The sequence below is a fragment of the Bombina bombina genome, chromosome 4, assembly GCF_027579735.1.
Source record: "Bombina bombina isolate aBomBom1 chromosome 4, aBomBom1.pri, whole genome shotgun sequence".
Lineage (NCBI taxonomy): Eukaryota > Metazoa > Chordata > Amphibia > Anura > Bombinatoridae > Bombina > Bombina bombina.
The window spans coordinates 477,080,177-477,152,265 of record NC_069502.1 but is presented as its reverse complement, the minus strand read 5'-3'; positions in this window follow the sequence as shown (position 1 = coordinate 477,152,265).

Sequence of the window (72,089 nt, the reverse complement as noted above, 5' to 3'; positions counted from 1 at the left end):
AAATTGCTTTGTTCTCATGTTATTCTGTGTTGAAGAGATACCTAGCTAGGCGCCTGGAACACTACATGACAGGAAATAGTGCTGCCTTCAAGTGTTCTTGCAAATAGATACCATTCTTGCAAAACTGCTGGCACATAGAGATCCAGAAATGGTCCGACTCCTAAGCATACGTCCTTGCTTTTCAACAAAAGAAACCAAGAGAATGAAGAAGAATTGATAAAAGAAGTAAATTAGAAAGCTGTTTAAAAATCGCATGCTCTATTTGAATCATGAAATAAAAAGTTGGGGTTTCATGTTCCTTTAAAGGGGCAGTCTAGTCAAAATTAAACTTTCAGGATTCAGAAAGGGCATGCAATTTTAAACAACTTTCCAAATGAATTTTATCATTAAATTTGCTTTCTTCCCTTGGTGGTATTTTTTGAAAAGCTAAATCTAGGTAGGATCAAACTGATTTCCAAACCATTGAAAACCGCCTCAGAGCATTTTGAACGTTTTTCACAGTTAGACAGTACATGTGTGTCATATAGTTAATGTTGCTCACTCCCGTGAAGTTATTTAGGAGTATGCACTGATTGGCTAAACTGCATGTCTGTCAAAAGCACTGAGATAAGGGGGCAGTCTGCAGAGGCTTAGATACAAAGTAATCACAGAGGTAAAATATATATTAATATAACTCTGTTGGATATGCAAAACTGGGGAATGGGTAATAAAGGGATTATCTATCTTTTTTAACAATACATTTTTTTGGTGTAGACTGTCCCTTTAAGCCTCTCCACTAATATGCAATAGGGAAAGGCATGTTTTAATGTTCAATGCCGAGAAATACAGCTATTTTCTGAATGTAGCAAATATGATATGATATAGTCAGAGTTTAATCAAGACACACCACAAAATATGTGGTACTGAACTTTTTTTCTGTTTTCATATTTGATTTGTCAACAGAGGCTAATGGAAGGTTATTGTGCAGGAAAACTGTTGCTTTTTTAATTTAATAAACAATATAATGAAACAGGTTTGAAGACACTAACATAATGATCACATTTCAATAAAATTAGATGAAGAAAAACAAATTATATAACACATTGACTGCTGGATGTATTAGTCATCTTAGATTCTATTCTAAGCTAAATAATTTGTTCCCCCCTAGCATTTAAATTAAGTTGTTTTAAAGAGTTTTAAAGAGCTCCAGGATGAAATCTTATAACTTATTACTTGTTTTTCAGTGCACATTTTTGTACATATTTAGGTTTACATAAAGGTCTTTGTTGCAGTGTAGATATTTGCTAAGACTTTTCAAAATTCCATTACAGCAATTTATAATTAGCTCCTTTGTTCTTTCAAAAATGTCTTCAGAACTACTAAAGAAGTAATGGAATAAGTACGTTTTCAAATTCAAGATTTAGGTTCCTTGAAAAATGTAAAAATATATTGAAGGGCAAAATTCTATAGTTATACTGGTGGCTACTCCTAGCTCCCTATTTCATACTCCTTTTGTTTTCTCTTCTGCCCTATTTACTTGATTGTTTCTTTACTACTCTTTATTTTCATATCTTCTCCAATTCTTCTTTTCCTTCACTTTGCCACAACTGGCATGTGATTAATAGATATTTGCTTACCTTTTTTTCCTTTTATATTATTGGACAATGAATCATCTAGAACAAAAATGATATTGATACACAGATCTCAGATGTCTGACTTGGAGTAAGGTACTCCGGGAAATAAATTTTTAGATGAGAATGATATTACTCAGTATGGGCTAGATTATGAGGAGAAAGAAAAATTGCGCTTTTGCAAGCTCAATATTTGCGCTCCAAGCAGTAATACTGGTTCATACAAATGTGTACTTGTATTACAAGTAAAGCATAATGCGAACGTGAGGTCACTTCAGTGGCGGCTGGTGACTTTTGATGATGGGGAGCACTAGCCCCGCCCTCAGATGGCTCCGCCCATTTTAATGTGCGTGTGTGTATATATATATATATGTATACATACATACACACACTCTGCCAGTTATTTATATCAGATGGTGTTACTCATGTTTGTGCATGTGTATAATGCTTACAACTTAATAGCATATATATATATATATATATATGCTATATATGAGATATATATCATATATATACTGTATATAAATATAGATTAGCATATCTATATCTATATATATATATATATATATATATATATATATATATATATATAGCATATCTATCTATAGCATACATATATATATATATATATATATATATATATATTTATAGCATATATATAAATAAAACAATCTTCATATTTTATTACTAATTGCACCTTGAAAACCCACACTGATCAGCATACTACATAACCCTTTTAAAAAATAAGCACATAGGAAGCCCTCTGATGTTCTTCATGAGGAAACTGAGTATATGACACATGGAGAGTCTAGAATACATTTTACCAAAATATCATTAAGCAACATATATATCAGAAGGCTATGAGAGACAGAGTTTATGGAAAAAATAGATACTGATCCCAGTTCATCTAAAAACACATTTTGGCAAACACCCTTTTCTGATTCACTAAAACACATAGCCCCATAATGAAACTCATTAGCTACCAGTTGAAGTGACAGCATGGCTCAGGCAATATTTTTTATAATTATAAAATAAAGGGTTACTCTGTGTGCCAAGGAACTACTAAATAGAGGCAAAGTTGTATGCCTGCAGACCCAATGGATTTTAGGGAGTCAGTAACTACATCTAAATTTGCAGTAAACATAGTAGGAATTGTCAATTCAAAAACCCAACCCCAATAACACTGAGTGCCTGATCTACACAATGGGAAATGCTAATCTATCAATGCTTAGTCAGATCATATGCTGTCAGTCCCAAACAGTATTAACATCATTGCTTTACATGCAGAAAATTGAATATACAGACCTTAACAGCAAGCTCCAGTCAAGCATACCTCTTCTTAGAGTGAACCCTCCTGTGTTCGCTCTGACCTCGGCGTCATCAGCCGCAGCTCTTACACTCTCCACTTGAAAGGCTGTTTCCTCTACCACTTCATCTCTGAAAACCACTTGTAAGAGTTCCATATTTGTCAAGTATACGTTCATCCAAAGTAAGCTCTGCAGGAGACCAGTGTAAAAGGCTAAACCTTAACTTTTATTCATGCCATAAAAGTACATAAAAAAATGAGTGCCGGTGTAGCAAGGGACTTGCGTTCCAGCTCATACCTTACTTATATACCATGAAAGTAAGGCATGAGCTGAAACGCAAGTCCTTTGCTACACCAGCACACATTTGTAATGTACCGTACTTGAAAAAAGTTAAGATTTAGCCTTTAACCCTAGTCTCTAGCCTCACTTACTTTGGATGGTTGTATAGTAGGGATTGTACACAGTTCTTCACTGTATCCGACATCACGTCTCTGTCTCTTGCTGATGATGTCACTGTCAAGCGCTTGATACACTCTTAAAGCTACACGGTGATGGCTATGTAATAAAATATTACGGCTAAATATGTTAAAAATATGACGGCTAATAATGTAATAGAATATGATGGCTAAAATAATGAAACAATACTGCAGATCACCGAGCACATTTCATTGTTTCATTACTGGTAACTTACTCGCCACTTCTCTAATTTCACTCAGCCATGCTTGTACTCTTGACAGGATTATTCCTGGATTTTCCCTAAATAGGGAAAATCCAGGAATAATCCTGTCAAGCGTACAAGAATGGGCATGGCTGTATGCATTGATCATTTGAAGTTCACAGACAGGGTCCCCAACAAACAAGGCAATACGTAAATTGACTATTAATGATTACAGTAATCATGAACAAGTTTTCTCTTTATCGAATGCAAAATAAACAAAATATGTTTTGTCAGAACATCAGCTTTTGTCTATTTAAAAGGCAGACTCCCTATTGGATTTTTTGTGTACTGTAGCTGACCGGCTGACCCACTGCTTATTTCCCTCACTTATGCAGTCTACTCATCGGAAACTCAGAGCCCTCAGACCAGCCTCTCCTGCTCCATCCCCTGAACACAAAGCACCGGACTAGGCATTGGCAAGGTGTTTATCTCTGTATGTCCTTCAGGGACAGGCAGTGCTGCATCTATAGCCTGTACTGAGTCTGTACGTGGGTTTATACAAATTTAAAAAAAAAAAAAAATCGGTAGTGATGTCACTAACACTCCAGCGCAAAGCTTTAGTGTGCTGCAGCTCAAAGTCTGCCCACCTAGCTCTTAGTGTGCAAGTGTCACGTGACAGCTGGCTCCTGCACACTAAAAGCTGTACTCTTAAGAAGGCTATGGGCTGGCCTGTAGGTGGCGCTGCAGTCAATGCAGTTTTAAAATGGAAAGGGTTTTTGCCTATACTTCTATCTGTCGCACTGCACAGCATGTGCGATAGATAGAAGTATTAGGCAAAAGCACATTCCATTTTCAGCCTAAAGATTGAAAAATTGCAATTTTAATGTTTTATAGAGTCAAAACTGCAGTGGAGCCTGAAAGTTTTTTTTTATTTAATAAAAAAAAAGGTTTAAAAATGTATTTTTTTTTTTTTTATTTCTCACTCTTTTTTTTTCCATCAGGGGTCAGGGGGTTTCTCAGGGGGTTTCTAGGGGGTTCACGTGCTCAAGTGCTCCTATGGAGGAGCCTACACTGGGTCACATTCGCATTATACTTTACTTGAAGTAACAGCTTGGAAGCTTTGCACTCCCATGTGCTCTAATGGGAACCTCTAGCCCCAAGTTATCAAGGTCTGTTGGACCTGATCTGACAGTGTGGATCAGGTCCGACAGACCTCGCTGAATACGGCGAGCAATACGCTCGCCGTATTCAGCATTGCACCAGCAGCTCACAAGAGCTACTGGTGCAACGCCGCCCTCTGCAGACTCGCGGCCAATAGGCCACCAGCAGGGGGGTGTCAATCAAAGCCGATCGTACTCGATCAGGTTGATTTCCGGCGATGTCTGTCTGCCTGCTCAGCAGGCGGACAGGTTATGGAGCAGCGGTCTTTGTGACCGTTGCTCCATAACTGCTGTTTCTGGCGAGTCTGAAGACTCGCCAGAAACAGGGACCATCAAGCTCCTTACGGTGTTTGTTAAATAGAGGCCTGTATCTGATGCCAATTCCAATAGACACTGCACAGAACTTAGCACAGCAAAGGGGGTAAGTTGAGCAGTGATGGGTAGCAAATGTAAAATATATATGTATACACATATTAACACATAAATATATATGTATGTAAGCATATACAAATATATTTACAGTTTAAACACCGTCAGACTGCTATATAAAGGCACTTTTCAGTGCTTTTTTTTTTCACCCCAGACCCGCTCACTTATAACCCTTTATAACTGCTTCATGCAGTTTTTTTTTAAAAAAAGATAAAGATGCTCAATTTTATTTTTTAGAATGGAACTATAAACTTTATTTTGTGGCAATTGGGGGGCATTTTTTTCATTAACCAGAGATCTGATCTCTGGTTAATGAATTTGAGTGCAAAGTGCTCCCGCAAGCTTGTGGTAGCATTAACCAGCACGGGTGCACATTAAAATGGCACTCATTTTGTAATCTAGCCCTATGTATTGTTCGTAAGATATATTAAGTGTTGTTTATTTATCTTCTTTATTTTATGTTTAATAAATGATTGACTCCGGGGGAATGTTTTGGGGGCTGTGATTTGAACTCTGACCAGAACTCCTTTTTTTAATTGCTTTGTTATATCTGGATGTGTATTATCCACATGCTTTTTTATGCCACCATTAAAAAATTGTGCTTTGGATATAAATAAAAGGAAACAGGAAATAGGAAGCTGGAATCATTTTACTTTAGCCAAATATGATAATGCTTATGTTTTTTTTTTTTTTTTTACAAAGCAAATATTCAAATGGATGCACCAATGAAATGTTAAGAAATTAAAAAAATACTGGTAAAATTCATCACTATTCATTAATTTTATTTAAATTACCTTAAAAGACTTTAACTGGAGAGTCTTACTACCCTGATCCTTCTTCTCAGAGAACTGAGACACGCTAATAGGAGGCTTAGTGCAGCCTGCGGAGAAGGTCCATAAATGCAGGGCCTCAGATCCTCCGCACTAAAGGGACGATTTTTTTTTATAGTGCGAGCGGACATAAGATGTAGCGTATCATGTCCGCTGCACATCGATAAATGCTGACAGCATTTCTTGTTAACTGCTTGTGCAATGCCACCCCCTGCAGATTCACGACCAATCGGCTGCTAGCAGGGGGTGTCAATCAGCCTGATCATATAGGATTGGGCGGATTGATGTTCGCAGCCTCAGAGCAGGCGGATAAGTTATGGAGCAGCAGTCTAAAGACCGCTACTTCATAACTGCTGTTTTTGGCGAGCCATTTGGAGCTTGACAATTTGCCCCTAAGTCTCCTATTACCACGGCTTGTGGCTGTGAAAAGAAGGATCATGGTTAACGCCACTCGCCAGTGTGCTGTGGCAAAGTTACGTTTGTTTAATGAAAAGAAATGTTGATGTTCTACGAATATTCAGTATTTGTTTAATTTAAAACAAAACAAATAAGGATTAGTACAGCAAACAAATATTACGGGAAACACATATTACGTGTTTCTTTGTCATAGGAAATATTATATGCTAACACATAATTAAGTCTACAAGTAGTCACTTAATGGAACATACAAGTATATGATGTGCTTCCTTGATGAAAACATGGAATGGTGCAAAATCTACACTGAATCTACAGCCATAGCTTCCTAGCAAGTCTTGTTGCATACAAATTATATTTAATATTATATTAATTAATTAATTTAATATTTATTAAATTACAGCATCAAATAATTTTTGAAAAGTAATATTATCACAGTACTATTGGACAAGCTATATATTAGACACTATTGAAACTAGCAAGGACATCAAGTTTGTTTATTTAGGATAAAAATTACCATTAAAAAATATTAATACCTTCTGAATTTCCCTAGAGCAAGCCCACATTCATTTTGTCACCCTCTCTTATTCCCAGTTAATGGACACCTGTTGAATGAGTGTTCACATGCCTCTGAAACATTATTACATATTGTTGAAAGTAGGCAATCAGTGCAAGAGTGTATATGTATATATATATATATATATATATATATATATATACACACATTGTGTATATATAAATACTATATATATATATATATATATATATATATATATATATATATATATGTGTGTATGTGTATATTATTATTATTATTATTCTTTATTTATTAAGCGCCAACAGATTCCGCAGCACTGTCCATGGGTACAAGGATAACAGTATAATGGAGAAACAATGCGACAAAATTTTACAGAAAAATCAGGGGCAATTGAGGACCCTATTCCCGTAGGAACTGTACACATATAGATATATGCACATACAGTATATACAGTATGTCTGTGAGTGTGTGTGTTTGTATTATATGATCAACAGCTGAAATTATACATAGTTTGCATTTTGCAGTTACAATTAAATTACTTATCTAGGCCCAGATTATGGCAAAATATGTTCTACTTATTCATAAAATGTATACATTTTTAAATATATCTGGTGGTATTTTGGTAACAATATATGATTATATGTAGGTATAAATATATACATATATATATATATACATATATATATATATATATATATATATATATATATATATATATATATATATATATATATATATATATATATAAATATCCTCCAAAAAGAGATAAGCACATTACCACAACTGCCAGGGTGCACTTCACATAAATTGTATCCATTCCTCGTTTGAAAGAAGGCACTCACTGGTCTTAGTAAAAAACAACTTTTAATTCATATATTTAAAAAGCAAATACATCCATAACGTTTCGATGTCGTTATGACATCTTTGTCAAATGTTCTGCTAACATCACCAATATAGGACAATCATGTTCCCAAAGTAGAAAATCGCTAACAACATACATCTATATACAACCTTATATACCCATTCATATTCACATCTTCCCACTCCTGCAGTTCCTCCATCTCCCCCCTGACGTCATCGCGCTCAGACGTGGGCGTGAGCGTGAGACGTCATTCGTTTCCAATTGGCTATGTGTCTCCATGGCAACCGCTTGTAAACACACTACGGTATGTCTTTCTTAGCCGCTCCTGCTGTTGTCATCACGCAACAGCGTGACTATAGCCCTATCGTATAGGCTAAGCAGCAGGCGGTTGTCATGGGAACCTACAGCCAGGAAAAAACATAAACACCAACAGACTGTGTTAGTCCCAGTATAAGGCGTATGAGTTCAGATGGGCATCGAACTATATGACAGCTTGAGGATGAAGATAAACTTCATATGAAGCACAACAGTGCCTTTCAATTAAAAATCCACAAGTGGTTTAACCGCGATCGATACCATCCCCACACATAACAGCCCAGAAATAAAGGGACACATTAAATGTAGACAAAATTAAAAACCGTATAACAGTTTAGCAAATATCCCCTATGCTAATAGTTTGCAATCCCTGCCTGACATAGTTAACACTATATTTCTTAATAAATCATTATCTTTGATATGTACACTTGACTCTATTCTTGTATATACTTTTGATACATAAAGAACCATCTCCTTCATGCCTGATTGGAATAGATAGAAACCAGTGTGTACCCACTAGAATGAAGATTCATGTGGATTTCTGGAATATATTCCTACACATTTGGGTGGTAGATCAAAGTATATGTCCATGTTCAGTTTATGGGTTATTTAGTGTAGAATGGTCCAAAGTCCAGATTAGTGTTCAATCCCTTTGGTATGACAGTGCCCAGCATGTGAATCCATTTGGTTTCTCTCTGGAGCAATCGATTTGCTCTGTTGCCACCTCTTGGTAATGGTGGAATGTGGTCTATGACCATCGTTTTCATACTCGAGACACTATGTCTGTGTTGTGCGAAATGGCGTGCTACAGGTTGATCTGAATCACCCGATTTTAAGGCTTATACTGGGACTAACACAGTCTGTTGGTGTTTATGTTTTTTCCTGGCTGTAGGTTCCAATAACAACCGCTTGCTGCTTAGCCTATACGATAGGGCTATAGTCACGCTGTTGCTTGATGACAACAGCAGGAGCGGCTAAGAAAGACATACCGTAGTGTGTTTACAAGCGGTTGCCATGGAGACACATAGCCAATTGGAAACAAATGACGTCTCACGCTCATGCCCACGTCTGAGCGCGATGACGTCAGGGGGGAGATGGAGGAACTGCAGGAGCGGGAAGATGTGAATATGAATGGGTATATAAGGTTGTATATAGATGTATGTTGTTAGCGATTTTCTACTTTGGGAACATGATTGTCCTATATTGGTGATGTTAGCAATACATTTGACAAAGATGTCATAACGACATCGAAACGTTATGGATGTATTTGCTTTTTAAATATATGAATTAAAAGTTGTTTTTTACTAAGACCAGTGAGTGCCTTCTTGCAAACGAGGAATATATATATATATATATACACAGGAATATCTATTTAGAATTCAGTCATGAGTCATGGGGAAAGCAAAAGAATTGTCAAAGGATCTGCGGGAAAAGGTAGTTGAACTGTATAAAACAGGAAAGGGATATAAAAAGATATCCAAGGAATTGAGAATGCAAATCAGCAGTGTTCAAACTCTAATCAAGAAGTGGAAAATGAGGGGTTCTGTTGAAACCAAACCATGGTCAGGTAGACCAACTAAAATTTCAGCCACAACTGCCAGGAAAATTCGGGATGCAAAGACAAACCCACAAATAACTTCAGGTGAAATATAGGACTCTCTGAAAACATGTGGTGTGGCTGTTTCAAGATACACAATAAGGAGTCACTTGAAGAAAGATGGGCTGCATGGTCGAGTCGCCAGAAGAAAGCCATTACTATGCAAATGCCACAAAGTATCCCACTTACAATATGCCAAACAGCACAGAGACAAGCCTCAAACCTTCTGGCACAAATTCATTTGGAGTGATGAGATCAAAATTGAGCTTTTTGGCCACAACCATAAATGCTACATTTGGAGAGGAGTCAACAAGGCCTATGATGAAAGGTACACCATTCCTACTGTGAAACACGGAGGTGGATCGCAGATGTTTTGGGGATGTGCGAGCTACAAAGGCACAGGAAATGTGGTCAGAATTGATGGCAAGATGAATGCAGTATGTTATCAAACAGAACCCCTCAGTTTCAACTTCTTGATTAGAGTTTGGACACTGCTGATTTGAATTCTCAATTCCTTGCATATCTTTTTATATTCCTTTCCTGTTTTATACAGTTCAACTAACTTTTTCCGCATATCCTTTGACAATTCTTTTGCTTTCCCCATGACTCCGAATCCAGAAGTGTCAGTGCAGCACTGGATGAAAGATGCAAGGATCTGTCAGGAGTCCAGAAACTCATTGACCTTTTATACACACACACTAATTACAAGCAAACAGATCACAGGTGAGGATGATTATCTTTAATAGCCATTCAAACCCCTTTGTGTCAACTTGTTATCAGGCCAAAATCACCAGGGTATGTAAACTTTTGATCAGGGTCATTTGGGTAGTTTCTGATTTAAAAAGAGTGAATACTGTAGATTGATAATAATTGGCTTCATCCAAACACTAACCATGAGTGAAAAAAACATTTTTGTGTTTTCATTCATATTCTCTGAAAAATGGCCAAGAAATCATAAATTCTGCCAGGGTATGTAAACTTATGAGCACAACTGTATATTATTAGCAAGAATAGATAAGATTGTGGTTGCTCACAAGGCTTTAAATCATATGTGTTTGACTGATAAAATGTTCCATTGAGATTCAAACATATTGTTACTTGTAAACACACAGTTAAGGCAATAGAAACTCAACTTCTGTGCTTTAATAGTGCTGTGTAAGGGCACCGATAGATAGAAAGTAAGTTAATTTGGTTGTTCTTTGGAAGGCATTAGTATATTCTGAGCTTAAAATCATGCTGCCATTAAAAATTATTTAAAGAACATTTTAGATGTTTAAAGAAACATTCTAAATAATTTTAAATGGTTAGGGCAGGTAATGTTTTTAATTACTGATCCTAAATAACTATAGGCATATTTGCATAGTTATAATGAAGTTACAACTATAAAGACGTCGCAACTGATATTAACTTTAAATTCCCTATAATAAGCTTTCTGTTGCACAGATTGAGGCAACAGCACTTAGCACCATAACCTCTAATGCACACAAAAGGGAGACTTGCTGTAAAGCTTGTATACAAATGGAATAAGCCCATTCACAGCCAGCTTAACCAGACCTCTTCGTGGGAATTTACATACCTGGAGGCCGATGCCGTAAACCACTCCCTGGGGAACTGTGTTTAGATTCACCAATGCCATAATCCACTCCCGGGGAACTGTATTTAGATTCTCAAACTTCCATCTTCATTCACTCAGATACATCTGATAGGTCACACTTGTGGAGCACGCCATCAATACACGTGCCGCCCTCAGAAAATCACATAAACCCATAAGTAAAATCTACTTTATTAGTACATCAAAAGATACAATTGCAAGAAGGCTCACAGCAGTTCAGACAATCCTCAAGAACCACTTACGTGTTTCGAGATAATGCCTTGTTGATATCTATAAAGTGGATTTTATTTATGGACACTTCTGCTATATGTTTCTTCACTTAAGGCTAGATTACGAGTTTTGCGTTATGAGTGAAAAAGCCTTATAACGCTGCTTTTTCACTACCGCTGCTATTACAAGTCTTGTCAGAATATCTGTACCGCACACTTTTGTGGCCGTAACGCAACATAATACCGCACCTTTTAAAAAGTCCTTTTTCAATGGGACTTCCATAACGCCCGTATTACGAGTTTTGCCTGGGAGGCCAAAAAGTGAGCGGTACAGCCTACAATGACAAGATTCATACCGCCATCTAAAGTCAGTAGTTATGAGTTTTACGTTACAAATCTGTAGCATAAAACACACATAAACTACCTATTAACCCCTAAACCGAGGCCCTCCCGCATCGCTGCCACTATAATAAAAATATTAACCCCTAAACTGCCACTCTGGACATCGCTGCCACTATAATAAACATATTAACCCCTTAAGCGCTGCACTCCCGCATCGCAAACACTAGTTAAATATTATTAACCCCTAATCTGCCGCCCCCAACATCACTGCAGCCACTATAGTTATTAACATCTAAACCAAATAAAAAAAATATATACTATCATTAACTAAATAATTCATATTTAAAACTACTTACCTATAAAATAAACCATAAACTAGCTACAATATAACTAATAGTTACATTGTAGCTAGCTTAGGGTTTATTTTTATTTCACAGCTAAGTTTGTATTTTTTTTAACTAGGTAGACTAGTTAGTAAATAGTTATTAACTATTTACTAACTATCTAGTTAAAATAAATACAAATTTATCTGTAAAATAAAACCTAACCTGTCTTACACTAACACCTAACATTACACTACAATTAAATAAATTACATTCATTAAATACAATTAACTAAATTACAAAAAAATAAAAAATAAATGATCAAATATTTAAACTAATTACACCTAATCTAATAGCCATCTCAAAATAAAAAAGCCCCCCCCCAAAATAAAAAAACCCTAGCCTAAACTAAACTGCCAATAGCCCTTAAAAGGGCCTTTTGTGGGTCATTGCCCCAAATAAATCAGCTCTTTTACCTGTAAAAAAAATACAAACAACCTTCCAACAGTAAAACCCACCAACCACACAACCAAACCCCCAAATAAAATCCTATCTAAATAAACCTAAGCTCCCCATTGCCCTGAAAAGGATTTGGATGGGCATTGCCCTTAAAAGGGCATTTAGCTCTTTTTCTGTGCCCAAAACCCCAATTTAAAATTAAAACCCACCCATTTAATCCTTACAAAACATAACACTAACCTCCAAAGATCCACTTACAGTTTTTGAAGACCGGACATCCATCCTCATCAAGCCGGGAGAAGTCTTCATCCAAGCGGCAAGAAGTCCTCAACGAAGCCGGGAGAAGTCTTCATTCAAGTGGCAAGAAGTCGTCCTCCAGGCGGGCAGAAGTCTTCATCCAGACGGCATCTTCTATCTTCATCCTTCCGATGCAGAGTGGCTCCATCTTCAAGACATCCAGAGCAGAGCATCCTCTTCATACGGTCCCAGCCATACACTGAAGGTTCCTTTAAATGACATCATCCAAGATGGCGTCCCTTAAATTCCGATTGGCTGATAGAATTCTATCAGCCAATCGGAATTAAAGGTGAAAAAATCCTATTGGCTGATGCAATCAGCCAATAGGAATAATCTTCAATCCTATTGGCTGATCCAATCAGCCAATAGGATTGAGCTCACATTATATTGGCTGTTTCAATCAGCCAATAGAATGTGAGCTCAATCCTATTGGCTGGTTGGATCAGTCAATAGGATTGAAACTCAATCCTATTGGCTGATTGCATCAGACAATAGGATTTTTTCACCTTTAATTCCAATTAGCTGATATAATTATATCAACCAATCGGAATTCAAGGGATGCCATCTTGGATGACATCATTTAAAGGAATCTTCAGTTTACGACTGGGACTGTATGAAGAGGATGCTCCGCAATGGATGTCTTGAAGATGGAGCCACTCCGCGTCGGAAGGGTGAAAATAGAAGATGCCGTCTGGATGAAGACTGCTGCCCGCCTGGAGGTCGACTTCTTGCAGCTTGGATGAAGACTACTCCCAAGTATTTACCGCTACGGCGGTTGCTCAAGAAATGTGCAAATTGTGGGATTGCCATCAAAGCTACAGCTATAACTACCTGTGCACAGGAGACAGTGCAGTTGCTTAAGTAAGGGTAGTAGCAGGCTGATATCACTCCAACTATCCGTTATATTCCTATACAAGGATAATTTCCCTTTTGGAAATGAACTTTCTTATTGTAGTGCTGGAAAACCGGAAAATAATTCTGTGACTTTAAACAGGAACTGTTGATATTCTTTTTCTTTCACAATTTTTGGATTTAAGAGCTCCAATTATTTATGGTTATCCAATTTTGTATTTATGTTTGGGGATTCATAGTGCACTATGATAGGGAGTGGCTATATTTATGGCTATAATTATGCTATTTCATGCCTTGTGGTTGCTCCAATAAATGCCTCCTATATGCTCCTCCTGTGTTATTTGTGAAATTACTGTTATTATAGTTTGGAAATTTTCTTCTTTGGTATATTTAGGCATCTTAGAACTAGGTATTATATCCCCTAAATGTTATGGAACTAGTCAGTTCTGGATAGGAATTGCTTTATAATCTTCTTCTAGTTGTATAATTATTGAATCTTTTTCTCCTGCACCAATGGCCTGTCAATACTTTAACAACAGGCTATTGTTACTAACCTATTATTGGTAATATTGTTAGTTGCTGACAACACTGTTTGTATATATATATATATATATATATATATATATATATATATATATGTGTGTGTGTGTTTCTATATATGTACAGTATAAATATGTATTAATATATTATATGTGTATTTACAGACATATATACACATATAAATACATTAATATTTATGTATACATATTTTTCATATCGGGTATGCACATAATAAAGTATGCAATGTTTTTTTAGCATATTAGAATATGTGATCATGTTTGCGTATATTACAGTATGTGATCGGTTATCTGCATATTACTAAAAAACATGTTAAAGAACATTGGAATATGAAATATTCATATTTTTATGTTGGGTTAGTGCGATTGCGAATATGTCATGGTGTTTGCGCAAGATAGTGGGTGCGATCGTGATTTTCAATTTTTAACTTTAAGCGCAATTTGAGTTAAAGCTAGTGCAAAACAAGTTTTTTCTTTTAACTTGTAATATGAGCGCAACCCGACTAGTGCAAAAAGCTTAACTCTAGCAGAGTTTTCATGATTGTGAAAAAAAATACTGCGCCACTTGTAATCTAGCCCTGTGTCAGTATTGGGCGGCACAGAAATGTACATATGTTTATAATAACTATATATATATGATAGCTTGTGCTGTTAATGATATTTTTATGAAATGGGACATAGCAGAAATCATCACCGTAACATCTTGAAAGGACATTTAGTAATTTGTGTTCAAAAGGTTTATTTTTATTTCATACTCCTTTTTTGTGATTGTTATTTACAGTAATTTCTTCTTTTTAAATGGACTTTCTATCGGAAATTGTGTCATCATGATTGGGATTTAAATGCAAGGCTTCTGTCTTGTTTCTTACTGACTGAGATATTCTGCACAGGTTATTTAAAAAACAAACAAAAAAGTCCCCAAAAATCATGTTTTGAATAATCATGATTTACAATATCTAGAGCATTGTTTTGCTATCTTCTTACAATAATATGAATATTATTCTGCAGAGAAAAACTTGTACAATAAGGTTTGGAACTTTTGTTGATATTTTAAGTCTTGTAATTTAGTGGTTTCACAATGTACAGTCTAAAAACTGTTAAATACCCATTATAAAAGGTTATATAAGTTGTGGTCACTTTTTTCTTAAAGGAAATCATTTCCCGCGCAGTTCTTCTTGATTTTAGGCGGAATCTTAACAAAAAAGTAAAAAAATACGTAATTGAGCTAACATACCTAGTATAGCGAAAGTGACCATATACAGGGTGGTTAATTTCACATATGTAATTGTTTTTCCTAAGACACTGTACAAAGGGATATATCCAAACACCACAATGTTTGTCATAATTGTTCCTAGCATGTTTTTACAATATTTTCCCCATTGTGTAATGTTTGCCATTAGCAGTGTAAACACCAATAAGAGTAAGCCAGGGCTGATATTTGGAATATGCTAAGGAAGGATAAAGGTAATTTGTAAACTGCTGAGAATCATTACATGTTTAAAGGAGGGGAAAAAAATCAGTATTGACAACTATGAAAATTCCTCATATGAGGCCCATTTATCAAGCTCCGTATGGAACTTGAGGGGCTGTGTTTCTGGCGAGCCTGCAGGCTCGCCAGAAACAGCAGTTATGAAGCAGCGGTCTAAAGACGGGTTGATAAACACACCCTCACAAGAGCTGCTGGTGCAATGCTGAATACGGAGAGCGTATTGCTCTCCGCATTCAGCGAGGTCTGTCGGACCTGATCCGCACTGTCAGATCAGGTCCGAAAGACCTTTAATAAATAGGCCTCATTGTCTTTACGTCACAATATGGTAGATTCAATTTGACTTTTGAACCAAAACACATTGTAGTTCCTGAGCATGGATGCTGAGCCTATCAGGAGAGACAGTTGCATGTAGCTGCCAATCATCACAGCCTATATCCTACATAAATGCTACAATGCGGAACTGTGATGTAGAAAATATAAGGTGAACATACTAAGTATTCCCAAAAATACAAAACAAAACAAAGCAAACAATGTTTATATGAAATAAGGATGTAGACCCAGGTGTAGGATAAATGATGAGGCTGTCAGGTGTAATCTGAAGTTTCCGTAGATATGACCTCCAAAGCAAACAGGAAAACACAATAGTGAACTCTGTTAGGTGAGAGGCAAAAAGTAGGTACATGGTGGGTACTCCCAGTTTCTAGAGCTATATTACAGCTCTTAGTAAATAGGCATTAGGTTTAAAGCTGCTCAGACATACTCAGGAACTCCAGGGGATGCTTAAATTATTTATTGTTAAAATGGACATAACAACAGGACAATAATCACAAGAACATAGATACAAGCATATAAAAAACATTAGTTCACAGTTCACACACCAAATATTATGCTTGTAAAGTGTGGAAAACGGCTAGGCAACAAAAGTGGTCATGCTATGAATTCCAGTCCTTAAGTGAAAAAAAAAATAATCTTTAAGAAAATAGGATATTTGAGGACTGTAAAAACTATATTTACACTTAAGTGTTGGTACTCATAGCGTAACTAGCAGTTATCCACACCTTACATGCAATATATGGTGTGTGAAATGTGAGCTAATGCAGAACTTTATCATTTTGCTTTTTGTGCAAGTTAAACTTTTACATTGTTGTCAATAAGGAATTATCATCTGCCATAAAATTATTTTTTTCCTGTTTAACAATTAAGGTCTCATGGAAGTTTTTATTGACTTTGTTTTCTCTATTTACATTTCCTAAATATCGCCCGCAGTTTACCATTTGCAATTCAAATCATTGGAAAACGCTAATGACTAGATTACGAGTGCAGTGCAAATTAACGCTCCCTCTTGAGCAATAAGTACACTCGAAGTATGTTTTTTTTTGCTCGTCGAGTTGCACTCGTATAATAAGTTTAAAGTAAAATATTTTTGCTCTTGCGGTAAACTGACTAGCTTAAAAATCTGAACTTAGACTATATTGCTTACTTGTTAATGTATTCCCATATAGAAGTCAATGGAGAAAAAAAAGTTTAAACATGATCACATATTCCCATTTGTGCTAACCCGACATGAGAATATCAATATTTTACATTCCAATGTTCTGCACATAACAAAATATGTTCTATTTATTCATAAATAAATATATCTACAGTACATATATCTGATAGTTTTTTGGTACAATATATTTCTATACCTGATTACGTAAAGTTATAGATATATAGGAATATCTATTTATTAATACATAGAATATATTTCACTATGTGCAGAACATTAAAATGTGAATTAATTACAAGAAATACATAGTTAAAACCTTTATTAAATATTAATATGGCATCAATATGCTTTTACATGCTTTTACATGTTTTCATCTACTTAATGGCAAAGGGCTCAAATGCATATATATATATATATATATATATATATATATATATGTGTGTGTGTGTCTATATATGTGTACATATGTATTTACAGACATATATACACATATAAACACGTAAATACATATGTATACACACACACACACACACATATATATATATATATATATATATATATATATATATATATATATATAGGCTCAAATCAGCCAATAGGAATTCAAGGGACGCCATTTTTAATCGTGTACCTTGAATTCCGATTCAGTGTACAGCGGCGATCGTATGAAGAGGATCCTCCACGCTCCATGGCTCCGGTCTTCAGTTCCAACATCGCCGATCTTCAGTTCCAGAGAGGACGTTCTTCAGCTCTGCGGTGGTTCCTGGAAGAAGAAGAGGTCGCTGCTTGTAAGAAGTCTTCTCTGCCTGGAACAGGACCTTCTCCGCCGGTCTTCAGGACATATAAGGAGCACTTGGGGCTTAGACTTAGGTTTTTTAAGGGGGGATAGGGTGGGTTTTAGAGTAAGGGTGTGTGGGTGGTAGGTTGTAATGGGGGGTTGTTCTTTTTTTCACAGGTAAAAGAACTGATTACTTTGGGGCAATGCCCCACAAAAGGCCCTTTTAAGGGCTGGTAATAGAGCTGATTACTTTTTGTAATTTAGTTTAGGGTAGGGACATTTTTTATTTTGGGGGGGGCTTTGTTATTTTATTGGGGGGCTTAGATTAGGTGTAATTAGCTTAAAATTCTTGTAATCTTTTTTATTTTTTGTAATTTAGTGGGGGTTTTTTGTAATTTAGTTTAGTGTATTTAATTATATTTTAGTTTAGATAATTGTAGTTTATTTAATTAATTTATTGATAGTGTAGGTGTATTTGTAACTTAGGTTAGGATTTATTTTAAAGGTAAATTGGTAATTATTTTAACTAGGTAGCTATTAAATAGTTATTGACTATTTAATAGCTATTGTACCTAGTTAAAATAAATATTAAGTTACCTGTAAAATAAATATAAACCCTAAAATAGCTACAATGTAATTATTAATTATATTGTAGCTATCTTAGGGTTTATTTTATAGGTAAGTATTTAGTTTTAAATAGGAATATTTTAGTTAATAAGATTAATATTATTTAGATTTATTGCAATAATGATTAAGTTAGAGGTGTTAGGGTTAGATAGGGTTAATATAGTTAATATTATAATATAATAACTATATTAACTATATTAACCCTAATATAATTAGGGTTAATATAGGTGGCGGCGGTGTAGGGGGGTCAGATTAGGGGTTAATATATTTAATATAGGTGGCAGCGGTGTAGGGGGATTAGATTAGGGGTTAATATATTTAATATAGGTGGCGGCGGTGTAGGGGGGTCAAATTACAGGTAAAAGAGCTGATTACTTTGGGACAAAAAGGCCCTTTTAAGGGCTGGTAATAGAGCTGGTTACTTTGGGGCAATGCCCCACAAAAGGCCCTTTTGAGGGCTGGTAATAGAGCTGGTTACTTTGGGGCAATGCCCCGCAAAAGGTCCTTTTCAGGGCTATTTGTAATTTAGTTTAGGGTAGGGACATTTTAGTATTTTAGGGGGTAATACATTTATTATAGGTGGCGGCGGTGTAGGGGGATTAGATTAGGGGTTAATCATTTTAATATAGGGGCGGCAGGGTAGGGGGATTAGATTAGGGGTTAATGTAGTTAAAATAGGTCTCGGCGGTGTAGGGGGATCATATTAGGGGGTAATATAGTTAATGTAGGTAGCGGCAGGGTAGGGGGCTCACATTAGGGGGTAATATTGTTAATGTAGGTAGCGGCGGTGTAGGGGGCTCACATTAGGGGGTAATATAGTTAAAATAGGTGGCGGTGGTGTATGGGGATTAGATTAGGGGTAATGTAGTTAAAATAGGTGGCAGCGGGGTAGGGGGCTCACATTAGGGGGTAATAATTTTAATATAGATGGCGGCGGTGTAGGGGGATTACATTAGGTGTTAATAATTTTAATGTAGGTGGCGGCAGTGTAGGGGAATCACATTAGGGGGTTAGACATTTAATGTAGGTGGCGACGGGGTCCGGGAGCAGCGGTTTAGGGGTTAAACACTTTATTAGGGATTGCGGCGGGGGATTGCGGTTGACAGGTAGATTGACATTGCGCATGCGTTAGGTGTTAGGTTTTATTTTGCAGGCCGTTTAGGGAGCTACAGGGCTCCAATACTCAGCGTAAAGCTTACTACGCCTGCATTTTGTGGCGAGGTGAAAATGGAGTAAGATTTCTCCATTTTCGCCACGTAAGTCCTTACGCTGTATATTGGATACCAAATTGTGCGGGTTTGGTATACCTGTCTATGGGCCAAAAAACTACGGCCGAAGGCAGAAATATACGAGCGTAACTTCTATGTTACTCCGTATATGTGATACCAAACCAGTGGAAAATTTGGCGTCAACGGCTTTTGCGGGCGACGCTGCATATCGGATTGGGCCCTAGATGTTAAGGCACAAAGAAAAGGCAAAATAGTATGAAAATATATTTAAAAAAAAAATATACCCAAAACTTAATCTAAGGTAAACATACTTTGCATGTGAAATATGAAACTTTTGCTATTAAAATCCATCCTGAGAAGTGTTAAACAACCTGAATGCCATTTGTATATGGACATGATGGGTATATTGCGCATGTTTCCACAATGATTATATATTACGTTTTTTTTTTTCAATGTTTTCTATTATTGACTGAAAAAAATTATTTTCCTGATTTGGTGAGTTTTTTTTTATTTAAAAACAAGAAGACGAACAGTGCGTGGAAATGTTTTACATTGGAAGATAGTGGTCACAGCTATTCTTATCTTCTTAAATGGGATATTTAAATTTTTCATACTGTAAATAAAGAAACCTCAAAGTTATAATCCATCAAATAGAGTCCAAACTGCAGGACTCACTTTATAGACCAAGTTTTCAAAACTCACACTCACTGTACAGAAGACTTTCCAAAAACTCACTCTCACTGTTCAAAATAGGAATTGTAAAACTGAATCTTACTGTACAGAACAAGCTTTGTCTGATCAAGGTTAGAAACAAATAAGACAAAATGGCAAACACTTTGCTCCCAATCATGACAATATGACTACCTATAGAAATCCTGCCCTTAAATGTGATAAAACTGTACTTTACAATCCTAAAAATGAAAAATTGTAATAACGGATTCACTAAACTCCATTTGCTGGAATCCCTGTCAGCATTTCCAGTTCCTCATATTTCTTAGAGATCATGTTAGCTGTACATGATATCACACATTATATGATATATAAATTTCAGTGAAGCCCACTACCGATGGACTATACAAAAACAATTACATCTTGCATAGATTCAAATACGGGAAAAATTACGGATTTGTCATTATCACCTGGGAAATTTTTTTGCAAGCTGTTAAAATGCTATACAAAAGTATGTAAATTGAGCTTAAAACAGCAGACAATGCAGGATTTTGAGAGCCATAATTACAAATGTTTTACAACTGCCAATGATCAGCAACAATGTTAATGCAGCCTTAGTAAACTAAAACCAGTAATGAATGAATTAGAATGTCCTTTTAAAAAAATATGTACCCAAGTTACTACACTATATATGCAAGTATAATGTAAAACTTTACAACAGATTATAAAATATGCACTGACACAAAGTAAAAAATATAAAAACAGTTCATATGCAAAATCAAAAGTTATAATTCTTTGACATTTTATGAAATATTACTATGGAATAGAAGGAAATAAGATAGATACTTTTATTTCTTACAAAACTACTATACTGTGTCATAAGAAAAAACAAAAAACTTATTTTCCATTCTTAACACTTTATATGATCAAACTATCCATTGATTTAATATTGCATTTTAGATTAAGGGTTATATTATGACGGGCCCGCTAACTGTTGCGCACATCTGTTTTTTAGCTCATATTACAACTAGTTGAAAGTAAACGTGATCGCTTGAGTGTAATTGAAGTAAATGCGGATTAGCATGACCTCAGAGCTCTGGTTAACTGCTTTGCGAAACATATTTTTTTTTTAAAAACACATAAAAAATAAATTACAAAGTACACTTGCACCCATAATAACACAATCTAATAAAAATTATTAAAAAAAATATTGCACACAAAATGCATAAGGGCTCAAAGATAGAAGGTCAAGAGGCATGCATATACATCTCTAAAGATGTATATGTGTGTGTATATATACACAGTATATATATATATATATATATATATATATATATATATATATATACATGTATGTGTATGTTTGTGTGTGTATATGTGTGTGTGTGTGTGCTAAAATGTTGGAATCAAGGCCTTTGGGTTATTGTTTTGCATTTTTTATATACAATATAGGTTAATGAGATTACTACAATAAATTGCATTTTTTAATATTTAATATACAGATATATCAGACCTTAGTTTAAAACATTTCTCTAAAGCCTTCTGGTTTGGCAAGATTGTCTAAAAAGACTTGTCACTACTGTTTAGATCCCTCAAAAAATTGTATAATGCCAAATTTTAGCTTGAGGGTTTTTAAATACACTACAATAAAATACTCAAATAAATACATAATTTCTCTCTCAACAAATTAGTTTTTGATCATTAGGTCCATAATTGCTCTATTTTTTTTACTAGAGATTGTGTTTATTAGTGTTTTTTTGCACAGTTTAAAGTGATATGTAAGAATGTTCACCACAATTACATGAGTATGATGAGTTTTTAACTGAGAAAGTTTGATGTGTAATAATCTTTAAAATTTTGCTGATATGCTTCTTAGAAGAGGTGGGTTTTAAGCAAATATTTAAAGCTTTAATAATGTATAAGAGGTTGTCATACTGAGGCTAAGTGACAAAACGGGATAGGAGCAGCATGTTAGAAGACCTAAAGGTGGTAGTGGAGGAGTGTTGATAAGATGAATTAAGTTAGAAGCAGGGGGAAAAAGCCAGCTAGGAATTATATAGACATCAGCTGAGATATAATTGGGTATGGTATTGTGGAGGGACTTAAAACCAAGTCAGTCAAGAAGAAAGAGTGGGAAAGGAGGATAAACCAGAAAGTAGCATTTAGATGAGACTAAAGTTTATGTAGTCTGTTTACTATTAGGGCAATAAGAAGAATTTTGCAGCAGTCCAGATGTGACATGATGAGTGAGTGAACTAGGAATTTTGTTGTCTTCATTGAGGAATGGTTGGAGTTTAGCATTCTTTTGGTGATGAAAGTGAAAAGATTTAATAAGAGGTTGAATATGGGTAGTGAAAGAAAGGACAGGGTTAAATAGACAGTCTATTCCAAAATAAACTTTTATGATTCAGATAGGGCATGTCATTTTAAACAATTTTCCAATTTACTTTTATCACTAATTTTGCTTTGTTCTCTTGGTATTCTTAGTTGAAAGCTAAACCTAGGAGATTCATATGCTAATTCTAAGCCCTTGAAGGCCGCCTCTTCTCTCAGGGCATTTTGACAGTTTTTCACCACTAGAGGGTGTTAGTTCGCGCACGTGAAGTTCCTAGGAGCCAGCACTGATTGGCTAAAATGCATGTCTGTCAAAAGAACTGAAATAAGGGGACAGTTTGCAGAGGCTTATATACAAGGAAATCACAGAGGGAAAACTAGGGAATGGGTAATAAAGGGGTTATCTATCTTTTAACACGATAACAATTCTGGTATAGACTGTCCCTTTAAGTAATACAAGACAGTCAAAAAGAGAAAACTGTGTTTAGCTTCACTGTCCCCAGAGAGGCTGTAATGCATCTTGCAGACTCCAGAACAGAGACCCTAAAATATGCTACACATGAAATGCTTGATTAGTTTAGTTGCTCGTGCATATTTGTCCTTTACTAGCCGCAGCTAAAAAATAAGATAAACAATATTTAAGGCGCTTTTTAACAAACTGACAGGTTTGAAAAGATATTTATATTTTTTGCAGCTCTTCTGAAATACATACATTTTATGTGTATTTAAATAATATTATATATATAATAGGAGAGATTTTTTTCACCACATTGTTGCATTAGTACATTTCATCAAGGTTTATCAAAAAGAAAAACATTAAATTAATCTTCCAAGTTGCAGAGGATGTTTAGGGTGATGTTTTTTATTGCTTCTTTTCATGTTTGCAATAATATTGTATCAAAAACTGAAAAATCGACAAGTGTGTAGCCTTGATATGACTTTCAACATTACATTTATTTCAAGGATATTTAATATAAATATATATGTGTGTGTATATATATATATATATATATATATATATATATATATATATATATATATATATAATATCTTTTAATATTTATCTAAGAATATTTCTAAAAACTAAAGACCTTTTAAAATATTGTAATCTTTATTCACTTTCAATTTGTTTCCCAAGTAATTTGGCCTTGTAATAAATGTTTTGAGAATGAATTTGACCGCAAATAGTAGAGGTGAGTGAAGATTTAATACGTGTATGCTGTCTCTCAATTGCCATGTTAATCTGCCCACAGGGAGAGCATCTCTTTTTTTTGGCAGGGAGATCTTTGTTCTGTTTAAAGCATTCATGGCAAATTATAGTAACCTAGAACAGAAAGCAGAAGGATTATATTTTTTGGAGAAGATTGATTTACTGGAAACTATTAAAGTTTACATTGCAATAGCCAGAAATAATAATTTAAAACATATGATGACTAATCTCAATGCTTTAAACAAAAACAAAACAAAAAAAAAGTATTTTGTTCTATATTTCATCATTAAATGAGTTAAATTAGTTTAGAGATCTGACCTTCTTGGATAAAATTTACTTAATTACATTAAACAAATCTGTACAAAAGTAAATTATCCTCCTAAAGGAATCATTGCTTAATTGGTTCAGGTAACTAAGGCATTTTCATGTTTCATAATTAATTATACATCTTGTGTCATTTGTTTTAGCTCGTCACGCTATGTAGAAATGACCTAAGGATTCGCATGCACATTTGCATTTGTACTAAGGTTATGTTTGCATTTAAAAGATTCTTAATAAATATTCTTAAAGCCTTTAAGCCATGAAAGACTGGAGGCTAGATCTGAATATAGTACAGTAGAGATAGATGATAAATGAGATAGGGAGGTATTTCTAACAATTTTTTGGCAGCCTCGTCTGTTTTCTGATGCAAATACACATCTGTTAGTAATGATCATGTAATAAATAAATGACCACAGTGGCAGTAGTTGAGATATTAAACACCGGAAAAACATGCTATTGGAAACTATCATTGTAATTAGTCACTGCAAGATTTAGTTACTCATATATCCTGCTGTTAACAATAGTATTTGATCCATATAATCTAAAAAAATGGGGGGAAATATATGAATTAAAACGTCATATTTATTGCTATACATTAAAAAAATATTACAAACTCAACAACAAAAAAACTGGTACAGACATTCTGTTAACAATAATACACTTTTAATGTTAAAGTGAAATTTTGGATGATCACATTGAAAGGATAATTTAAAACATATTTATTTTCTTTTTTTTTTTTATTTACTTTTTTTCTCTTTTGTTTTTGGAACCACATATGCTTTTGTGCAGAATAAACATACTTTAATTGTAATGCTTGTAGAAGCTTGTTATTGTCAGATCAAATAGTTGTAGCAATTATTATTATCCCTATTAGTCAATTAACAATGCATGCATAGGCATTGGTGATCCTCAAACATACACTTCTTACTAGTTTCAATTTAAATCTTAGTAGCTTTTTTTTTATCCATTATCATGCAAAATTGATATTAAATTATTTGATTGATTATGATATATATATATAAAGCAGTAACGTGTGTATGCACTCCCACTATCCTGTATCAACTGCCAGGGTGCTCTGGTATAATAATAGTCAAGAATGAAAATAAGCACTAACTGGTCTTCAGATATCCAAATCACCAAAAAAATCTTTATTTCGTGTTGTGACGTTTCGGGACTAAACACAGTCTCTCTCTCTCTCTCTCTCTCTCTCTCTCTCTCTCTCTCTCTCTCCATATCGCTCAAAGATAGGAAGCCGGAACTTGGGTATTTTATCATCTTAAATACTGAGAATAAAGGATAGAAAAAACAAAATCTAGTGAACATAGTTAAACATAATGCATATTATATAATAACAAAAAATAAAGACTAATGGCATCATTATAAAAATAATATCTATAAGAATGCTCACCAGTCCTATTTCCCTGGTGGAATTCTATAAAGCCACTAAGGTGTGTATACTGCATTTTTGTATGGGATTGAGATGCAAACATTACAAAAGTGCACAGTGAAAATAACAATTTAAAAAACTCACAGAACAAGCAATTTAACCATTCACACAAAAATATGCAAGACAAACTTTATTGTTAAGATGTATCAAAAATTGTAACAAAAGTGTTCTCCAAAAATCGTATTTATCAAAGGGACACTGGATAAGCAAAAAAGCAAGACATTTGTGCTTAAAAGTATCAAATTCAAAGTGTAATTTCTAAACATGGACATTCCATGGGTGTTCCTTCAGCATTTATAACATTTTCTCTCAAATCCTAGATTAATTCTCAAAACAGTTTTGCACTACAGTTCTCACTGGGTTTCTTTTGCCAGTTAAAAAGTGAAACGCTTTTATCAAAATACTCAAATCACTAATTACTCTAAAAGGATAACTTATGCAATAGAAAATAACAGAGAAGTTAAGGTACATTGCACTATAAACAGTGTAATTTATTTTGTATTAAGTGTAATATTCAAGATTAAAAACACACCAGTTTCTCCTTGTGTACTTCTAAACTTTTACTTAGCAGAGAGCGCCTATAACTTCTAATTGTTGCATCTCACCACTCACAGAACAGCCCCTTTTATGTAGAATTCCATGAGGGCTGCACCTGTGAGTGTTGTCATGGAAAACCACAGCTTTTTTAAAAAATCAGCCACTAATTGCGCTCCTGTTAGGATCCTTTCAGATATTTCGCTATACAACCAATCCTGGACGGTAGTCTTGTTATACCGGCGTCAAGTGGAGTGATAATGAAAAATCAATGAAGATAGTAGCGATAGGACCCAGGACGAAGATGACTATTGTATAGCAGAATAATAAGGAGCTGAATACCAGGAAGAGACCAGAAAGGTAAAAAAAAACAGTCACAGGAAGCAGCATCAGAATCCAGAAGTAGTCAGGGAAATCTAAGTTCAGAACCAATCAAACAACAAACAAGGCAAAATCAGCAGGCAGAAGATTAGTCAATGGAGGTCCAGGTCACAAGCTAAAGTTTGATATCTAAATATATAGCACAAAACACACTCAGAGATAAACTCAAAACAAGGGCAATGAAACGGAATGGCATTTAAAGGAAAAAGTGCGCCAAAGATGATGCGATATGTCACAGGTAACGTGATGCGTCACAGGCGACATGGTGCATCGCAGGCGACACGTTGTGGCGCAGGTGACGCGAGACAGAGCAACCTGGCATCAAAATAGTGTCATGGCAACCTGGAGTCATAACACCTCCAAACTATATTTTGTTAAATATATAAAAAAAAATTTTTAAATAAGCACTACCAAATATGAGACAGGTACCATATAGATTAATATTTACTATATCATACATTTTTATATTAATACAGACATCCAATCATCCAAAAAACCCCGGAAACTTCTGGATTCACATGGAAGGGCTAAGATTTAGCTTTGTAAAGTCTGAAAAGTGCATTATTTTTATTATCATTTATTTCTATAATTCTGCAAACTTCCATAGTGCTGGATACAGAGATAGGGGTATAAAATAAAAAGAGTTGATAAGATACAAAAACATAGCCTAAACAAAGTACAGAAGGAGGAGGGCCCTGCTCCGAAGAGCATATAGTCTACAGGTTGAGGGTGCCAAATCATAAGGTTTGGGGTAGCTTGTCATGTGGATTGTAGTTGCAACATCGAGTCAAGACAGTTCAAGATATATTTTGGGTAATATGAAAAACAGAGGAGAACTAGACAAGGTTGAAGGACAGCCTGACTGAGCGGGGTAGAGAATTATAGAGGACAGAAGCAGCGGGTGAGAAGTCTTGGAGGTGAAAGAGGGACATAGAGATAATAGGAGATGAAAGACATAGGTTAGAGGTTAACAGAAGAAGATAGCTTTGGGAGCATTTGGAAATGGGAGCAGAAATATAGTTGGGAGTGAGTTTGTTGAGAGCTTTATAGGTTAGGGTTATTACTTTTGCCCTGGTGATCAATATAGTCCAAAAAAGTGCACTGAACTTCTCTGTTCTGATGAGAGGTGATGTGTCTCCCAATAATAGGGATCACAGCTTTGGCAATAGTCTGCCCACATCGACACTCATTTGTGATCTAGGGGGGAGAGGGGGGCTTTATTTGAAGTGTTTTTACACAACATAGACTGTACATTTGTTGAAAACAAAAACAGTGAATTCCTGTGAAAATGTAGTTTCACTGTGCAATCACTAGATTTCACACACTGGAAATTCTTGCCACTGAAAAGCTGGTGAAAGTATTTTATGACTGAAACGGTGTATCTTAGATGGAGGGTAGTGATTTGAATATTACAAACTTTCAGCTAGAGTATGAGTTTTGCGTTATGAGGTATGCGGTGCTAACGTGCAGTTTTTCTCACCGCTCGAAATATGGAAAGGAAAAGAAGGCGCCACCATAGTGTACGGTCAGTGGATACAACCAGGCTACAGCTGCGCAAGAACAACTGATACTTACAGGCTCCTAGACACTTGAGAAGTGTCACAATCGCCTTCTGGAACTATTAGGAGTCGTCCAGCTAACTCACACCTCCGTCCTTGATTGCCCGTTCTCTGGGGTGTTCAGGTGGATGTCAGATAGCTTACTCTGCCGGTAGCAATCTGCTCGTACAGGATGCAGTCTTTCTGAAAGTGTAGCCAAACCCGGTCGGCTCTAATATGAAGTTTGACCCGTATTGTACTGTGAACAGCAAACTTCAAAAGGTATATAAAAATGCTGCAGCTAAATAAGATAAAGTTCGTGGATCCAACGTATTAAAAAAATTACTTTATTCAGTAATAAAACACAACGTTTCTCGGTCTTAGGTGACCGTTTCATCTCACCGCTCACTTACCTATAGCGCTGGTACTACAGGTTTTTACAAACCCGGCGTTAAAAGACAAAAAGTGAGCATAGAGCAAAATTGAGCTCCACACTGCACTCCAATACCAGCGCTGCTTAAGTCAGCGGTGAGCTAGTTGTAAGTGCTCGTGCACAATTTCCCCATAGACATCAATGGGGAGAGCTAGCTGAGAAAAAGTCTAACACCTGCAATAAAGCAGCGTAAAACTCAGTAAGGCAGCCCCATTGATTCCTATGGTGAAATAAAAGTTATGTTTACACCTAACACCCTAACATGAACCCCAAGTCTAAACACCCCTAATTTTACACTTATTAACCCCTAATCTGCCGCCCCCGACATCACAGACACATGCATTATACTTATGAACCTCTAATCTGCTGCTCCGGACATCACTGTCACCTACATTATATTTATTAACCCCTAATCTGCTGCCCCCAATATCGCCGACACCTACATTACATTTATTAACCCCTAATCTCCGTTCCCCAATGTCGCCGCAACCTACCTACATTTATTAACCCCCTAATCTGCCGCCCCCAACGTCACCACCACTATTCTAAATGTATTAACCCCTAAACCTAAGTCTAAACCTAACCCTAACACCCCCTAACTTAAATATAATTTAAATAAATCTAAATAAAATTACTATCATTAACTAAATTATTCCTATTTAAAACGAAATACTTACATATAAAATAAACCCTAAGCTAGCTACAATATAACTAATAGTTACATTGTAGCTATCTTAGGGTTTATTTTTATTTTACAGGTTTTAGTGGGGTTTTTTGTGATTTAGCAAATTTAATTTATTTAATTGTATTTAATGTAGGGAATTGATTTAATTGTAGTGTAGTGTTAGGTATTATTGTAACATAGGTTAGGTTTTATTTTACAGGTCAATTTGTATTTATTTTAGCTAGGTAGTTATTAAATAGTTAATAACTATTTAATAACTATTCTACCGAGTTAAAATAAATACAAACTTGCCTGTAAAATAAAAATAAACCCTAAGCTAGCTACAATGTAACTATTAGTTATATTGTAGCTAGTTTAGGGCTTATTTTATAGGTAAGTATTTAGTTTTAAATAGGAATAATTTAGTTAATGATAGTAATTTTATTTAGATTTATTTAAATTATATTTAAGTTAGGGGGTGTTAGGGTTAGGCTTAGGTTTAAAGGGTTAATAAATTTAGAATAGTGGCTGCGACGTTGGGGGCGGCAGATTAGGGGTTAATAAATGTAGGTAGGTGGCGGCGATATTGGGGGCATCAGATTAGGGGTTAATAAATATAATGTAGGTTGTGGCGATGTTATGGGCGGCAGATTAGGTGTTAATAAGTTTAATGTAGGTGGAGGCGATGTTAGGGGTGGCAGATTAGGGGTTAATAATATTTAACTAGTCATTGCGAGACGGGAGTGCAGTGGTTTAGGGGTTTATATGTTTATTCTAGTGGCAGCGATGTCCGGAGTGGCAGATTAGGGGTTAAACATTTTATTATAGTGTTTCCGATGCAGGAGGGCCTCGGTTTAGGGGTTAACAGGTAGTTTATGGATGTTAGTGTACTTTTTAGCACTTTAGTTATGAGTTTTATGCTACAGCGTTGTAGTGTAAATCTCATAACTACTGACTTTAGAATACTTTAGGAATCTTGGAGGTAGAGGGTGTACAGCTCACTTTTTGGCCTCCCAGGACAAACTCGTAATACCAGGGCTATGGAAGTCCCATAGAAAAAAGGGTTTACAAACTTTACGTAAGTCGGTTGGCGGTAATGCCAAAAAAGTGTGCAGTGCATCTAAACCTGCAAGACTCGTAATACCAGCGGTAGTGAAAAAGCAGCGTTAGGACCTGTTAATGCTGCTTTTTCATCTTACCACAAAACTCGTAATCTAGACGTTTGTTTTCCCATTAAAATACCGGTTACTTCCATGGAACGCCCATCAAACACCCATGTAATAACTATGATTTACCTTGTGAATAAAGACAAAAAAAAGTGTAATATTAAACTTGTAGGAGCTGTGGGGATGTGGGTATATTATACACACATATACAATGTTTTATTGATAGGCATTTTATTGTGTAATGCTATAATATGTATATTACATTTTGTGAATTTAAATATTGTGTATTGTACTTTTGTAGTGTTTTTTTTTTTAGGAAGATTTTTTGTTCTTTTTATTAAATAGAAGACAGTACAGTGACTTTCTAATTTTATTGCCAATATTAGTTCTCAATGTTCTGAATGTGTTATAATATTGTGACCACACTGTAACAAATATGATCTGCAGTAATATATATTATATTAGGCGGAAATGTATATATATATACAGTATAAAACAATACACAAAGGTACAAATGAGGAGCACTGCCACACAGTGGATACAGGTAAAATTCAAAGCCTTTATTCGTCTTGCAATCACTGCAGATAAAAGACCAAACAAACTGGAACAGTAGAAAATCAGTACACACAACGTCTGTGTGGGTGGCCAAAGGAGCTCACTCCCCTGCTGACTGTTGCTGACGTGTTTCTCACAACGCATTCCTCACATTTTTGTAAATATTTTATTATATCTTTTCATGTGACAACACTGAAGAAATGACACTTTGCTACAATGTAAAGTATTGAGTGTACAGCCTGTATAATGGTGTAAATTTGCTGTTTACTCAAAATAACTCAACACACAGTCATTAATATCTAAACCAATGGCAACAAACTTGAGTACACCCCTAAGTGGAAATATCCAAATTGGGCCCAATTAGCCATTTTCCCTCTGTGGTGTCATGTGACTCATTAGTGTTACAAGATCTCAGGTGTGAATGGGGAGCAGGTGTGTTAAATTTGGTGCTATCGCTCTCACACTCTCATACTGGTCACTGGAAGTTCAACATGGCACCTCATGACAAAGAACTCTCTGAGGATCTGAAAAAAAGAATTGTTGCTCTACATAAAGATGGCCTAGGCTATTAGAAGATTGCCAAGACCCTGAAACTGAGCTGTAGCATGGTGGGCAAGACCATACAGTGGTTTCACAGGACGGACAGGTTCCACTCAGAACAGGCCTCGCCATGGTCGGCCAAAGAAGTTGAGTGCACGTGCTCAGCGTCATATCCAGAGGTTGTCTTTGGGAAATAGATGTATGAGTGCTGCCAGCATTGCTGCAGAGGTTGAAGGGGTGGGGATCAGCCTGTCAGTGCTCAGACCATACACTAAATGCTGCATCAAATTGGTCTGCATGGCGGTCATCCTAGAAGGAAGCCTCTTCTAAAGATGATGCACATGAAAGCCCACAAACAGTTTGCTGAAGACAAGCACACTAAGGACATGGATTACTGGAACCATGTCCTGTAGTCCGAATAGACCAAGATAAACTTATTTGGTTAAGATGGTGTCATGCGTGTGTGGAGGCAACTAGGTGAATAGTAAAGGCAAGTGTGTCTTGCCCATGGTTAAGCATGGTGGTGGGAGTGTCATGGTCTGGGCCTGCATGACTGCTGCCGGCACTGGGGAGCTACAGTTCATTGAGGGAACCATGAATGCCAACATGTACTTTGACATACTGATGCAGAGCATGATCCCCTCCCTATGGAGACTGGGCCGCATGGCAGTATTCCAAGATAACAAACCCCTAACACCTCCAAGACAACCACAGCCTTGCTAAACAAGCTGAGGATAAAGGTGATGGACTGGCCAAGCATGTCTCCAGACCTAAACTCTATGAGCATCTGTGGGGCATCCTCAAATGGAATGTGGGGGAGCACAAGGTCTCTAACATCACCAGCTCCGTGATGTTGTCATGGAGAAGTAGAAGAGGACTCCAGTGGCAACATGTGAAGCTCTGGTGAACTCCATGCCCAAGAGGGTTAAGGCAGTGCTGGAAAATAATGATGACCACACAAAATATTGACACTTTGGTCCCAATTTGTAAATTTACTCTTAGGGGTGTACTCACTTTTGTTGCCAACAGTTTAGACATTAATGGCTGCGTGTTGTTATTTTGAGGGGACAGCAAATTTACTCTGTAATACAGACTGTACACTTACTACTTTACATTGTAGCAAAGTGTCATTTCTTCAGTGTTGTCACATGAAAAGGTATAATAAAATATTTATAAAAATGTGAAGGGTGTACTCACTTTTTCACTTTTGTGAGATACTGTGTATATATATATATATATATATATATATATATACATACATTTACACATGTGCATTTGTATGTATGTATGAGTTAAGTAACCTCTGCTTAAATGTCATTGAAATAGTACATAAAAAAAGTTAAAAAAGAAGTCTAGTACATGAGTGGATACCTTGCTTTTGAGCACTATCTGACATGAATTTTACTGCACTCTCCCATAGAAGTCTTTTATGTGAGGGATTTAACCCACCCATGCTATTTTAAATGCAGATGTTCACTAGCACTAGACTACCACACGAATGATAAAAAATATCTTTGGATTTGTAATATGAGTGCAGAAATAGAAGCTGTATTGATAACATTCAAGCAATATTTTTTTTTTTTTTTTTTATAAACTTTCTTTATTAAAGCTTTCCAAGAACAGACAAGTACATACAAATCTTTTACGTACATTCTAAAGCACAAATTTTCCAATAACAGTAACTTATATGACTTGAGATTCTCTGTGCTGTCCAATTATTTTCTGCCCTTAAGGACAAGATCTTGTAGAGTCCATTTCTGTCCATTCTTTTCAGCAATTTCTTTTTTAAGTGATTAAACAAAAACTTATCCAAATTTAACTAAAATAAAACAGATATATGAGACAAGATATCATAAAATAAAGTAAAATAAAATAATTAAGTCAATCAATGAAGCCGGAATACAACACATCTTAACATTGCACTAATGTCAGCTGTTAGGATAGCCTTCTATTTTAATTTTTAAATGGAAACATTAATTATTAAATATAAATGTTAAACCTTTTGTTAAAACTTTCATATTTCGTAACTTAAGTCTTATAGGTGTCCATGGCTTTGGGAGTATAAAAAAGGATAGTGCAAAACCACATATCTACTTCAGTTAAAAGTCCATTGTCCTGTAAGCTGTCTCTCTAGAATAAAAGTTGTGTTTCTGAGTGGGTGAATGATTTGTTTCTGTGTTTCTTGATCTAGTGATAGTATAAAAGGTTCCCATTTTTTAATGAACTTTGCAGTTTTTCTATTCGGGTCCCCAATGGTGTCTCACTTTTCTTTCATTAACTGGCAGAGTAAGACATTTTTTAATTCATTCAGCTTCGGAATTTTTTCAGAGGGCCAATATTTAAGAATTGGCTTCCTTGCAAGGAGAATTACATTAACAATAAATGTTCTTAGCGGTGCTGGTGTATTCTCTAACTTGAGTATTAGGATTTGTTCTTCATCTAACGGCATGCTATGTTGTGTAATGAATTTGATCCAGTATGTTATCTGTGCCCAGTATATCTTAATGTGTGGGCATCCTTTAATAAAATGTAGAATATCTGGGTCTGGGTATCGACATTTTGGGCATATGTTTGGTATTGATGCTTTCCATTTATTAAGGACTTTTAGAATTATGTAAGCTTGATGAAGCATTGTTGTGTGTTTTTCACTTAGATCTGAGGCCAATGTGGCACTACTCACTATTTGAAAGCTGTCTATGATATTCTGATTTGTAACAATATCTCCAGATGTGGATGACCATCTAAATGCAACTGAATCTATTGTGTATTTCTCTATAGTTTCAATATTGTTCTATATAACAGAGAAATAGGGTGCCCTCCATTACTAAACAGTGTAATACTTGACTCCAGTCCTGGGTGTCCTAACAAGGAGATTGGGTTTTTAAGTATCTGATGAACGTAATGCTTAGCCTGTAAGTATGAGTAATGATGAGTAATGGGTAAATCATATTCTCCCCTCTGCTCTTGAAATGTTTTGTTCTCTCTCCCTCCCTTATTTAATAATTGACTTACTGGCCTTTTGCCTCTCTCATACCAAACTTGGAAAGGCCTGGTGGAGAATCCTGCTATAAAGTTAGGGTTTCCCTTTAGGGGAAGATGTTTGGAGTAGGTTTTGTCTATCTTTAACCATTTGCAAACCTTTTGTCATGCTCTCAGGGGCTCACTAAAGGGTAAGGAGGAACCCACTATTCCTGTGGCCTGCAACCTTGTAAGGTGGAGTAACATTTCTAAGACCATGGAGCAATCAACTATTTTTCTAATTGGGGGAATGTAAAACACTCCTCACTGTCAACCAGTCTAGTACAATTTTCCGGGATGTTGCCCAGTTGTAAAGCTCTATGTTGGGGAGTCCAAAACCTCCCTGTCCCTGTTAATTTTTGAAGGCTAATCCTATGTTTCTTTTGTCTCCGTATAAAATTCAATATTGCCCTATTAAGTGTAGTAAGATCTTATTTTTTCAATATAAGTGTGAGCATCTGGAGGGTATACAGGATTTTGGGGAAGATTGTCATTTTAATTACTCTAATCCTTCCAGAGAGGGACAAAGGAAAGCCACCCCAGGATTTAAGCTGTGAGATAATAGATGCGATCAACTGTTTAAAGTTAAGGTCATACCATTTATGTGGATTTCTGGCCAATTGTATACCTAGATATCTAAAATTGTCTTTGACGATTTTAAATTGATAATTTTGTAGCTGCTCTCCTCCCAAGGGGTGTAACCATAAAAGTTCTGATTTTCCATTATTTACTTGGTAACCAGAAATTTTCCTGAAATGTTCAATAAGAGAAATTAAAGTTGGTAAAGTTTCTTTGGGGTTTGGAACTACTATCATAAGGCCTTGTATAGTATTTCTAATTTTTATGGCTAGCCGTTCTATCACCAAGTCAAAAAGGAGAGGGGATAGGGGGCATCCCTGCCTAGTACTCCTGTATAACCTGAAGGAGACCCCGCCGTTAATAATCAGTGCTACTTTGGGACTATAGTAAAGTTTTTTAATAATATGTACAAAATTTCCCTTAATTCCAAATTTATCTAATGAGTGGAATAAGTGTTCCCATAATACCTTATCAAAGGCTTTTTCTGCATCTACCGCTAACAGACAGGCCTTCGGGAGTGGAGAAGAATCATTTATGTTGTGTTTTGACCAATAGTAGGAAAGGATAAGCTGTTGTTTCCTGATATTTGACACTGAGGAATGGCCTTTAGCGAACCCTGTTTGAGCTTTATGTATGAGTAGCTGTAACATTTTTGTTAATTTGTTTGCTAAATTTTTTGTCAGTATTTTATAGTTACTATTCAGCAACGAAATTGGTCAGTATGATTCTCTTAAGGTTGGGTCTCTTCCTGGTTTAACTATAAGACTTATATGTGCCTCTACAAATCTATTGGATATTTCTACTTCTCCAGAGAGTAAACCATTATATACCATTATCCCCTTAAGGACCAGCGACGTACCCTGTATGTCGCTGGCCTTTTTTTGGGACTTGATTGTTTTATAGCGCAATTTTGCCACCAACGTTAAGACTGCTCTATTCCACAAAGCCTTCTGGAGGGAGGGCATTAATAGCGTGTTCTTGCTAGACTTGTGCTATTATGTCCTGAAAAAACCCTTAACGACCAGTGACATACAGGGTACATTGTGGTCATTAAGGGGTTATATAATGCTGCCAAATCTGTCACAATGTTAGGGTTTAGAATCTTGTAAAAGTTGCCTGGTAGGCCATCAGGACCTGGCATTTTTTCCTTGAGGTATATTCTTAATGACTGTGCTTATTTCTTCTATTGTAATGGGTATGCTTAGTGCTTCAGAGTCTATGGTTAGCAATTGAGGCAAATTTAGGTCTGAGATTTGTATCTATGGGTGTTGAGTTGTAAAGGGTTTGGTAGTACTCTATGAAGGCCTTTGAGGTTGTATCATTATCTGATTGTATCATTATTTTTATGTTTGTTATAATTCCTTTAAGTTTTAGTATTTTGGTCATTGCTGATAAGTATTTACCTGTTTTGTTACCATATCTGTAATAGAATCCTGACGCTCTGTACAAAGTGTGCAAGGAGTTATCTAAAATGTAAGTTTCTCTTTGCTGTTTAACTAAGTAATATTTATTTCTATTGGGTATAGTGGGACATCTTAAGAATTTATTATAAGCATTTTTATGTTGGCAAAGCAAAAGGTCCAACTTTGCCTTGTATTGTTTCTTGATTTTTATTGTGTAAGAGGTAACTGCTCCCCTCAGAACTGCTTTCGCAGCTTCCCAATAGAGCATCAGCTAGTCAATGTGGGATTGATTTGCTTCTTTATAGTCTTGATTTGCAACTCTGTATTTAAAAAGGTGTGGGAACTAGCATCATTATAGAGGTATGATGGGAATCTCCAATTATTTGTCTTCCTTTCCGGTATATTCAGTTTTAATACCAGCTGAATAGATGTGTGATCTGAAAGCATTATGTCTAGTATTTTTCTGCGCTCTACACTTTACACTTGGGACTAGGGAAGGGGATGTTAAAAAGTAGTCAATACGAGATAAGGTGTGTTTTGATGTGGATAGATATGTGTAATTTTTTACTTCTGGATTTTTATCTTTCCAGATGTCTCTCAGCTACAACGTATTTCTAAATTTAGCCATGATATGGGAATCTCTCTTAGAATATTTTGTGTCAATTGGGATGGTTCCAATCGATGAGGGATCTCTAAATCTATCCAGAGGCGTCTGTGGGGCAATACTATAATCGCCTCCTATCACAATTGGGAGGTACAGAAATGGCAATAGTCTGTTATGTATCATATTCCAGAACTCCTGTTTGTTATCTGGTGGCCCATATATTCCACATAACACTAAACTATATTCATGTACCTTAATTTGTATTATGATATAACGTCCTTCCTTATCTATATCCCTTTTAAAGGGACAGTCAAGTAAAAAAAAACTTTAATGATTTAAATAGGGCATGTCATTTTAAAAAAAACATTCCAATTTACTTTTATTACCAATTTTGCTTTGTTCCTTTGGTATTCTTAGTTGAAAGCTAAACCTGCTGCCTCTAATCTGAAAGCATTTTGACAGTTTTTCACCACTAGAGGGTGTTAGTTCATGTGTTTCACATAGATAACATTGAGCTCAGGCATGTGAAGCTCCTAGAAGTCAGCACTGATTGGCTATAGAAATGCAAGTCTGTCAAAAGAACTGAAATAAGGGGGCAGTTTTCAGTGACTTAGATACAAGGTTATCACAGAGGTAAAAGGTATATTATTATATCTCTGTTAGTTATGCAAAACTGAGGAATGGGTAATAAAGGGATTATCTACCTTGTTAAACAACAAAAATCTGGTGTTTACTGTCCCTTTAATGATAACATATGGGAGATTTTTTTTTAAAAGAATGGTTACTCTTCTGGCCCTACGGGATTCATATGGAGTATAAATTACTTTGTCACCCAATTCTGTTTCAACTTTTGATGTTCAATCTGTGATAAATGGGTTTTCTCTAAGAAAGCTATATCTGTATTTATGGTTTTAAGGTGTTTCAAGATCGCTTTGCGTTTAATGGGTGAAGTTATATCACCCACATTACAAGCAACTAAGATAAGGTGGGGTATGTTCTCATTTTTCAGAACAAGTTTGTAATGAAGGAGGTACCTTACAGTGGTCATATTTCACGCTAAAATGTTTAATACTGTCAGATGTCCAGTTCTGGCAAGTCTTATGGATGCAAGGGCAGTCCACTACCATCTCCTATCTAAAAGAGCAAGCATACAATTATAATCATTAATGATATCATTCAAATACAGACCATGTTGTTTCATTCTAGTAGCATTACATGAGGTTATTGAGTTACTATCCAGGATTACAGGGAAAAAACAATCAAAAACACAATAAAAATGGAAACAAACCATAAATAATAATACTAACATTCTTGTTAACACTTTAAATCCACTAAATGGAAACATATAGTGCTTAGCAACAGCATGGGTTCCCTCACCCATGATATAATATTATGTATGAAATTAACTGGATAGGGCCTATACCTATGAAATAGTACAGTTCTCACAATGTTACCTTTTGTTAAAGAGTATTAGCATGGACCTCGGACTCTCATTCTTCAATCTGGTGTTTCTCTACTTGCAGCTTGTCCCTTCTCTTCGCTGTCCAGGAATCTTTTCAGTTGTTTTGTAGACTTAAAGAATTTATATCCTGTTGTTGTATGAATTCTCAATTTCGCTGGATACAATAGTGACACTTGTTGCCCTTGATCAATGAGTATCTTGCAGTAAGGTGCAAATTCCCTTCTTCTCCTGGTGACTTCTATTGAATAGTCTTGAAAGTTGAGCACTTTTTTCCCTTCAAACTATATGGGACCATTGTGCCTGTATGCCCTGAGGATGCAAATCTTATTTTTGAAATTTAGATATTTGATCATTACTTATCTCGAGAATTTCGCCTGGTCTTTGTTTCCTTCTGCAATCCCCACTCTATGCTCCCTTTCCACTTGGTATGGAAGTGAGTTGTCTGGAAGCTTGAGAAGTTCAGGCAATGTTCTTTCTGCAAAATCTATAAGGGTTGAGCTGGCGACCGTTTCTGGAAGCCCTACTATGCGCAGATTATTTTGGCGCAATCTATTTTCTAGATCATCTATTTTCTCTGATAACACTGCGTTCTGTCTTTGTAGGGCTGTAATACTTGTGGATTGAGATCTTTGTAAATCTTTGACTTCTGAGATTCGGTGTTCCACCCTGGTGATTCAATTTGCTTTAGGTCGGCCGCCATTGCATCCATGTCCGTCTGCAACGGTTCCATCTTTGGAAGAAATAATGAAGAAAGCTGCGTAACAGTAGGATGCAGATCTTGACCTATGGTGTCCAGTTCAATATCCCTGCCTTCTGCTGGTGTGGGGTTCTCTGATTGATGTTTGGACTTCCTGTCATGTTGCTTGTGTTTAGCTGCCATTGTGCCTGTAGCCTTTTTAAAGCCTTTTTTTTTGCTGTAGTATTTCTGCATACATTGATCCCTTTAGGGAGACCATGTGGAGTTTGCTGTGCCTACTTGTGATGCAATCCCACTTTATTGTGTCCTGATTTGCTACAACAACCCCTATTTTATATGTGTAGGTATTCTTGTACAGAGATTGTAAATTGTGTGTCAGAATTTTTACATCTCCTCCTGGGCCCATGAGAGTTCAAATTGAAAGTCGTCAGATATTATATGTGACTTTTATATTTGAAATCTATGAAGTCCATAAATTAAATTCCTAAAGCTCTGCTAGAACAAGGCCTTTTGTTATTTTGCTAGGTGAGGGAAAGCTTCTGATTCATAATTTCTTTACCATTGTAAAGTATTCTCTTTCAGGGCCTATGTGCTAGTTTTGGCAATATGCCCATGTATATATGTTTTGTTTCTTATTTTATGTATTATCTCTAGGGCCGTTAACTTGTTTTCTTTTTACAAGGGTAGCTTAGCTGTGGCTTGAAGTGTTGCGTGTAAATGCGCCACGTGGTAATGGCAGCTGGGACTTTATCCTTACCCCTCTTTGATGTTTGTCTGGTATTTGCGGTATTGCTATGACATGCAGGGTTTTGGTCTGAGGCCGCTTTCTCTCTACCAGCTCTTCTTGTGTCTGATGTCACCAGCTGGAACAACCACACCTCACTGTATTTTCCAACCGCATGTGTGGGCCTTGATGCGCCGTAATCGCGCTATTTGAATTTTTTCAGCTCCCGGTGGTGGAGCAGGTCTCAAAGCTCCCTCTTCAGTTTCTCCCAGGCAGGTGAAGTAGTATCCTGCCTAAGATGACTTGAAGAGTGAGCCTTTTTTTGTTAGATAGGCAAATGGGGGTTAAGTAAGGGCGCTAAAAGCTTAAGATACCTCAAATAAGGTACACTGAACCTAAAATGTATATACAGAATTTAATATGCAAAACAGAAATAAAACAATATATGCTAAAAAGATAGGGACGTCTCCCTTATATCTGAGCAATTTATCACTATACAAATTTAATACAGAGTGGCAAATTAAAACTTTATGAGTAAGAAATATTTGAGTAAAACTCATACTCTAATATCAAGGACCTGCTATTGATATTGTTTTTAATTCAAACACCGACCATTGCAACGCACCAGTCAACCCGGGTTGTATGTTGAACTTTTTACTCTACTATTTTATCTATAAGAGCGGGTTTGCGTGCATAGCACTAAGAGCAAACTCCGGCTCTAAAGATTAACACCATTAAGGTCCCTGTTTACATCATAGAGCGGTGGGTCATTATCCAAGACATCTCACAAATGGATCTGGTTGGCCAGGCTAAGACGAGCCCCTAAGCTGGAAGCTGTGACGTCAGACGCCGGAATCTCGAGGAATAGACACTGAGGCTACCAGATAAAAGCTCTTCACAGAAAATATTTCCTTTGGAACCGTAACAAGGTACAAATAATATTCAGTTTCACAAGACTGAGACTTGTGGAAGAACTTTGTGGGATTTATTATATACGATATTTTGAAGTGAGAAATATCTCCTTTGTACGCTATGCACCAACTAAAAAGTGATGACCACGTATAAAGTATCAAGTCACCCCTAACGAAGTTATCTCTGTTACATTTGCTTGGTCAATGGACTTTTAAATCTTGTATATTTTTTACTCAAATATTTCTTACTCATAAAGTTTTAATTTGTCACTCTGTATCTAATTTGTATAGTGATAAATTGCTCAGATATAAGGGAGACATCCCTATCTTTTTAGCATACATTGTTTTATTTCTGTTTTGCATATTAAATTCTGTATATACATTTTAGGTTCAGTGTACCTGGTCATTTATATCCTACAAATAATTGTTATTGCTTATTTGAGGTATCTTAAGCTTTTAGCGCCCTTATTTAACCCCCATTTGCATTTGTACTGTCTGAACAGAACAAAGGATCTGTTCCCTTAGTAAGGTGTTTGATATCTTATTACCTAGCGCACTATTAGACCCCACCCCCTTTGGCCTTTTTTTGTTATTTAGCGCTTACCTTTGGAGTGCTCATGGAGCTTCTTTTCTGTGCGACCGTTCCAACGGCCCTCCCACCGGAAGTTTCACATTCAAACAATGTTAACGCACAAAAGTAATCTAGCCCTAAATGTATTCATCTGAAATAAAGTGTGCATATTCCAAATATAGTAATATTAAAGAGACATAATGGTTAAAATATGAATGAAGTGCATTTCAATTTTCAATAGAAGCATACATGTATGTTTATAGAAAGTATTTTTTGCTCCCTTGTTTTGTTTATTTTGTAAAGTTTTGAAAGCATTTTTTGGGATACTAGTTGCGATGTTGCTGCAAATTTTTGTATGAAAAATTATTTTCACATTGGGTTTAACAGAATCTAGGTCATTGATGTTATTTCCTCCCTAAGTGTATAAGGCACTAAAATATGCTATTTAAACTGTATAATTTTAGAGCCTTAAAAATCTGATGCATTGATCTGTTTGTGATGTTTAATAAGGGTTAATGGGTATTTTTGAAAATCATAAGAAGAATATGATCGTAGAATATATAGAATTGTATTGCTGCAAATATGATTATTTGTATACATTTGCAAATTATTAAAATAATGAAGAGATTTACTACACAACAAATTTCAACTGATCAAAAATGTTCCATAAAAGTGAACCCTTGACTTTATTTAGATGCATGTCATGCAGGTATATTTATTTTTGTTTGGTAGATTTAGTGCTGTTGAAAAAAACTTCAAAAGCATATGACATTTTTTTTCTGTATATTCCACAGTCTACATGAAAGTGTTTGATTTAAAGTTTATTAGCACAGGTCTGAAGTTACAATACTGCAAAGTGTATATTTTAAGCCATAAATCTTCAGGTTACCAATGTTTTGTAGCTCAGAATCCTGATTATTTCTGAAGCCTGCACTGTCTAATAAACTGTGAGATGAAAGAAAACTCAAGCTGCTTCCAACTTTAATCTGTCACCTTTAATAATGTGATACAATATTTCACTCTGTATTGATGCTCAGAGACATATCTAGAAATAGATATTGCAGCTTTCAATATTGCAAAACAACATTATGCAGGTTATAATTAAAATAAAGAAAATTAAATCAAGTATTCCGGTAATTATATTCCAAGTAATAACACTCCACTTGTAATTTATATGCAAAATTAAATAGTGGCTGTAGTTTAAATATTTTGCTGTTGTGTTTCTTTTTTGTTTGTTGTTTTTTTGTGAAACTATATCTTATAAAGCATATATCCCAGAAAGTTCAAATTTATTCTCTTTTGAATTCTTAAAAAGGTAATTTTTATTTTGCTGAAAAGTTTTCATTATATTAGTTACTTTAATGACTTGATGCAATCATTTACTTAAAAATTGCAAAAAATAAACAAACATTTTTTATTAAAATTCCTTTTATAAAGATTAAAACATTCCTCTTAATATATATATATTTAAAAATAGATAGTAATTATCATTTTTATTGAAACAACACTGTTTAGATTATAATTTATAATCTGTCTTTACCTGAAAAAATATCTAAGCCAAATACTAAAATAGTTTTGAAATGTCAGCCATCAAAAGGTCTAATTTTTTGTTTATTCCAATATTATATCACATTACAAAAACACTGGAATATATTTCAGATTTTACAAACCATAAGAAAGTTGATTTATTGCAGCAAAGGTAACAAAAATGATTTATTAGAAGAGAATGACTTTGCAAAAGGCCAAGTAAATATGTTGTGTAAATGGCGTTTCCATCAAGAAAAAGTTCTGCTTCTTGTTTCCCTTTTATTTTTGAAAATAATAGAAATAAACATTTAAGGTAAACTGAATTTAAAGGGACAGTAAACCTTAAAAATAATGTTATATAATTCTGCACATAGTGCAGAATTATATAACATTATTTAGGTGCTATAGCCATAAAACCCTTTTTTACCTTTTAAAATGTAAAAATGACAGCGCTTTTACAGACCCGCTCTCTGCTTTCTGCTGAGCGGGTCTGTAATATTTAGTCAGCGCATCGGGCCAGCTGTATAGTCACAGCCCGGCCCGACCGCGCCATAGCACTAAGTGCAGCTCGCTCCTATTACAGACCCGCTCAGCAGAAAGCAGAGAGCGGGTCTGTAAAAGCGCTGTCATTTTTACATTTTAAAAGGTAAAAAAGGGTTTTATGGCTATAGCACCTAAATAATGTTATATAATTCTGCACTATGTGCAGAAGTATATAACATTATTTTTAAGGTTTACTGTCCCTTTAAGTTTAAATATGTGCAATATTTTGCAGATTTGGTTGCAACCTTAAATAATATGTCTTTTAATTTTTTGAAATCAGTTTCCATATCAAACATTAACTGTGCAGAACATAATAGGGAAGATATTTTATAATGATTAATACTTTAACAGCCATGGTCTATAAACTTTTAGCGTTATTGTTGATTACTATGAGATGTTTATAGTATAAAGAGGAAACTCTATGGGGCCGATTTATCACGGCCCGAATGGGGCCGTATACCCCTGTTTCCGTGCAAGTCTTCATACGATCGTATTGATTGACACCCCCTGCTAGCAGCCGGTTGGCAGCAAATCTGCAGGGGGCAGCATTGCACAAGCAGTTCACCAGGCAGCATTTATCCATGTCCGCCATACACTTGATAAATCAGCCCCAATATGTCTTTCTGGCTGAACTTCATAACTTCTGTTCACTAATGTTATGAGAAAATACTAGATAACACAGACACAATCCTATTTCCACATTTGGAATTATGGATGAGGATTTTTTTTGTGTGCATATATAAGCCTTTAAATAACCATCTAGATGTGTACATCATAGGGTCATGGGCTAGAATAATTATGTTAATGTATATGCACATCAAGATGATTTAAATATATCTGTGCTTCTCAGCAGACAGAACCTTAGGGCAATCAAGCTGTTTCTGACAACTTTGGTCAAAGTAAAGGTATAGGGAACTTACACATCCTATCTCAGTTTGTACTTACCCTACAGCCCCCTGAAACAATCAGTGAGCCTTTTTCTTAAATATATATGTATATATATGTATATATGTATGTATGTATATATATATAAGGACAAAGACTAATAGCCATATAACCTTCTAAGGATACCAATGTATATATATATATATATATATATATATATATCTTCTGTTCCAAAAATAATCTGCTTTCATGGTTAGCAGACAATTGCAAACACAACTTAGGTTTATAAAAAAAAAAAAAAAAATCTTTGTTAAATACGTGTGGAACAATTATTAGCACCCCAATAAATTCATATGAGATAAATATACTTGAATTATATTCCCATTGATATTTTAATTTTTTTTTAATACACCTGGGTAAATAGGAACAGGAAATTGTTCACATAGGCCAAATTCCCTTAGTCATTCATCACAATGTGTAAGACCAAGGAATATAGCTGTGATGTGCAGTAAAAGGTTGTTGGGCATCACAAAATTAAAAGAGGCTATAAGAAAATAGTAAAAGCCATGAAAATGCCCATTTTCACCATCAAGGCAAAAATTAAGAAGTTCCAGTCAAATGGAAATGTTATGAATAAACCTGGAAGAGGACGTGTGTCTATATTGTCTCAATGCTCTGTGAAGAGGATGGTTCGAGGGGCCAAAATATCTTCAAGGATCACAGCTGGAGAATTGCAGAAGTTAGTTGAGTCTTGTGGTCAGAAATTGTCCAAAACTACAATCCAATGTCATCTACATAACCACAATTTGTTTAAAGGGTTTAAAAAAAAAGCCTCTACTCTCATCTAAAAACAAACTCAAGTTTCTTCGGTCTTCCAAGCACTCCTTGAGTTTCAAATGCGATTGAGTTCTATGGTGATATGAAACCAAAATAGAACTTTTTGTCAATAATCACCAGAGGTGGGTTTGGCACACACAGAGAGGTAGCAATATGAAAAAGTACCTCATGCCCATGGTTAATTATGGTGGTTGCTCTTTAATGATTTGGGGCTGTTTTATGCCTTGTTAGGATACATGGCATCATGGATTCTATCAAATATCAACAGATATTAAACACCTGACTACTCCTTCTTAGAAAGCTTAAAATAAGCCATGGTTGGATATTACAGCAGGACAATGATCCAAAGCATACATCAAAATTAACACAAAAATGGTTTACTGTCCACAAAATCAAGGTCCTGCAATGGCCATCCCAGTCCTCTGACTTGAACCTCATATAAAAACTGTGGGTGAACTGAAGAGGAGAGCCCACCAGCATCAAGTTTGAAAGTTGAAGGATCTGGAGAGTTTCTGTATGGAGGAATCAGCTCAGATCCCTTGCCATGTATTCTCCAACCTCGCCAGGCATTATATTAGAAGACTCAGATCTGTTATCTTGGCAAATTGAGGTAGCACAACGTATTGTCTAAAAGGGTGCCAATAATTGTGCCACACATATATTTAACAAATATTATTTTTTTGGATAAACCTGTGTTATTTTTGCATTTTTTTTATATCCATTAATATTTTTGTGTATTTTCTGAACAAAAGATTAAACAATAACGATAATTTTTCACAGTGTTCTTTGCTCATCTTTACCAAGGGTGCCAATATTAGTGGAGGGCACTATATATAATATTTTTGTAACAATGATATATGATGTGGGTCTACCAGGGACTTGCATGTATTAATTGCCAAAAAAAGAGACACCATTTGTGTCTACTACTAATATAACCTTACTTATATTGAGGGAAGGCAACACATCAAGTTATAATACTAATGCCCTTAGAAAAAATATTTTGACAAATAGTTTCAAAATAAAGGATATCTCTAAAAAAAATGCCTCTCAAAGTAAAAAAAAAATGACAAAAAAATATATATCACTGCTGCACGCAAATCACCTTAATAAAAAAAGTAGCAGAAAAGTCCACCATATTAAAGTAATTACAAAATATTTTAATTACTTTAATAAAGAGGAAACGTTTCTGCTACTTTCTTATTAAAGGGATTTATGTGCACAAGTGATATATTTATTTTTTTCTAAATAAAGAAGAATTATGTTTTCTACTTTGTTTTCAAAATCTTCTTACTAAGGACACTAATAATATAAAAAAATGTAGAGTGTGACGAATCAGAGTTAACCAACCCTGCACCAGTCATTTGTTTGGCACAGAAAGGGTTAACAGACTCCACCATAACCAATTTGTCAAAGTCTAGCTACTCCAGGCAAGCCTGTGACTTAGTTCAATGGATGCAAAGGTTAACAACACTCTCTTCTGTCCTTCTGTTCTAGACCTAGAAAAAATGCCCAAAACTCCCTTTTAATGCCACCCACACTACACTATATCTAAAATGCCACCAATTAAGATTTATTATATGGGAAATATGAAGGAAGACCCAGACTAACAAATTAAAATCCCAGAATATAATAGCAAAAAATAATCTAAAAAACCCCCATTAGTAATACTACCAGTCTCTTTCAGTAACATGGTTCAAATATTAGACAAAGGCAAAAACTTAATAAAGGAACATTTATTATGAGCAAAACAGAAGGTCAGTCACAGTGCATTACTAAGAAAAAGGTGTTAACAAATAAAATGATACATAAGCAAACAGTTTTTAGAATAAATAGGAGAAAAAACAGAACCTAATACTTTACTAGCTTAGATGTCAGCACTAGAGAGATTGACAAGAAAAGATAGTCACTCACGCTGTTGGTACACAGGCTCCCATGTAGAATGACAAGCATATTGTTAGAATCAAAGTTTTCCCTGATCTAACGTTTCTTAACCAAACCTCCTTCCAGAGAGGCCAGTGAAATATCCACCCCTGTCTTTTCTGAAATGTCATAAGGAGTAATTTTTTAGACCAAACACAATATATTTTGCATTCTTTATGTTTACAAGGTAGTATGACTTATAAAAGTATATTTATTTAAAAGGCTGGTTGTCCTGTCAATGACCTCAGGTTATGGGTTAGTTAGTGGCGCCTAAGGCTGACTGTTAATGGATAAATAAAATGAAAATTATGTGATCAAAGTATGTGTTATTAACTCGTTATTACTTGTATGTGTGACTATACTCGGTATCAATATGTAAATACTGCCAAATAAAAAATGCGTGGTCCCAAAAATTATGTTGCTAGACTCAAGGTCACTTGGACGTGGCAATTTCAAATTGTGCCCTGAGAATACTTGAGAGCAAAAAATGAAAAAAGGCGATATATCCAAAACTTGTAATTGAGCCAAAATATATGAAAACACAATTGCTTTAAAATGAGAACAATTTAATAAAATATAAATATAAGATAATCAACTCAATATTAGAAAAACAATGACAACGGTGTCTTCAATAGGTAAAAACATACATGAATAAAACTCCAAATGTTGAGATAAAACTAGATTCACTCACAATTGTCTACTAAATATATAGCAGTCATGAATCTTGCAGCTTAATAAGGTTGCCATATGTTACCATATATACTGATAGTATCGGACTGACTTGATGTAATTTTATGTAGCTGATTCAATTGACATTTCATAAAATATAATCGTGGGAAGTATATCTACAATTAAAAGTTCATAGACAATTTTTTTGATGTTATCCGGAAATATAATGAAATGTGAGTACAACGGTACAAGGGTATTTTTAGCCGTGTGATGTGTTTGATTCTTGTGTTTCCAAAAGTCAATGTCAGAGTTACAGTAACAATGTGTGAAGCTTTCAGCACAGAGCTTGTGAATTTACTCACTTTTACTTCTTTTTTTCTTTTGGCGTCCTCGCCTTACTTACTCGCTTCCTCTGTTGCAACTGTTAGTATGTCGGGTCCAACCTGTACAGGACCGTTGAAGTGCACGCACTTTTTGAAAATTGAAATCTTTAAGTGGATACTCCTACCACTTCAGTATGTGCTTAATTGCAGCACGTAGAATGAATAGGTTCTGGGAGTATTTTCGTGGTATCCTCTAGTAAGGAGCTGTATGGCTGTGCAGGTGGCGACGATGTTGGGGTCGGCAGATTAGGGGTTAATAAGTGTAAGATTAGGGGTGTTTAGACTTGGGGTTCATGCTAGGGTGCTAGGTGTAGACATATTTTTTATTTTCCCAAAGGAAACAATGGGGCTGCGTTAGAAGCTGAACGCTGCTTTTTTGCAGGTGTTAGGTTTTTTTTTCAGCCGGCTCAGCCCCATTGTTTCCTATGGGGAAATCGTGCACAAGCACGTTTAGCCAGCTTACCGCTAACCTAAGCAGCGCTGGTATCGAGGTGAGATGTGGAGCTAAATTTTGCTCAACGCTCACTTTTCTGAGGCTAACGCAGCCAAAACTTGTGATCTAGCCGCTAGTTTGTTTACATTATTTCTGAATTTCTTGTATTCTGGAACTAATTCTAATTTGAGCCAAAAAAGCAGAAATAACATCCATGAGAAGTATCTCTATCATAGGATTTCTTCACATCTATTTCAATATCTCATGCCTGTTTTTCAATCCATACTTATATAATTTAATTTTCCTGTGCAAGAAAAACATACAACATATGGACTTGTAGTTGTAATGTGTTTTTTGCTGGGATACCTATGTGATAGGCTCATGAACACATATGGTGCACAACAAGTTATTAGTTATATTCAGACAGTATATTTCATATTTTGTGTAAAGTTGTGCATCTAACAATATAATTTTGTAATGCTTTATTATCATTAATATTTGTGTTGTAGAGTGCTGGTTCAGTTTGCACTACAAAATTGTCTATTTATGATAAATGGCTGGATCAATGAAATATAGGACAGAATAGGTAATATCCACTTGCTGATACAAACTGTCAAAAAAAGCTTTGAGAATTATACAAAAGGAGAAGAATAGATAGTTTGTACAAGAGAGTTTGAAGTGCACTATCCAGCTCTTTTAAAACGTAATTATTACTGATAATTTTACATTACTTCCCAGATAATTGCATTATGTCATTGGAAAATTATAGTTGACAATTACAAAATTGATGAAGGGATAGAGAAAGGGATAGAGAAACCTGCTCATGTGTTCTTATCTGATGTAGATATAAAGTGATGTATAGGGCAAGTTTGCTTGTGAAATTATAATTTGCTATATGAAAGTGTTTTGCAGTATTGATGAATAGGCTGAACTAATACCATTGGGAATGTTTCAATTTCCTTGCAGGTTTGGTTTTAAGCTCATAAAAAATGTCATTATTTGATTCCATATTAAAAAACAAACAAAAACAAAAAACAACTGTTAAATATTTTGTAAACAGTATTTTTCAATGCAAGCACTATTTTAATTAATATTAATGTCCTGTTAGAGGCTGCTACAGCCAAGTTCACAATTTACTGTGAACTAATCTGAAGAAAGAAGTAGGCAGGACAATGATTTTTTTTAAGATTTAATTTTCAACTGATAATTCAGACTCTTTTCGTGTTGAAGCTTGCTAATCTTTGATGCAAACGACATCACCTGCCACCATTGCTTACTCTCATAATGGCTCAGGGCCTATGGCCTCTGATTGGCTGTATCCTCATGATCCTCCAGAATGAATAAAAAAACACAATTGATGAGTGACATACAAAGACTGCAAAATATTTAAATTTCTTATTTGATATGCACAAATTATAAATACTCTTTTTATGGAATATAGGTAAAATATGAATTCAGTAAAGAAAAAAGGTGTGTTTGTGTGAGACAAACTAAATACGTTACAGTTTATAAGTCAAATGCAAAATTCGGATTGGGTCAAGATAAATATTGTTTTTTTAAATGCAAGTTTTTCTTGCACCCTCTATCTAGTACCAGAGGATCCCTTGGAGTTTTAAGCACCTGTATACATCCTAGGTTCAATAACCCTCCACTTCAAGTGACTGGATGACAGAGAGTTAAACTTCCCTGGAGTGCTATGTTCACACACGTAATACCATGTGTTTCATCTCTAATTGTCAGTGGTTTCACACATACCTCCAAGGGTGTCAATCAGTACCTTTATCTCCTGCGACCATATGGGTCAAAAGCGCTGGTTTTATATCTCAGCCGCTGTGGCAAAGCCCTCCACTGCTCCTCTGTTTCAAGCGAGCTACCTGGCTTCTCGGCCTCCAATTTCTGGCATCCCGATGTCTCAATGGCTCCTGGGTTATGACGTCACAAATAGGGTGTGTATCTAGATCTCCAATCTGTGAGAGGTAAGCGTAACTCACATGAGCGTTGAGTGCCGGTTCGTAGTACATCGATCAAAAAACAAGGAGTACTCCGCTCATGTATAAGTAGAACTTCACTTTTATTACTTAGTTAAAAATAGGTGACAGCAGCCAACCTGTAGAATACAAAGAATAGATGCGCAGTACAACAGGCCTATTGTGCTGTGCATCTATTCTTTGTATTCTACAGGTTGGCTGCTGTCACCTAGTTTTAACTAAGTAATAAAAGTGAAGTTCTACTTATACATGAGTGGAGTACTCCTTGTTTTTTGATCAATAAAATATTAATTGACAGAAAAATGTGTTGCTGTTTATGCATCCATGTAGCTTTAAGGCTGCTTGATAAATCCAGACAAGAACACCATTCATTTGTTTCTTTTTAATGTGATTTCTTTATAAGTATTATTCAAGATCTGAATTAATAAATTTTCTTAATTAGAGCCTTACTTTTTGGTATAAAAAAATTAATGTTATAGTGCTATTTTCTGTTTGTTCACAGCTTTTGATCACTTCATTTCATTTTATTATTTTTTTATGAATAATTTTTGGATCTTTTCTTCAAATGGATGCAAATGTTTCACCTTGTACAGATAGTTTTTAAGAAGCAATTTAATACTGCAAGAGAGGCTTCTCTAACAAACATCTTCTCTGTTTCTGTGTGGTATTGATTTTGAAATCATAATTAATTACTTACTTCAAATAAAATTGCAACATAATACTGTACATTTCCTTTAGACGAGGAACACTAGGGCTAATAGGTGTAAAGTTCTACACTGTCTAAAGTGATTAAGAACCTCAATCAAACCAATGTTTTAATTTAAAACATATTATTCACAGAATCACATTTACTTTGTACTGTCCCACAACATGTAACATCTATAAACAGTGCTCTTGATATTTTCAAGCAATGGGCTACATGCTATTTTTGTTGAAAAGCATGTCACATAATTTATCTACATAACATTTAATTGGAAATTTTGAAAAACAATTGGTAAGCTTCTATAATCACACCTAGTTAAAGACATCATTATTATAACTGATTATGACACTTTTCTATTAAGAACAAAACATGAACATAATCTAAGTTACTGATGGCTCATCTCTCCTAAATAAAGTTTATCCACTCATCAAATTAGCATACTGTGGCAGTAATGCCAGAGGATTAATTAAGGGCTAGATTACAAGCGACACGCTAACTGTTGCACATTAGCAATAAGGGGTATATCATGGCTTTTTGGGCATAGTAAGTAGCATGCATATTACGAGTTGAAAGTAATAGTATTAATTTGAGTGCAATTGAATTTAACGTGTGTTGGGTTAAATATAAAATATTACAAAACATACTTGCATTATCTCACATTGCCTCTTTTAAAACTATTCAACACACTGCTAGAAAAAGGCTGCTTTATTACTAATATACTGGAAGCTCACATAATGGTGCTTCCAAAATTGGGAAAATAACCTAATAAACCAGAAAATTTCCACCCCGATATCTCTGCTGAATTGTGACATAAAAATTTTCACAAAAATAGCTAAAAAAAAACTAAAAAAAACCCTATCAATTAGAATAAACAAATTTCTCCCCAAATTGATTGATCCAGAGCAGGTCGAGAGGCAAGGGACAATATGATCAAAATACAATAACTAATAGCTTAAGCAAAACTTAATATCCCCATGGTCCTGATTTCCACTGACGTGTAAAAGGCGTTTGATCGGGTTCATTGGAATTTTTTAAAAACAATCTTACAAAAATGAAACTTGGCGAAAAATGTATTAACCATATATTTCTGCTATGCCACTCCCCCACAGCCAAAGTCAAAATTAATGGCCTTTTGTCAAACAAATTCACCATATACAATGGAACATGGCAGGGATGTTCACTATCACCAATTCTTTTTGCTCTTACTATAGAAACTCTAGCACCAAAAATTAGACACAATAGACAGATAACAGGCATACAAACTGACACATAAAATAATAAATTAGCCTTATACACAGATGATGTGTTACCCACCCTTACCAGTATTGAATCTTACATCCCAGAAACCCTCAAGACATTCCATGACCATTGCCAAGTTTAATTTTTTTCTTTATCCCCTTAACGACGCATGTCGTACAGGGTACGTCGCACACAACCTGGTCTTAAAAGACCAGCAACGTACCCTGTATGACATTAAAGCGGCTGGAAGCGATCCTGCTCGTTTCCAGCTGCTTTCCAGTTATTGCAGTGATGCCTCGATATCGAGGCATCCTGCAATAACACCCCATGGCCATCCGATACAGAGAGAGCCACTCTGTGGCCCTCTCTGCACCAGTCATCGATGGCCGGTATCGTTGGTGGGTGGGAGCCTGTGTGGGAGGCGGATGGCGGCCATCGATGATGATCGGTGATGTGGAGGGGGGCGGGATGATGGGCGGGGATGTCCGGGGGCATGCATGGACGCGCGCATGTGCACTTGAGGGAAGGGGCGGGTGCGTGCACGTGCACGTGGACGGAGTGGGTGGGAACCACTACACTACAGAAAAAGTTGGAGTACAAATTAAAAGAAAAAGTATAAAAAAAGTAAAAAAAAAAAAGATCAGGCAGGTGGTGGGGGTTGGTCTGTGTGTGGGGGGGGAAGCTACACTACAGAAAAAAAGAAAAAAAAAAACCTACTTTTTTTTTGCAAACTGGGTACTGGCAGACAGCTGCCACTACCCAAAATGGCCTCCAATAAGGCAGATGGGGAGGATTAGAGAGCTGTTTTTGGGGGATCAGGGAGGTTGGGGGCTAAGGGGGGATGCTACACCACAGCATATGTAAATATGCTGAAAAATAAATTTAAAAACCTTTTATTTTAGTACTGGCAGACTTTCTGCCAGTACTTAAGATGGCGGGACAATTGTGGGGTGGGGGAGGGAAGGGAGATGTTTGGGAGGGATCAGGGGGTCTGATGTGTGAGGTGGGAAGCTGATCTCTACACTAAAGCTAAAATTAACCCTGCAAGCTCCCTACAAACTACCTAATTAACCCCTTCACTGCTAGCCATAATACACGTGTAATGCGCAGCAGCATTTAGCGGCCTTCTCATAATTGCACAAGCTGTTTGTAAATAATTTCAGTGAGAAACCTAAAATTGCGAAAAAATTTAAGTTTTTTTTTAAATTTGATCGCATTTGACGGTGAAATGGTGGCATTAAATATACCAAAATGGGCCTAGATCAATACTTTGGGTTGTCTACTACACTACACTTAAGCTAAAATTAACTCTACAAGTTCCCTACATGCTCCCTAATTAACCCCTTCACTGCTGGGCATAAAACACGTGTCGTGCGCAGTGGCATTTAGCAGCCTTCTAATTACCAAAAAGCAACGCCAAAGCCATATGTCTGCTATTTCTGAACAAAGGGGATTCCAGAGAAGCATTTACAACCATTTATGTCATAATTGTATAAGTTGTTTGTAAATAATTTCTGTGAAAAACTTAAAGTTTGTGAAAAAGTGAACAATTTTTTTTATTTGATCGCATTTGGCGGTGAAATGGTGGCATGAAATATACCAAAATGGGCCTAGATCAATACATGTCAAGGGATATTTAGATATTCCTGACAGATATCAGGGTTCCAATGTAACTAGCGCTCATATTGAAAAAAAGTGGTTTTGAAATAGCAAAGTGCTTCTTTTATTTATTTCCCTATAACTTGTAAAAAAAGCAAAGAACATGTTAACATTGGGTATTTCTAAACTCAGGACAAAATTTAGAAACAGATTTTGGGGGTCAAAGTTAGAAAAAGTGTGGTTGTTTTCAATTTTTTCCTCATATTTTATAATATTTTTAATAATAAATTATAAGATATGATGAAAATAATGGTATCTTTAGAAAGTCCATTTACTGGCGAGAAAAATGGTATATAATATGTGTGGGTACAGTAAATGAGTAAGAGGAAAATTACAGCTAAACACAAACACTGCAGAAATGTAAAAATAGCCTTGGTCCTTAAGGGAAAGAAATTGAAAAATGGCCTTGGTCCATAAAGGGACACTAAACCCAAAATTTTATTTTATGATTCAGGTAGAGAATACAGTTTTAAAAAACTTTCCATTTTACTTCTATTATCTATTTTGCTTCATTATTTAGATATCCTCATTGATGAAATAGCAATGAACATGGGTGAGCCAATCACACAAGGCATCTATGTGCAGCCACCAATCAGCAGCTACTGAGCCTATCTAGATATGCTTTTCAGCAAAGGATATAAAGAGAATGAAGCAAATTAGATAATAGAAGTAAATTAGAAAGTTGTTTAACCCCTTAACGACCGAGGACGTGTAGGGTACGTCCTCAAAAAAAAAGGCAGTTAACGCCTGAGAACGTACCCTGCACGTCCTCGGTGTGGAAAGCAGCTGGAAGCGATCCTGCTCACTTCCAGCTGCTTTCCGGTTATTGCATTGATGCCTCGATATGGAGGCATCCTGCAATAACTGTTTTAAGTCATCCGGTGCAGAGAGAGCCACTCTGTGGCCCTCTCTGCACCGGAGATCGGTGGCTTATTGCGTTGGTGGGTGGGAGCCGGACCGGGAGGCGGGTGGCGGCCATCGATGGCCCTTCGTGATGTGGAGGGGGGCGGGATCGTGGGCGGGGAGGCCAGGGGGCGCGCACTGACACACGCACGTGCACGGGAGGGCGGGGGCGGGCGCGTGCACGGGGAGGGAGCGGGTGGGAACCGCTACACTACAGAAAAAAATTGTAGCAAAATGAGCAAAAAATAAATAAATCAAATAAGAAAAAAACATCAGTTAGGTGGTGGGTGTTGGGCTGTGGGGAGGGGGAAGCTACACTACCGAAAAACCGGGTAAAAAATAAAATAAAACATATTTTTTTGCAAACTGGGTACTGGCAGACAGCTGCCAGTACCCAAGATGGCCCCCAATAAGGCAGAGGGGAGGGTTAGAGAGCGGTTTTGGGGGGATCAGGGAGGTTGGGGGCTAAGGGGGGGATCCTACACAGTAGCATATGTAAATATGCTAAAAAAATATTTTAGTACTTTTATTTTAGTACTGGCAGACTTTCTGCCAGTACTTAAGATGGCGGGGACAATTGTGGGGTGGGGGAGGGAAGGGAGCTGTTTGGGAGGGATCAGGGGGTGGGATGTATCAGGTGGTGGGATGTGTCAGGTGGGAGGCTGATCTCTACACTAAAGCTAAAATTAACCCTGCAAGCTCCCTACAAACTCCCTAATTAACCCCTTCACTGCTAGCCATAATACACGTGTGAGGCGCAGCAGCATTTAGCGGTCTTCTAATTACCAGAAAGCAACGCCAAAGTCATATATGTCTGCTATTTCTGAACAAAGGAGATCCCAGAGAAGCATTTACAACCATTTGTACCATAATTGCACAAACTGTTTGTAAATGTTTTCAGTGAGAAACCTAAAATTGTGAAAAATGTAACTTTTTTTTTTTAATTTGATCGCATTTGGCGGTAAAATGGTGGCATGAAATATACCAAAATGGGCCTAGATCAATACTTTGGGTTGTGTACTACACTATACTAAAGCTAAAATTAACCATACAAGCTCCCTACAAGCTCCCTAATTAACCCCTGCACTGCTGGGCATAATACACGTGTGGTGCGCAGCGGCATTTAGTGGCCTTCTAATTACCAAAAAGCAATGCCAAAGCCATATATGGCTGCTATTTCTGAACAAAGGGGATCCCAGAGAAGCATTTACAACCATTTGTGCCATAATTGCACAAGCTGTTTGTAAATCATTTCAGTGAGAAACCTAAAATTGTGAAAAATTTAAAGTTTTTTTTTATTTGATCGCATTTGGCGGTGAAATGGTGGCATGAAATATACCAAAATTGGCCTAGATCAATACTTGGGGTTGTCTACTACACTACACTAAAGCTAAAATTAACCCTACAAGCTCCCTAAAAGATCCCTAATTAACCCCTTAACTGCTGGGCATAATACACGTGTGGTGCGCAGCGGCATTTAGTGGCCTTCTAATTACCAAAAAGCAATGCCAAAGCCATATATGGCTGCTATTTCTGAACAAAGGGGATCCCAGAGAAGAATTTACAACCATTTATGCCATAATTGCACAAGCTGTTTGTAAATAATTTCAGTGAGACACCGAAAGTTTGTGAAAAAATTTGTGAAAAAGTGAACGATTTTTTGTATTTGATCGCATTTGGCGGGGGAATGGTGGAATGAAATATACCAAAATTGGCCTAGATCAATACTTTGGGATGTCTACTTAAAAAAATATATATATACATGTCAAGGGATATTCAGCGATTCCTGAAAGATATTAGTGTTCTAATGTAACTAGCGCTAATTTTGAAAAAAAAATGGTTTGGAAATAGCAAAGTGCTACTTGTATTTATGGCCCTATAACTTGCAAAAAAAGCAAAGAAGATGTAAACATTGGGTATTTCTAAAATCAGGACAAAATTTAGAAACTATTTAGCATGGGTGTTTTTTGGTGGTTGTAGATATGTAACAGATTTTTGGGGTCAAAGTTAGAAAAAGTGTGTTTTTTTTCATTTTTCCTCATATTTTATAATTTTTTTTATAGTAAATTATAAGATATGATGAAAATAATGGTATCTTTAGAAAGTCCATTTAATGGCGAGAAAAACAGTATATAATATGTGTGGGTACAGTAAATGAGCAAGAGGAAAATTACAGCTAAACACAAACACCGCAAAAATGTAAAAATAGCCTTGGTCCCAAACAGACAGAAAATGGAAAAGTGCTGTGGTCATTAAGGGGTTAAAAGTGCATGTTCTTTCTAAATCATGAAAGAAAAAATTTGGGTTTAGTGTCTCTTTAAGGGGTTAAATATCACTTAATTTTAAATTCTAAACTGGACAGAGTAATATTGGGCATGAGTATCACAGGTATATCCACTTGGCTACCAGCAAAAAACAGAAAGGCATTAATTGTTAAATACCCCTTATTGATGGATTTCTACTCGAACTGGGACAATTATTGCACACTTCCACAAATATATTGTCTATAATATCTTCAATGAACCCAATAAGTAACAATCTGACCCTACCATGGAATTGTAAAGAAAGTCTAAATGACCAAAGTAACCACATAAAACATAACATATTAAATACTTTATATAAAGAAACAAAGTTCAAAACATTGGAAGACATACAGGACACTCTTCATGGCGCCTCTTTAAACTGGTACTTATACTGTACTCTCAGATGCATCATTTTGTAGCCACATATCCTAAGAAACAACACTTGACAAGACAACTGACACCATTTGAAAGACTGTGCCTGCTGGACTCAACTCTGAGACATGCAATATCCATACAGTATAAATAACTCCTGTTAGCTGACCCCCAACAACTCCCCTCATACACTATATCATGGGGAAAAGATCACACATCAGAATTGGCTCTCAGCCTTCTTGATAAAAAAAAAAAGCTTCCATCTCCATCAAAATCCAAGAAACAAACTTTATGTTCCTTACAAGATGGTAAGCAGCCAATGCTGGAGGGGCTGTGGAGAGTATGGAACTCCAACACATATATGGTGGAAATGCCCAAAATTAGATGTCTTCTAGATTACAGTACTTGCCAAAATTATAGATGGCACAGGAACATTAATACCCAATGATCCACAGATTCTCCTGTTCCTCTCCCTCCCTAAAATTAACAATATTTAAAACAAGGCATTACTTTTGTTAATGATTAACAGCGTTAAAACCTTAATACCAAAATACTGGAAATTCACTACAATACATACAATGGGGAATGGGCAGCACAGGTAAATAATCTTCTGAAATCTGAGAGGCAGGAACACTAGAGGCAATGATGGCACCATAGAAACAATACAACTAAAAAACACAAACTGTTTAACTATCAACTAAGACAGGGAGAACGGAGAGAAAATAGAGTGTTTCACCACCATCCCCACTCACTCCCCCAACCCCCCTTACTCGAGCCCTATCTTGGCCTCAACCCAGAGAGAAACCCTGCACCACTCACACGGGCCCCAGGGAATGCCCATACAAGATGTCCACACAATTTCACATTCCTTACTCACTTCTATACACTACTAAACAGTAGCTACAATTATCTAAAGGTTAAAATAGTGTCATGTTGACAATACCTGTCCTATGTACAACCCAAATATGATATTTAATGTTCAAATCCTAGAGCCTTTGTGAGCTATAATGTGTTGGTTGCATTATAAGACAACATCAGACGATTTCACTTTCACCATTTACCCTAGAAAAGTTAATGTGGGAGCACTTATTTGTGCTCCACTCAAAGTCTAGGCCTTATCCTTATGTCATAAGTAACTTATCCATATGCAAAAACAACCCAAAACATCTAGATTCTTAGCAGTTACAGTAATTTAGGATAGAATATATGATAATTAACTACAAATATTTTGTTTTATGGGTACATATGGAATGAACAAGGTATATGGTAATAAAGGCACATCAATAAATTACCACCAGTGTGATACAATGCCTGATGGAAAGCATGTAAAAATGTATGTATTTGTGAAATTAATTAAAGCCTCTTAGAGTTCTATATTTGGAAAATAGAGGATATTGATATGTTGTTTTTTTTGTTTGTTTTGTTTTTTAATATAATAGAATGGCAATCCCAGTTAGAACAAATAAATTATGAACAAGTCATTAAAATAATTTAAAGGAACATTCAAGTAAAAAAGTGAGATTCACAGTGAATATGTTGTAAGTGAAATGTGTAAATGTTATAAGTGAAAATGTGCTTCTAGTAAAAGCTATCACTTTTTTAGGTTTTTAAAATACAAGATACATACAGAACTATAGTCCCTGCACATCAAGTTAGACCTAACATACACAGGCATGCTTGTATTTATTCATTCATTAATTAATTTTTTGTTTAATTGTTTATTTATTTTTGACAGTTCACTGTTGTTTAGTTCACACTTCAATAAACACAGAAAGAGTTAATTGTACGGATATTATGAACTAATCTTGTTAAGAGGCAGTTATTAATAGCAATGTATCAAGTTGGGATTTTATACTGGTTTTGATGCAAGGTTATAGACTTTGATTTTTCTGCCCAGAGAGTTTAAGACTTTTTCTTTGAGAAAATTAAAAAAGCTACTATTTATGAAATTGTATCAAAGGAATTTTAAACAATGTTGCATTTATCACACTTTTGGTACACATCTGGGAATACAGTGCTATATTCCAGAAAAACATACTTGCTAGTTATAAACCAAAAGAGTAATAGTAATAATTATTTTTCTTTATTATTAAAAAGTTTTTATCATTAATATGTAGGTGGTGGGAAGGATTTACCACATAGGAGAATTTTAAAGTTCAGGGTACCAGATGAGGAAGGAAGAGGAAAACATAGTGGAGAGATTAAATAGGATATAGAGTGTAGTGGTAATGTGGACAAAATATTAAATTATATCAACATTCTTATAGTTTTGGATGGAAGATCATTTTCTAATTTTGTAATGGGGGAAGGGAGGGATTAAACCACAAATATATTATCTTAGCATTTCCTTTCGTTAGGGTTAATACATCATAGATGATTTAAGTTTCTCCCTTGAACATGACATTTTAAATTATTCCAGTGTGTTTATAAGTACCTTCTTAAGTACAATCTTCCAGAGTTAAACACAGTTGAGCTTGATAACTGCAATGGAGTTTGATCTCCATTTCCCCACAATGGCACCCATAACGAATTATGATGGTTGACAGTCAACAAACATCTGAACCAATTCTACGAACAAAACAACCACACACATCTAAAATGGAAGATTCACACTATTTTTACCTTTCATAACATCCCCATCACATCCACACCCAATCATAGACATTGAAAACATGATCCACATGCAAAATAGCCCTTATCTGTGTGTGCTTCCTTTTATAATGGAATAATGGGGTCAATGGAGTCTATGTGGCCAAATTATCAAATGTCTGGCAGACATGATCCACTATAGAGATCATGCCCGCCAGATATTGATAAATGCTGACAGCGTAAGCTTTCTGCATTTATCATTGCACAAGCAGGGGGTGTCAGTTAACCTGATCATATGAGATCGGGCAGATTGATGTCCACAGCCTCAGAGGCAGTGGACTAGTTAAGGAACAGCGGCGTTAAGACCGCTGCTTCTTAACTCCTGTTTCCAGCGAGCCCTCTTTTTATTAATGCAAATTATCACACTTAGGGAAGTCTCCCTAAGTGTGATGCGGGAATCCAGATGTGGACCCATTGCTCAGTGTGCCTAGAGGGATATGGCTGCACCTCACTGATGAGGCCCAAAATAGGCCGAAAGGTATGTCTGGGGTTTTGCTTTTTCTCTCGTTCAGAGAGGGATTGCCTGGTATTTCGGGGCTGGACTGTACGAGTATGAGCTTGACAAAGGCGTAATAGACAAAACACGTTGCTCTTTTTGGTCCCTCTGAGGATCAGTACTTACATTACAGCTTTTATAATACCAGACGCTAAGAAGACTTAGCAGTTTTGCCGGTTCTGGTAACTACTGAAGAAAGATTAACAGATTAACAGCGTTATCCCATTACAAAGCCATGTGATTTAAAGACACTTCCTCACAAAGCTGTGGATGTCTTTTCCAGACTGTGGGAGATTTCTGACACCCTCCGGTGAAGTATTTTCTCTTGCCGTGCAAGATGGAAGTTCTAATCAAAAGACTCTTTATTTGAAAGACTTTCTGTTTATAAAAAGTACATAGACTGTGCATTTGAATAACTTTTTGCTTGCTACACTTTGGCTTCTTTAAAGGAATATCTCCGTGTGGAGACTTGCTCTTCATTTGTATTGTGATTTTTGCCTTTCTTCTATTACCAAACTATATTGCCTTGTTAAAGGTCGTTTTATGAAGTTTTTTATTTAAAGTGCTTTTTAATGTTTTTTATATGAATTGTTTTATGAATTGTTCTGTGGTTGTTTTGTGGAATATGTGTTTAATTAAATTGATTTGTATACCCTTTTATCAAATTACACTGCAATAATTATACCTATATTTACATATCAACTTTACCATAGTTTATCATCTACCTGTCCCAACCATTAATCAGTGACTCATAATAAATTGTTTAGTCATATAGTTTATATTAAGTTATTTTTTTAGCGCCACAGATTATAGACTGCTTATTTTCCTTTATTGGGTTTGTGCTCTCTAACTTCCTCTGAATTTTGTCTTAAGGTGTGTTTGGAGAAATCACCTGTATCTGTTGGCATTATAAACTAGCTTATTTGCAAGCGCAGATCTTTCTTTCTTCTTTCTTACTGTGAAGTCAGGATCAGACTGATATGCTTCAGGAATGTTCTTCTCTGTGAAAGGCACATGTTAAGCAAAAAAAGACTGCTTCTTGGGTGGTAACTAGCCATAGAACAAGCTACTATGCTATTATTCGTTCCCAGGTTGAGCGCTTCTCTCTTTTTATTTATGCAAATTATGACACTTAGGAAAGTCTCCCTAAGTGTGATGCGGGAATCCAGATGTAGACCCGTTGCTCAGTGTGCTTAGAGGGATATGGCTGTACCTCACTGATGAGGCCCACAATAGGCCGAAACGTACATCAGGGGTTTTGCTGTTTCTCACGTTCAGAGAGGGATTGCCTGGTATTTTGGGGCTGTACTGTACTGTAAAGTATTTATGATTAAACAACTAAAAATCTATGCGCTGGTGGTAGATAATACTTCACATAAAAATCAGATACCCCAAGTCATCTGAATAAATAGTTTTAGTAGCAGTTATGATTGTCTTATATGTGTGCGCCTGTGTGTAAACACTGGCTTAATATCTACCAAATGACAATGGTCTTAGTAGTATTTGTATTTCTATGTCTATGTTTATATAAAGAAATGTATAGAAAAAAAGTTTTTTAGTTTTTAAAGAATTTTCATAGAATAATATCTTAGGTGATCAGTAAGCTTTGGATACAGACTGCTTACGGATCACCTTGGATACAGACTGCTTACACCACACTGGAGAAACCCTGCTCTTTACCTATCTGTCAATCTCGCATTTGGTGGGCGTGTCAAGACCGGACACGGAAGTGACAGAGGCAACTTTCACAGGAGACATACACGCTGCAACAAGCGCTCCTAGAAACTTTGAAAGGACAAAGAAAGTTTCTCATCTATACCTCATTTGGACACGCAAGAACCTTCTTATATGACTTGGAACTGCAAATAAGGTACCTTATTCAAAGTCTGTTGATTAATAATATCGCAAAAGACAAGCTAAGTGTTCAATAACTATTGTGATATAATTACTGTGACATACAGAAAACGGCTCAAACACCTAGCCTAACGCTTAGATTTAGAGTTCTGCGGCCAAAGGGGTGCGTTAGCTACGCTGGCTTTTTTCTGGCCGCACCTTTTAAATACCGCTGGTATTTAGAGTTCACAGAATGGCTGCGTTAGGCTCCAAAAAAGGATCGTAGAGCATATTTACCGCAACTTCAACTCTCCATACCAGCGGTGCTTACGGATGCGGCCAGCTTCAAAAACGTGCTCATGCACGATTCCCCCATAGAAAACAATGGGACTGTTTGAGCTGAAAAAAAACCTAACACCTGCAAAAAAGCCGCGTTCAGCTCCTAACGCAGCCCCATTGTTTGCTATGGGGAAACACTTCCTACGTCTGCACCTAACACTCTAACATGTACCCTGAGTCTAAACTCCCCTAACCTTACACTTATTAACCCCTATTGTGCCGCCCCCACTATCGCTGACACCTGCATATTTTTTTTAACCCCTAATCTGCCGCTCCATAAACCGCCGCTACTTACATTATCCCTATGTACCCCTAATCTGCTGCCCCTAACACCGCCGACCCCTATATTATATTTATTAACCCCTAATCTGCCCCCCACAATGTCGCCTCCACCTGCCTACACTTATTAACCCCTAATCTGCCGAGCGGACCGCACCGCTATTATGATAAAGTTATTAACCCCTAATCCGCCTCACTCCCGCCTCAATAACCCTATAATAAATAGTATTAACCCCTAATCTGCCCTCCCTAACATTGCCGACTCCAAACTTCAAACATTAACCCCTAATCTGCCGACTGGAGCTCACCACTATTCTAATAAATGTATTAACCCCTAAAGCTAAGTCTAACCCTAACACTAACACCCCCTAAATTAAATATAATTTAAATCTAACAAAATAAATTAACTCTTATTAAATAAATTATTCCTATTTAAAGCAAAATACTTACCTGTAAAATAAATCCTAATATAGCTACAATATAAATTATAATTATAGCTATTTTAGGATTAATATTTATTTTACAGGCAACATTGTATTTATTTTAACCAGGTACAATAGCTATTAAATAGTTAAGAACTATTTAGTAGCTAAAATAGTTAAAATAATTACATAATTACCTGTAAAATAAATCCTAACCTAAGTTACAATTAAACCTAACACTGCACTATCAATAAATTAATTAAATAAAATACCTACAATTACCTACAATTAAACCTAACACTACACTATCAATAAATTAATTAAATACAATATCTACAAATAAATACAATGAAATAAACTAACTAAAGTACAAAAAATAAAAAAGAACTAAGTTACAAAAAATAAAAAAATATTTACAAACATCAGAAAAATATTACAACAATTTTAAACTAATTACACCTACTCTAAGCCCCCTAATAAAATAACAAAGCCCCCCAAAATAAAAAAAATGCCCTACCCTATTCTAAATTACAAAAGTTCAAAGCTCTTTTACCTTACCAGCCCTGAACAGGGCCCTTTGCAGGGCGTGCCCCAAAGAATTCAGCTCTTTTGCCTGTAAAAAAAAACACATACAATACCCCCCCCAACATTACAAACCACCACCCACATACCCCTAATCTAACCCAAACCCCCCTTAAATAAACCTAACACTAAGCCCCTGAAGATCTTCCTACTTTATCTTCACCATACCAGGTTCACCGATCGATCCAGAAGAGCCCCTCCAATGTCTTGATCAAAGCCCAAGCGGGGGGCTGAAGATGTCCATGATCCGGCTGAAGTCTTCATCCAAGCGGGAGCTGAAGAGGTCCATGATCCGGCTGATGTCTTCATCCAAGCGGGAGCTGAAGAGGTCCATGATCCGGCTGAAGTCTTCTATCAACGGCATCTTCAATCTTCTTTCTTCCAGATCCATGTTCATCCCGCCGACGCGGAACATCCATCTTCACCGACGATTTCCCGACGAATGACGGTTCCTTTAAGGGACTTCATCCAAGATGGCGTCCCTCGAATTCCGATTGGCTGATAGGATTCTATCAGCCTATCGGAATTAAGGTAGGAAAATCAAGTTCAATCCGATTGGCTGATTCAATCAGCCAATCAGATTGAGCTCGCATTCTATTGGCTGTTCCGATCAGCCAATAGAATGCGAGCTCAATCAGATTGGCTGATCGGATCAGCCAATCGGATTGAACTTGATTCTGATTGGCTGATTCCATCAGCCAATCAGAATTTTCCTACCTTAATTCCGATTGGCTGATAGAATCCTATCAGCCAATCGGAATTCGAGGGACGCCATCTTGGATGACGTCCCTTAAAGGAACCGTCATTCGTCGGGAAGTCGTCAGTGAAGATGGATGTTCCACGTCGGCGGGATGAACATGGATCCGGAAGAAAGAAGATTGAAGATGCCGTTGATAGAAGACTTCAGCTGGATCATGGACCTCTTCAGCTCCCGCTTGGATGAAGACTTCAGCTGGATCATGGACCTCTTCAGCTCCCTCTTGGATGAAGACTTCAGCCGGATCATGGACATCTTCAGCCCCCCGCTTGGGCTTGGATCAAGACATTGGAGGAGCTCTTCTGGATCGATCGGTGAACCTGGTATGGTGAAGATAAGGTAGGAAGATCTTCAGGGGCTTAGTGTTAGGTTTATTTAAGGGGGTTTGGGTTAGATTAGGGGTATGTGGGTGGTGGGTTGTAATGTTGGGGGGGTATTGTATGTGTTTTTTTTACAGGCAAAAGAGCTGAATTCTTTGGGGCATGCCCCGCAAAGGGCTCTGTTCAGGGCTGGTAAGGTAAAAGAGCTTTGATCTTTTGTAATTTAGAATAGGGTAGGGCATTTTTTTATTTTGAGGGGCTTTGCTATTTTATTAGGGAGCTTAGAGTAGGTGTAATTAGTTTAAAATTGTTGTAATATTTTTCTGATGTTTGTAAATATTTTTTTATTTTTTGTAACTTAGTTCTTTTTTATTTTTTGGACTTTAGTTAGTTTATTTCATTGTATTTATTTGTAGATATTGTATTTAATTAATTCATTGATAGTGTAGTGTTAGGTTTAATTGTAGGTAATTGTAGGTATTTTATTTAATTAATTTATTGATAGTGTAGTGTTAGGTTTAATTGTAACTTAGGTTAGGATTTATTTTACAGGTAATTTTGTAATTATTTTAACTATTTTAGCTATTAAATAGTTCTTAACTATTTAATAGCTATTGTACCTGGTTGAAATAAATACAAAGTTACCTGTAAAATAAATATAGATACTAAAATAGCTATAATATAATTATAATTTATATTGTAGCTATATTAGGGTTTATTTTACAGGTAAGTATTTAGCTTTAAATAGGAATAATTTATTTAATAAGAGTTAATTTATTTTGTTAGATTTAAATTATATTTAACTTAGGCGGGTGTTAGGGTTAGGGTTAGACTTAGCTTTAGGGGTTAATCCATTTATTACAGTAGCGGCGAGATTCGGTCGGCAGATTAGGGGTTAATGTTTGAAGTTAGGTGTCGGCGATGTTAGGGAGGGCAGATTAGGGGTTAATACTATTTATTATAGGGTTATTGAGGCGGGAGTGAGGCGGATTAGGGGTTAATAACTTTATTATAGTAGCGGTGAGATCCGCTCGGCAGATTAGGGGTTAATAAGTGTAGGCAGGTGGAGGTGACGTTGAGGGGGGCAGATTAGGGGTTAATAAATATAATATAGGGGTCGGCGGTGTTAGGGGCTGAAGATTAGGGGTACATAAGGATAACGTAAGTAGCGGCGCTTTGCAGTCGGCAGATTAGGGGTTAATTTTTTGTAGGTAGCTGGTGGCGACGTTGTGTGGGGCAGATTAGGGGTTAATAAATATAATATTGGGGTCGGCGGTGTTAGGGGCAGCAGATTAGGGGTACATAAGTATAACGTAGGTGGCGGTCGGCAGATTAGGGGTTAAAAAAATTTAATCGAGTGGCGGCGATGTGGGGGGACCTCGGTTTAGGGGTACATAGGTAGTTTATGGGTGTTAGTGTACTTTAGAGCACAGTAGTTAAGAGCTCTATAAACCGGCATTAGCCCAGAAAGCTCTTAACTACTGACTTTTTTCTGCGGCTGGAGTTTTGTTGTTAGATTTCTAACACTCACTTCAGCCACGACTCTAAATACCGGAGTTAGAAAGATCCCATTGAAAAGATAGGATACGCAATTGACGTAAGGGGATCTGCGGTATGGAAAAGTCGCGGCTGAAAAGTGAGCGTTAGACCCTTTCCTGACTGACTCCAAATACCAGAGGGCGGTAAAAACCAGCCCTCTCTAAACGCTGGTTTTCACGGCTACCGCCCAACTCTAAATCTAGGCCTAAATCTTTTGGTCATATCACAAAAAGGCTTATTTCAAAAAGGCTGAAAATAAACACCTATTGTTGAACTAGGTGTCAATAGTTGTCTTCAACAACGATCTCTAACAACTGTATTTCTACCAATTATACCCTATTTTCTACCTTTGGTGCATTTTATGAGCGAAAAGCCAAATCTTTTACAAAAAGTATTTTTAAATACCTACCAAGGTATAAACTGGACTTGCTAATTTTATACACTGTTTTTACACACATATATCATATACTAATTTTAGCTACACCTCAATACAATTGGTTGGTACCAACTTTCTCACATAACCACTTTAAGATTAAGCAATTTCGACTGACTGTTTTATATTGATTCTAATAAAAGAATATTATTTTTAACCAATAATCTTTGTATATTTTTTTATTATTATTTTTTATTTTTATTTTTGAATTAGAACTTAATAATTTTAAGATATTATTCTATGAAAATTCTTTAAAAACTAAAAAAGTTTTTTTCTATACATTTCTTTATATAAACATAGACATAGAAATACTAATACTACTAAGACCATTGTCATTTGGTAGATATTAAGCCAGTGTTTGCACACAGGCACACACATATAAGACAATCATAACTGTACTGTAAAGTCAGGATCAGACTGATATGCTTCAGGAAAGTTCTTCTCTGTGAAAGGATCCAAATTATCAAATGTCTGGCAGACATGATCCACTGTAGAGATCATGCCCGCCAGACATCGATAAATGCTGGCAGCATAAGCTGTCAGCATTTATCATTGCACAAGCAGGGGGTGTCAATCAACCCGATCATATGAGATCGGGCAGATTGATGTCCGCAGCCTCAGTTGCAGCAGTTGAGTTAAGGAGCAAGGATCTTAAGACCGCTGCTTCTTAACTCATGTTTCCGGTGAGCCTGAAGGCTCGTGCATAAACAGATGCATTGGGGCCAATTTGCTTGGTATATCGGCCCCCATATGTGTGTTTTTGCAATTTGATAAAGTGGAGTTTATTTTTTTACTAAAATACATTTTTAAGTCATTTACTGATAGTTAGACATTGATTTTGATATCTGTATTGATTTTATAACAGTCTATGGCCAATATTTAAGAAGCCCCTGGCTGACAAGACTCGCTCCAGTGAACCTGTCTGATGACCGCTGCTTCTTAACTATCAGCTGCAGGCTTGCTTATGCGAGCCTGCATTGAAGCTAGGTAAAGCTGCATCTCGCAGCTTTATGAATTTCACCCAATATATTGCAGATATGTTTTTTTTTATGTTTTTAAATTTATATATTGATGATGATGCATTCATTCAGAACAATTGGTTATATAGTCCAAATGTATGGTCTTCAAAACAGGCCTTCGCTGTTATTGGCTTGTTGTATGTGTATGTGCAGATTTTTGGCCTTTGTATGTAATTGGCTTGTTGTATGTGTATGTGCAGATTTTTGGCCTTTGTATGTAATTGGCTTGTTGTATGTGTATGTGCAGATTGTTGGCCTTTGTATGTAATTGGCTTGTTGTATGTGTATGTGCAAATTGTTGGCCTTTGTATGTAATTGGCTTGTTGTATATGTATGTGCAGATTTTTGGCCTTTGCATGTATTTGGCTTGGTGTATGTGTATGTGCAGATTTTTGGCCTTTGCATGTAATTGGCTTGTTGTATGTGTATGTGAAGATTTTTGGCCTTTGCATGTAATTGGCTTGTTGTATGTGTATGTGCAGATTTTTGGCCTTTGTATGTAATCAGTCAATTTGTGGGTGATGAGAATTGATAAAGTGCTGTTGGCTGTTGAACTCAATAGCCTACATTACAAGTGGAGGGATATATTTTTATCACTCATGAGCTCGCTAACTGTGCTTAAAGTAAAACCTTAGCACATCCAGGTTAGCGCTGGTATTTCAAGTTGCATGAGCAAAATAATTAGGCATAGTAACGTCAGGACTTAAAATATTGAGACTGCTCTAACTCCCTCTTCACATAGAATTCTTGGGGATCTCTAAAAAAACGCCTTTTAATTTTATTGCTTCTGTGCTAAATCAAAGCTGTAGACCAACAGCGCTAAAGCCGAATATTTTTTGTAAAATTGATATATTTACCTATATATCTATTTGATTATAATATCAAACTAACAAGAGTATTGCATTGAGCAATGATACTTTTTATATTGTACTAACTATACATTTATAAGTTGACAAGCTTTCGGAAGAGTTCCTTCCTTTATCAAGTCTAAAGCAATACTGACCAATTCAATGGAATTTACAGATTATATCTTAAAACACAGAATAGCTAAGAAGACAGTGCAGGGAGAGGAAGAGGTGTCGTAAAAATCATGAGGGGGGCTTAGGTAACAGGCAGACAGTGTCCAGTGTAGGAGAACAGACAGGGGAAATATATAGCTTTACATAGAGCATATACTGACATAAAGTTATATATCAACATTGAATCAATATCTATAAAGATGTGAAATTGTATATACAGGGGGAATTCAAAAGTTAAAGAAAGACAAAAGTGTGGACATAGGCTTACCTGTGTACCTATGCATAAAGAATGTGGAATATACAATGTAATTGACTAAATGAAAGTACATTACAAACATTTTTGATAATGTGTTAAGAATCCAGAGTCCACATTTAGTCCAGAATTAAACAGGTTGAAGTGCATTATCATTTTCATTTCAAAGGTTTTTCTTTCCATGGTGTTTTTGAAGTTGCCTCTGAGAATTTTGATTTTGAGGTTTTGGATGGAGTGGTCAGGTTGGGTGAAATGGTGACCAACAGGGGTGCAGTATTTTGTTTCACAGTGGTTTTTTATTTTTTTTGTCTGTGTAAGTTCATTCGAAGGTGCAGTTTTTGGCTTGTTTCTTTAATATAGCATGCCATTTCACGTGCAGTGCAATGTATCATGTATACCACATTTGCAGATATACATGAATATGCCCCTTTAATGTTATAAGATTTATTATTGTGATTTGCTGTGCTGCTTTCACAAAAGTGTTGACACAGTTTGCAGAGAGCTTTATAGCAGCACTTGGTTCCATTCTGAGTGTTCTTTTTCTCAAGGGGTAGCTTCCTATGTACCAGTTTCTGCTTTAGGTTAGGTGGTTGTCTGTATGCCAGGATTGGGGGTTTTGGAAAGATTTTTTTTGAGTGTGGGATCCTCTAAGAGTAGTGGTTGTAAGTCTTTTATGATTTTTCGTATCCCTTCCACAGCAGGGTTGTATTTGACTACTAGTGAGATACATGATATGTTTTTCTTCTCCCTTTATTGTAGTAAGTGTTCACGTGGAGTATTGATGGCAGAGTTAATTTTTTTATTTATAATCCTTGTCAAACACCTCATCACACTGTCCCAATCATTCAGAGAAAAAGGTTGCAAAACAAGGATTATAAATAAAAAAATTAACTCTGCCCTCAATACTCCACGTGAACACTTACTACAATACAGGGAGAAGAAAAACATATCATGTATCTCACTAGTAGTCAAATACAACCCTGCTGTGGAAGGGATATGAAAAATCATAAAAGACTTACAACCACTACTCTTAGAGGATCCCACACTCAAAAAAAATCTTTCCAAAACCCCCAATCCTGGCATACAGACAACCACCTAACCTAAAGCAGAAACTGGTACATAGGAATCTACCCCTTGAGAAAAAGAACACTCAGAATGGAACTAAGTGCTGCTATAAAGCTCTCTGCAAACTGTGTCAACACGTTTGTGAAAGCAGCACAGCAAATCACAATAATAAATCTTATAACATTAAAGGGGCATATTCATGTATATCTGCACATGTGGTATACATGATACATTGCACTGCATGTGAAATGAGATGCTATATTGGAGAAACAAGCCAAAAACTGCACCTTCAAATGAACTTACACAGACACTCAATCAAAAAACAGTGTGAAACAAAATACTGCACCCCTGTTGGTCACCATTTCACCCAACCTGACCACTCCATCCAAAACCTCAAAATCAAAATTCTCAGAGGCAACTTCAAAAACACCATGGAAAGAAAAACCTTTGAAATGAAAATGATAATGCACCTCAACCTGTTTAATTCTGGACTAAATGTGGATTCTTAACACATTATCAACATTTTTGTAATGTACTTTCATTTAGTCACTTACATTGTATATGCCACATTCTTTATACATAGGTACACAGGTAAGCCTATGTCCACACTTTTGTATTCCCCCTGTATATACAATTTCACATCTTTATAGATATTGATTCTATGTTGATATATAACTTTATGTCAGTATATGCTCTATGTAAAGCTATATATTTCCCCTGTCTGTTCTCCTACACTGGACACTGTCTGCCTCTTATGTTACCTAAGCCCCCCTCATTAATTTTACGACACCTCCTCCTCTCCCTGCACTGTCTTCTTATCTATTCTGTGTTTTAAGATATAATCTGTAAATTCCATTGAATTGGTCAGTATTGCTTTAGACTTGATAAAGGAAGGAACTCTTCCGAAACCTTGTCAACTTATAAATGTATAGTTAGTCCAATAAAATTAAAAGTCTGTTGATTCCTATTATAGCTG